Source organism: Oratosquilla oratoria, chromosome 37, assembly GCF_046742065.1.
Source record: "Oratosquilla oratoria isolate Oo_2021 chromosome 37, ASM4674206v1, whole genome shotgun sequence".
Taxonomy (NCBI): domain Eukaryota; kingdom Metazoa; phylum Arthropoda; class Malacostraca; order Stomatopoda; family Squillidae; genus Oratosquilla; species Oratosquilla oratoria.
The window spans coordinates 31,244,702-31,316,790 of NC_134813.1; the positions used below are offsets into that span (position 1 = coordinate 31,244,702).

General features: G+C 39.2%; 3 protein-coding genes across 4 annotated transcripts in view; all 3 read right to left on the reverse strand.

The window, feature by feature from the left end:
• Positions 1-314: 314 nt before the first annotated feature.
• LOC143019626 (syntaxin-1A-like) lies at positions 315-24,958 on the reverse strand. 2 transcript variants are annotated; one of them, XM_076175434.1, is made up of 7 exons: positions 24,840-24,958; positions 18,891-19,097; positions 18,637-18,762; positions 17,826-17,994; positions 10,956-11,137; positions 9,404-9,610; positions 315-6,463 (listed from the first exon to the last, which is right to left on the reverse strand). In XM_076175434.1, exons 2-7 carry the CDS (start codon positions 19,044-19,046, stop codon positions 6,458-6,460), a joined length of 846 nt encoding a protein of 281 aa, XP_076031549.1. In that variant the 5' UTR covers positions 19,047-19,097; positions 24,840-24,958; the 3' UTR covers positions 315-6,457. The 2 variants fall into 2 exon arrangements, with proteins under 2 accessions (XP_076031549.1, XP_076031548.1); XM_076175433.1 differs by lacking the exon at positions 24,840-24,958 and adding an exon at positions 24,067-24,227.
• A 17,878-nt stretch (positions 24,959-42,836) lies between these two features.
• LOC143019628 (glycolipid transfer protein) lies at positions 42,837-54,352 on the reverse strand. The gene is made up of 6 exons (XM_076175435.1): positions 54,204-54,352; positions 52,645-52,700; positions 50,950-51,068; positions 50,607-50,757; positions 50,003-50,268; positions 42,837-46,589 (listed from the first exon to the last, which is right to left on the reverse strand). The coding sequence occupies exons 1-5, from the start codon at positions 54,337-54,339 to the stop codon at positions 50,083-50,085; spliced, it is 648 nt and encodes a 215-aa protein (XP_076031550.1). The 5' UTR covers positions 54,340-54,352; the 3' UTR covers positions 42,837-46,589; positions 50,003-50,082.
• Positions 54,353-71,412: 17,060 nt separating this feature from the next.
• PlexA (plexin A) overlaps positions 71,413-72,089 on the reverse strand; it is a 303,139-nt gene continuing 302,462 nt past the window's right edge. Inside the window, 1 exon segment of the mRNA XM_076175436.1 lies at positions 71,413-72,089. This exon segment is cut by the window's right edge and continues 3,780 nt beyond it. The gene's annotated coding sequence lies outside the window, so the exon portion shown is untranslated.

The window sequence follows — 72,089 nt, forward strand, 5'->3', positions numbered from 1 at the left end:
TTGACAGGTTTTGAAGACGATGGTTGGCAAAGCAATTACTCTCTGTCATCCATCCCATGCTTTGCCCCAGAGGGTGAGTCATGCAAAGGACACTGCAAAGTACTGGTGAAGAGCCTGAACCCAAAGGTCCAGCCAAATTTGAGACTTTTTAGGCATTTCAGATTTCCAGCTCTGGCTCCCGTATCTTTGATCTGAGTGGTGTCTAGGTGAAATCCACAGGAGACCTTGTGGCTCCTAACCTGTGGGTTAGATGGTGGCCATTCAGAGTGACCAAAATTAGGTTTAGGTTTTGTTGGAATTATAACTTCAATAAATTTGAATAACTAGCCAAATTTATTTACTTAAATGTATTGTGTACATTTCATGTTTCAGCAATCAATATCATGTTTCACAGTATGATTATCTTAATCACAATTCATCACCAGATTTCAAATTCACTATATTCTGTGGTTCAAAGTTAACTCTGGGATGTTCTAAATTTTGACAAAATTTTTGTCTATTCATCTTGAATACACACATGCTTAAAGCCCCTTTCCCCCTCTGATTTTTTCATTACCCACACACTTGCACCATTTTGGTAGCATCTTAATAATAGTTAAAAAAATAAAAGCTCTTCCAAAATAATAACTTACTGCTTCTGACGAATATATTGCTCGTTTTATTCTTCCTGTATGTGATAATCCCATCACATATGGAAAAAGACTTGATGGATTATCTTGATCATCCATGGGACAAATTAAAAATCATATCAACGCCTTAATTACCGCTGCACACTAGATTTTCCTGTGGCAAACACCAGATTTTTCTATTCTGCCTGAGGGAATCTTCCTCATTATATCCTAACCCCATTTAGGTCAAGATTCACCTCTCACTGGAAGAAAGTTGTCTGGTAATTGCCACACAAAATCCTTCAGAGCTCTACGGTAGTGAAGTTGTTGAACATCTTCCCATGATGCAGCAAAGCACTTTAGTAGGTACTCTGACCTTCAAATTTCTTTCATATATTCAAAGTTGCAATTGATCAAAATTTAACCTTATTACTCAAAAACCTTTACATTAAGCTTAAGTGTAAGCAGCTATAGTGCACTGGGCATTGGTAATAATATCCACATAACATCCATTGAGCTGCAACTGCTGGAGTACGTGCAGTAACAGTTTGAGGAAGATGAGTTAGGTTCCTAAAATTACATGGAACTGCAACAGGAGAGCTGGTTCTTGACTTGGAAACTTATGAGAAAATACAAGAAATCATGAGATTTCCTTCACCTTGATGAAAAGGTCTGAGCTTATACATTACACAAAAAACACAAACAATTCCAATACTGGCAAAATAGATTTGTTTTCATGCAGAAGATACAAAACGGCTACAATGATACATATTTTACGTATTGCAATGGATGGTTTCAATTACCCACATCTTAAAACTCCCTGACTGATTCTTCATACAGTATTTTTTAAATGTGGAGTAATTACATCACAGTATTAAAGCAAGAGGCACTTAGAGATTAAAATTTATGATGTCTTTATGATACAGTGTCCAAAATGTATGCTTATGAACTAACACTATACTTATATCTGTATGAAGATCCATGCACCACAAAAAATACACACTTTATCAAGATAAGCATTCATATTTCCTAATACCTCTACTTAAGCAGAGAAGTTACGTAACTTACTTTCCTTCTATATCTCTGCATGATAATAAATACAGCAAATCCTACAAGATAAAAGCCTACCGTGACTTCACAAGAAAGTGTTGAGCATACTGACCTTTTGCCAAAGTTTACCACTTACAAACTATTAAGTACATTATAACAACGTCTGACTGTATTCTTTAGTAAATAAATCATTGTTCATAATGACCTGGTTAGAACCATTTTATTGCACCATAGTAATGAAAAAAATTTGACAACACAAAAACAGTCACTGAACACTTAGGAAGTATAAAAACATACTTATTTTCATGAGTTATTTCTACACACAAAATAAAGCTCTTTTCATTATATGCACATGCTTCTTGTAGAAATCACTGAGCCATCTTTTGGTCAAGGCAGTATGCCTGGATATGTGGTGGGAATACACATTTGTGCACCTTTTACATTCTTATACACTACAGTAATCTTCACCTAATCTGCAGTAACTGAACTTTGACTTTAACTTATCATACTAAAGTCTTCTCTTTCCTAATATATACCTCTCCACTCTTATGGAGAGAGGGAAAAAAATAAATAAATAAATAAAAAAAAATAAAAATAAAAAAAATCTGAGGAACTTGCCAATATGAACTTAGCTCCAGCATCACCTTTGCCCTTTGTGCTCAAACTTCTGGAGCAAATAGAAAAGTCACATGTATCTCTTGGATTTGACCAAGGGTCCATGTCATGTGAAGCATGATCAGACCCACACTGTCAATTTGTGCTGTGAAAACTACTTTCTATGAGAGAGCTTACTCTGGTGCTCCCAAAGTACAAGCCAGCAATAGCCACCATCAACTGTGTCACAGAAATGCACCTGTCTTTTAAGCAAATGAGGTTTTTATTATCCTGTGGCTATTTCTTTGCATCTAACTTGCTTTAATGAGAAAGAAATGGAAAAGGAGTACAAGAAGAAGCTGAGAGAAGAGTGGGAGGGAGTGAAAGATGGAGTACAACTACTGTAGGATTGGAGTCACAAAGGTGAGCAAAGATGGTGTGTGGAACAAGGAGGATGGGAAGAAGTAGAAGGAAAGGTGGTGAGTGGTGGGATGAGGAAACAAAGAAAGTTATAGAAGAAAAGAAATGAGCATTCACAGATTGGTTACAAAATAGGACAAGCTAATCATATGAGAGATACAAAGAAAAAAGAAGTAAAGCATAAGATAAAGGAGAGCAGATGTGAAATGAGGTAAGAGTATGACAAAATTTTGAAAGTAATAAAAAGATGTTCTGGAAGGAAATTAAGAGAGAAAGGGAAGGTGAATCAAGTAGAGAACAAAAGGTAAAAGGTGCAGATAGAGAGATGATAATGGAAGAGATGGCAGTAAGAGGAGGGTCAGAGGAGGGATTGAGGAAGCTGGTGGCAGAGTTTGGGAGAGTATGTGATAGAAGAAAGCTAAAGATAAATGTGGGTAAAAGTAAGGTGATGAGATGTACAAGGGGTGAAAGTGGCAGTAGACTGGAAGTGAACATTAAGGGAGAGCGACTGGAGGAAGTGGATAGTTTTAGATACTTGGGTGCAAGTGTAGCAGGAAAAGGTGGAGTGAAGGTGGAGGTAGAATGTAGATTGAGAGAAGCGAGTAAATGCCTTGGTGGTTTAAAGAGTGTAATGAGAAATAGACATTTGGGAATGGATGCGAAGAGGAGACTGTATGAAGGAGTGATTGTGCCAACAGCACTGTATGGGGCAGAAACGTGGAACATAAGAGAAGAAGAGAGAAGGAGTTTGAATGTGTTTGAGACGAGATGTCTGAGAAGTATGGCGGGGGTTACTAGGCTAGATAGAGTGAGAAATGAGGAGGTGAGGAGGAGAACAGGGGTGAAAAAGGATTTGGGAGAGAGGGTTGATGAAAGAATATTAGGATGGTTTGGACACATGGAAAGAATGAGTGAAGAAAGACTAGTAAAAGAGGTATGGAAGGCAGATGTGGAGGGAGTGAACATGAGGGGACGTCCTAGGATGAGGTGGATGGATGGGGTGAAGGGGGCTTTGGGGAAGAGGGGAATGTCTGTTGAGGAAGGAAGGGAGAGGACGGAAGACAGAGGTGAGTGGAGAATGGTTGTATATGGATGATGTTGTGATTGCATGAGGAGGAATGGGCGGGGTAGTATGTGTGAGTAAATTTTGACGCAGCCCGAAGGGATTTCTCCCCGTCCTCTCCTTATATGCAAAGGGGGACGGAGAGGGGGGGTCGCCGATTAAATGAAGCGGCCTTGCTGTGGATGTACTGTGTCTTGCGACACTGCTTCTGACCCAGGGCGGTGGGCGGGGTGCAGGGATGACCCGTCATCCAGGAGGTGCTCAGATGAGAGGAAGGGTGGGAGGGGTGTGGAGTGTATTTGGGGATGAAATGGGTGGGAGTGTTTTTATGCCTTTCCCTTTTTGGCTACCTCCCTTGGAAGGGGGAAAAAGCCTTGGTATATGTATGTATGTATGCTAAATGTGAAGGAGGAAAGGGAGCTGCAGTGGGAAGGGCTAAGAAAATGAATGAGGAAAATGGAGGAGAAATAAGAAAAGATGAGGTGAACGCAGTTATTATAATGATGAAAGCAGGTAAGGCACCTGGGTTAGATGGGTGTCATGTGGAGTGTCTAAAAAAGGGAGGTACAGTGGTGGACTGCCTGATGAGGTTGTTTAATGTTTGTCTAAAAGACGGTAGAGTGCCTGTACAGTTCTGCTTTACAAGGGAAAAGGGGATAAGTGTGAGTGTAGTAGTTTCAGAGGGATCAGTTTGTTAAGTGTAGTTGGGAAGGCTTTGATTGAAAGGAACAGAGGGAGTAATTGGTGAGGAACAGTGTGGGTTTAGGACAGGTAGGAGTTGTGTGATCATATTTTTGTGGTAAGACAGATATGTGAGAAAGCTTTAGAAAAAGGTAAGGATGTTTTTGGTGCCTCTATGGACTTGGAAAAGGCTAATGACAGGATAGACAAGAAGGCACTGTGGGAGGTATTGCAGATATATGTTAAGAGCAGTCATGAATTTTTATGATAGTAGAGCCTGTGTTAGAATTAGAAATGGAGAGAGTGAGTGCTTTCAGATAGAGATGGGGCTTCACTAGGGATGTGTCATGTCACAATGGGCTGGAGATTGGAGAGGGTTAAAGAAAACTGAGAAATTGGAGCTAAACCAGTTCTTGTTAGCTGACAATGTTGCACTTGTGGCAGGATCAGAGGAGGGATTAAGGAAGTTAGTGATGAAGTTTAGGAAGGTGTGCAAAAGAAGGAAGTTGAAGATAAACGTGGGTAAATGTAAGGTGATGAGATGTACAAGGGAAGAGGATGGCAGCAAATTGGAAGCGAGTATTAAGGGAGAGAGACTACAGAAGTGGATAGCTTTAGATACTTGAGGGCAAGTGTGGCACGAAAGGAAGGAGTGGACACAGAGGTAGAATGTAGATTGAGAGAAACAAGTAAATGCCTTGGTGGATTAAAAATTGTAATGAGAAATAGACATTTGGGAATGGATGCTATGAGGAGATTGTATGAAGGGGTGATTGTGCTGACAGCACTGTATGGGGCTGAAACATGAAGTATGGTAGGGGTTACTAGGCTGGACAGAGTGAGAAACAAGGTGAGGAGGAGAATGAGGTTGGAAAGGGAGTTGGGAGATAGAGTTGATGAAAGAGTATTGGGATGGTTTGGACACATGGACAGAATGAGTGAAGAAAGATTAGTAAAAGAGGTCTGGAAGGCAGAGGTGGAGGGAGTGAACATGAGAGGGTGACCAAGGATAAGTTGGATAGATGGGGTAAAGGGGGCATTGGGAAAGAGAGGAATGTCTGTAAAGAAAGGGAGAAGACAGAAGATAGGGGTGAATGGAGAATGGTTATGGAAGGGATGGGGGTGGGGTGCGGGAGTATGTGTGAATGATATTTTGACACAGCCCAAAGGGATTTCTCCCTGTCTTTTTTCTGCAAGGGGGGTCACCGATTAAATGAAGCAGCCTTGCTGTGGATATGCTGTGTCTTGCTGCATTACTTCTGACCCAGAGTACTGGGCGAGATGTAGAGATTACCTGTCATCCAGGTGGTGCCAAGAAAAGAGGGAGGAGTGGAGTGTGTGGGGATGAAATGGGAGTGGATTTATGCCTTTGACTTTGGCTACCCCCTTGTAAGGGGGAAAAAGACTTTGATATGTGTATATAACTTGCTTGTCTAAAGTCCATTTTGAAATATTATGATATGTGTAAGTCTAAAGGATAAATCCTCATTGTACAAGCCATACCAACCCAATACGAGTACTAAAATACTCTATCCTTTTCTAACTACAAAATATTAAGGCCATGATATAAGAAAAAGAAATTTATATATTTATAAATGGTATAAAATGTTTCCAACTTCAAAGTAGCACTTTCATAAGGTACTTCAGTTTCCTTTACATAACAAATTTATAATTACATCTTCTATCACAAAACTTTTCCTGCAATATACAAACCTGTATCAACTTGTGTAGTTGGTATATTTTTGGACTTCACTGGAATGATCATTATATTCTGAAATATATATACAAATAACAATAAAAACCCTCACTAACACAACAGCAGCATACACTGAAAGACGCACTTTCCAAACTCAAATGTAAAAACACTTGAGTAGCATCACACTGTACAATAGGAAACGCAGCTGTGAATGAGCACTGGTTGCATTTTTCTAGTTCCACAGGTATAAAAATTTTCTTGTACGGCTGAAGATTTTTTTGTGCAAATATTGTGTATAAAGATGTTCAAATGCATAAATTACCTGAGACTTGACCTCCGACATTTCTACATCTGGAAAAAAAAGAATAAATAAAAAGAATTAGTAGTCACATAAAACTTTTGTTCTTAATGAAAAACACCAAATTCATTAAATTCAAAGTATCCTACTACCAATAAAGCATACAAAAAGCTTACTGTCATGCTTGTGATATAGAAGACTTACTCTGTGACTTTAAATAGTTTGGATTTGCCTAACCCTCCCACTTTACACTACTTCAATCATATACCAAAAATATGCAATAAAAAATACATAGACTGATACAAGAAAATAGAACTATTGTATTGTATTTTGCCATTGACAATGCACCAGCACTTAAGCCAATGGGGCTAATATTACAAGAAAGACGATGATCATGGAAAGGAGGAACAAGACTCGGGTTAATCAGAAACACTCAACATTCAAAACACGAGACTGCTGTTATGCTACTCCAAGAGGTCCACTTAGGCAGCCTTTACAACTTAGATAGTATGCCTCTCCTAAGAAGGTGCAAAAGGATACAAGTACAGGTGAAGGATCACCCAAAATAAAGAGCAATGAAATTATCATTAGGGGGAAGGGGGAGAGAGCAAAAGTAGAAAGCAATTGCAGAAGGTTGTGTGAGGTCATTCAAAGAGGCCAAGAGAAATGCAACCACTTTCAGCTGGTAACAGTGTAACAGTCCTACACTGATATAACACAGACAGCTGTCCAAAGGTTCTACCCAAAGGTGGATGGTCCTATGGGCTATTGCCAGCTAGTGTGGTGCTGTGGGTTTTCCATTTTGTAAAATTCAAGGCAACAGCTGATTGAATGAGGGAGTCATAAGGATAGTACAGATGAAATGAAAATAAATTCATAAAATCTGGAAGATCGTTCTGAACCAATACATATATATGACCTAAAATAAATCCACAATCTACTGAACCATTCAACCTACGAGAGGATGCAAGGGGTCAATATATCAACATGACAAAATTTACCTGGATTAAAATACAGTTGGAAAGAGTTCTTACCCTATTTTCCTTTATCTGATTAGTTATAAGTAAAAACCAATTGCCATGGGAGAAGAAAAAAAAAAAACAAAGACACAGATCCATATAATTACAAAGTCATATGTAGATATATGTACATATGTAAAGGAAAAACCCCTTTTCCCTTTACATCAGGGATGGCTGACTCCAAGCATAAACTCAACTTTCAACCACCCCAACACCCACCCAGAACCCATTTGTGGTCCCTTCTTAGCTCCTCGTGGATGAAGGGTCATCCCTGTCCTAAACCCAGACTGCTCTTCACCAATTAATCCCTCCTAATCCTCACAATGAATACTCTCCTGCCTTACCAACTATACTTAACAGACTTATCCCTCTAAAGCTATTACAGTCATCTTTGTCACCTTTTCCTTTGTACTTCTAAGTACACATAGGCACACATAAAACAATCTCACAAGGCAATCCACTAAACTGTTCCTTCCTTTGACAGACACTCCACATGACACCCAGGTGCCTTACCAAAGGTCCTTTCCTCTTAATTATGGGGTAGTCAAGCCCAATCACACACCCTTTTCATACCACAACCTATTTAATGGCCCCTCCCATCTCAACACTTCATGGACAAAGGGTCATCCCTGTCCCCCACCACAATGCCAGATTGAAGGCAATGCAGCATGGCCCAAAGCTTTCACAGCACAGCCCAACAGTTGGAGCTAGTTTATCCCCACCCCTTCATTATTTGGGAACTTCCTCCTCAACCACCCACAATACTTTACAGAGCATATGAGGACAGTACAAAACTAGCCAGGAATAAACTTGGACCAAGACCCAAGTCTTTTTTTTTTTTATCCACCTTACCCAACTTGTCATAATGCATCAACATGATGAAAACTATAATGCTTCACTGTATTCACATATCTTTGTGTAAGCCAACCATGACTGAATGACATACATATTAAGTTCAAGTACATATCAGTATTATCTTAAAAAATACATATAAAATTATACACAAGAGATAGCAAAACAGAGAACTAATTTCAATCATAAAAAAAATTAATGACTATTGGGAACTGTAAAATTACTTAAGGCTGCAATAAATGCATGCATGCTTATTACTTAAATTCACATCATGCTTAAAGAATGCAAAAAAAAAATTATTGGAAAAAATATTGGATAAAAAAAAGAATGTTGAATAGGACATAGACACCCTGACCCACTATGAGTGAGGTTGGTGGGCAAGAGCAACAGCCATCTTTGCATAGGACAGTGGGCTTTGTCATATAATTTGTATAGAAGGTTGTTATCTCAAGTACTATATCTACATACCCTTATGGTATGATATCAAGTACATACATACATATACCAAGGCTTTTTCCCCCTTCCAAGGGAGGTAGCCAAAAAGGGAAAGGCATAAAAACACTCCCACCCATTTCATCCCTACATACACTCCACACCCCTCCCACCCTCCCTCTCATCTGAGCACCTCCTGGATGACGGGTCATCCCTGCACCCTGCCCACCGCCCTGGGTCAGAAGCAGTGTCGCAAGACACAGCACATCCACAGCAAGGCCGCTTCATCCAATCGGCGACCCCCCCTCTCCGTCCCCCCTTGCATATAAGGAGAGGACGGGGAGAAATCCCTTCGGGCTGCGTCAAAATTTACTCACACATACTACCCCACTCCCCACCCCCCTGCCCATTCCTCCTCATAATGATATCAAGTAAATATGATTTATTGTATCCATATCCTGTGCATAATGTGAGTGTTAAGAAAACCTCAGAAAGACAAATAACCCTACTCATATGTTTCACTAATCTTTGAACAGTCACAAAACCATTGATAGTAACCCAGGCAGGCTTCCTGCTCTCCTGTATCTTTCACCTGCGATGTCTCTGTGCTATTCAACCTCCTTGGGCATGCATAAAGAACATTTAAACTAAAATATATATCTAAGAATACTATCAGCAACAATCACATACAGAGAAGACAAGGGAGAGGATGATGATGAGTAGAACCACAACTACTATGGAGATTATGCATATCTTCTTCTTCATAGCCTTTGTTTTGCTTTCTCGTGCTTTAATCAATTCTTGGTTTGCATTAGCTGCTTTTGTCTGAGCTTCAAAGACAAACGTCTCAATGCGTGATACGGATTCCCCTTGTTGATCAACCATGACGGCCAAATCCTGTAATGCATCATAAACAATTAGTGTCAACACGAGGGTAAGAAAATTGTGAGAAAAAGGACCACAAGATACTATAGCTTCTTTCACCCCAGCACAATCATCTCTCCTTTGAACCACCTCTCTGGTGGTACATAACAAGTGAGAAGAGGAGACTTCATTGATGAAGACTCTTACACCTTCCATACGAAACTGCATCAACCCAGCCCCAAGGAGCCAATACCTAGTTTCTGGATCAGGCTCAAAAAGTCAATCCTATCTATTACTTCCTACCAACTTATCTCCCCATCTTTTACTTCTGTTTTCTCACATAACGAGGTCAGTACTCTGGCACCTGCCCTTCTGTAACTCCTTATAGCCAGAGACACAGAAACCAACCCAGTTCCACATGCACAAAACATATACTTACACACATCCAAAAATGTAACACACTACACATGGGTCCAGCACAAATGCACCACACTTGACAACATAAAACAATACACAAAGAGTGCTGGCACCACACATCAATACTCGCCCAAAAACACACTTTAAACAAACTAAAATATACCACATATATACACTACACCAATGGTCTTTCCCCGTACAAGAAAAGTAGCCAAAGTCAGTCATAAATCCAATCCCACCCATTTCATCGCCACATATTTCCGATTCACCATCCCTCTCTTCTTGGCTCCTCCTGGATGATAGGTCATCCCTGCATCTTACCCACTGCCCTGGGTCAGAGGCAATGTAGCAAGATACAGCACATCCACAGCAAGACCACTTCATTTAATCAGCGACAACCCCCTTGCAGTCCCCTCATGCAAAAAAAATGAGATGGTTAGAAATCCCTTTGGGCTGTGTCAAAATATCATTCACACATACTCCCTCACCCCACAACCCCCACCCACTCCATTCCATGCATCACAGCATCATCCATATACAACAATTCTCCACTCATCCCTATCTTGTCTTCTCCCTTCCTTCCTCAACACACATTCCCCTCTTTTTCAATGCCCCTTTAACCCCATCCATCCATCTCATCTTTGGTCACCCCCTCATGTTCACTCCTTCCACCTCTGCCTTCCACACCTCTTTTACTAATCTTTCTTCACTCATTCTTTCCATGTGACCAAACCATTCCAATACTCTTTCATCAACCCTATCTCCCAAATCCCTTTCCACCCCCACTCTCTTCCTCACCTCATTTTTCACTCTATCCAGCCTAGTAACCCCTTCCATACTTCTCAGGCATTTCACCTCACATTTACACTTTTCCTGTCTTCTTCTCTTATATTCCATGTTTCTGCCCCATACAGTGCTGACATAAAATAAATAAATGTAATGCAATAGTGGTGAACCTTACCTGGAAGAGCTGAGCCAACTCAGCAATAGATTTTTCAAGTTTCTGCACAGCTTCATGGCGTTCTTGAAGGTCTTGCAACTGCTGTCGAGCCAACTGTGTTTCTTTGATAATGTTTTGAGTGAAAACAGCTGATGGCTGATCTAAAAGAGTTTCCAGCTCCTCTTCATTCATATTAGCCTGACCTGTATAGGGAAGAAAAAAATAAATACATACATACATATACCAAGGACTTTTTCCCGCTTACAAGGGAGGTAGCCAAAAAGAAAAAGGCAGAAAAACCACTCCCATCCATTCCATCCCTAAATACACTCCACTCCCCTCCACCCTCTACCCCCCCTCTTATCTTGGCACCTCCTGGATGATGGATTATCCCTGCATCTGTCAACTGCCCTGGGTCAAACACAATGTAGCAAGACAAAGTACATCCACAACAAGGAGCATACATACATACATATACCAAGGCTTTTTCCCCCTTACAAGGGAGGTACCCAAAAAGGAAAAGGCATAAAATCATTCCCACCCATTCCATCCCTGAATGCACTCCACACCCCTCCACCCTCCCTCTCATCTTAGCATGTCCTGGATGACGGGTCATCCCTGCATCTTGTCCACTGCCCTGGGTCAGAAGCAGTGTCGCAAGACAGAGCACATCCACAGCAAGGCCGCTTCATTAAATTGGTGACCCCCCCCTCTCCGTCCCCCCATGCATAGAGGAGAAGACGGGGAGAAATCCCTTTGGGCTGCGTCAAAAATTCCTCACACATACTACCTCACCTCCCATCCCCCTGCCCATTCCACCTCATGCATCACAACATCATCCATATACAACCATTATCCATTCACCCCTATCTTCTGTCCTCTCCCGTCCTTCCTCAACAGACATTCCCCTCTTCCCCAAAGCCCCCTTTACTCCATCCATCCACCTCATCCTAGGATGTCCCTTCATGTTCACTCCCTCCACATCTGCCTTCCATACCTCTTTTACTAGTCTTTCTTCACTCATTCTTTCCATGTGTCCAAACCATCCTAATACTCTTTCATCAACCCTATCTCACAACCCCCTTTCCACCCCTGTTCTCCTCCTCATTTCTCACTCTATCTAGCCTAGTAACCCCCATCATACTTCTCAGACACCTCATCTCAAACACATTCAAACTCCTTCTCTCTTCCTCTCTTATGTTCCAAGTTTCTGCCCCATACAGTGCTGTTGGCACAATCACTCCTTCATGTAGTCTCCTCTTAGCATCCATTCCCAAATGTCTATTCCTCATTACACTTTTAATTCCACCAAGGCATTTACTCGCTTCTCTCAATCTACATTCTACCTCCACCTTCACTCCACCTTTTCCTGTCACATTTGCACCCAAGTATCTAAAACTATCCACTTCCTCCAGTCGCTCTCCCTTAATGCTCACTTCCAGGCTACTGCCACTTTCACCCCTTGTACATCTCATCACCTTACTTTTACCCACATTTATCTTTAGCATTCTTCTATCACACACTCTCCCAAACTCTGTCACCAACTTCCTCAATCCCTCCTCCGATCCTGCCACAAGCGCAGTGTCGTCTGCAAACAACACCTAGCTCACCTCCCACTTTTCTCCATTTTCTTTAACCATCTCCAATCCCTGACCCACTACCCTTGCATTTACCTCTCACACTACCCTATCCATGTATAAGTTGAACAGCCAGGGTGCCATAACGCATACTTGACGGAGTCCCACCTTTACCTCGAACCATTCACTCTCTCCATTTCTAATCCTGACACAAGCTCTACTACTCTCATAAAAACTCTTGACAGCTCCTAGAAGCTTTCCTCCTATCCCATATATCCGCAAAACCTCCCACAGTGCCTTTCTGTCTACCCTGTCGTAAGCCTTTTCCAGGTCCATAAAGGCCCAAAAAATATACTTCCCTTTTCCTATAGCTTTCTCACATATCTGTCTTACCACAAAAATCTGATCTACACATACATACATATACCAAGGCTTTTTCCCCCTTCCAAGGGAGGTAGCCAAAAAGGGAAAGGCATAAAATCATTTCCACCCATTCCATCCCTGAATACACTCCACACAACCTCTACATACATATACCAAGGCTTTTTCCCCCTTACAAGGGAGGTAGCCAAAAAGGGAAAGGCATAAAATCATTTCCACCCATTCCATCCCTGAATACACTCCACACCCCTCCACCCTCCCTCTTATCTGAGCACCTCCTGGATGACGGGTCATCCCTGCACCTTGTCCACTGCCCTGGGTCAGAAACAGTTGTCGCAAGACACAGCACATCCACAGCGAGGCCGCTTCATTAAATCGGCAAACCCCCCCCCCCTCTCCATCCCCCCATTGCATAAAAGGAGAGGACGAGGAGAAATCCCTTCGGGCTGCGTCAAATTTTGCTCACACATACTACCTCTACCCGTCCTAAATCCACACTGTTCCTCACCAATTACTCCCTCTGTTCCTCTCCTAATCCTCTCAATCATGATCCTCCCATAAGCCTTCCCAACTACTACATTCACACTTGCCCCCTTTTCCCTTGTAAAGTGGAACTATACAGGCACTCCTCCAGTCCTCTGGCACTCTACCCTCTCTCCAGCAAACATTAACCTCTTCACTCCGGGGCACATCACACGTCTGGCAGCATTAGCTGCCCGACGTGCGATGTTGCATCATAATAATCGCATTGTAGAAAATAAAGTCAGTGCTCAATCGTCCGTTCTCTTTCACCCATGAATTTTGATAACCATAGAAAATATGAAGGAGCCAGTTTAGAGAGAATGGAGGTTATGTAGGTACGACTACAATAAATATAATCAAGACGCCGACGTCGGCATCATCGCGTACCCACTTGCTCCTCATGATAACTACGTAGGCGTCACCATATGGAAGTGGTTAAATAACCTCACCAGCCAGTCAACCATCACTGTATCTCCTTTTTTCAGACATTCTGCATGGCATCCATCCAGACCAGGTGCCTTACCTGCTTTCATCATCTTAACAACTGCCTTCACTTCATCCTTCCTTATTTCTCCTCCATTTTCCTCACTCGTCACATTCATTTTCTTAGCATTTCCCAATGCAGCTATCTTTCCCTCCCTATCCTCCTTCACATTTAGCAACTCCCTAAAACATTCTGCCCATCTTCCCCTTACTGCCTTCTCTTCCATTATCATCTCTCCATCTGCACCTTTTACCTTTTCTTCTCTACTTGATTCGCCTCCTCTTCCTCTCTTCATTTCTTTCCAAAACATCTTTTAATTACTTTCAAAATTTTCTGTCATACTTTTACCCCATTTCACATCTGCTCTCCTCTTTGCCTCCTTTACCTTTTGCTTTACTTCTCTTTTCTTTTCTTTGTACCTCTCATATGACTCCCTCGTCCTATTTTGTAACCAATCTGTGAAAGCTCGCTTCTTCTCTTCTACAACCTTATTTGTTTCCTCATCCCACCATTCACTACCCTTTCTTCTATTTCCTCCTGTCTTTCTTGTTCCACACACCATCTTTGCACACTTTGTGACTCCCTCCTTGAACCATCCCCATTCCTCCTCCACACCCAGCTCTACTCTATCCTTCACTCCCTCACACTCCTCCTTCAGCTTCTTCTTGTACTCCTTCTCCTTTTCATTTAAAGAGTTCACTCTAAGCACCTCCCTACCTTTTGTCCCTTTCCTCTTTCTCCATCTATCCTCCACTCTCAACTTACCTTCCACCAAAAAATGATTCTGATATTCCCCCACCCTCTCCCCTTAGCACATGTACATCCTTAACTCTTCCTATCATAATCCTATTTACCACTACATAGTCCATTAATGCTCTATCTACCACCCTTCCCTCCACCACCATCTCCCATGTGTACTTATACTTGACTTTCTTCCGAAACACTGTATTTACTATCATCAACTCTCTTTCTAGACATATTTCCACCATCAACTCTCCACTACGATTCTTTCCTGGAACTCCACATTTCCCAACCACTCCATCAATTGGATCATTTTCTACCCTAGCATTAAGGTCTCCCAGTACTATTACATTGATATTTCTCCCTAAATCCTCTATGCACTCATTTAAATCTATCCAAAAGGCCTCCCTTTCTTCTACGCTCTTCTCACTGCCAGGTCCATATGCACTTACAAACACCCACATCTCCTTTCCCAGTTTCACCTTCATCCACATTATCCTTGAGGAAACCTCCTTCCACTCCACTACACATTTACCTATCTCTTCACTCACTAGTATAGCCACCCCTTCCATCCCTCGCCCTCTCTTCACTCCACTTACACTCGCCCTTCCCTTTCAACTTAGTTTCACTCAAAGCCAACACATCTCTTTCTTCTCACAAACATACTACCTATCTCTTCCCTTTTACTCTCATCTGTACCACATCCATTGTACAGGACAGTAACAAGGGGTTGGGGGACAGTATAATGGAGGGACATTCGTAGTATAAAAGTGTCATAATTTCTCTATGAACAGAGTTTTCCTCTATCACAGCCAAAAGGATGTGTGGCTCTGGTCCATAGGGGTGCCCCATATAGACCCTAAAGTATCAACTGCATGCCACTTTGCCACTACACCACAACAAGGTAACTTCACTTAATTGGCAACCCCCCTCTCGGTCCTCTCATGCAGAAAAAAAAGATAGGAAGAAATCCCTTCCAGCTGTGTCAAAATATCATTCACACAAACTTCCCTACCACTCTATCTATCGGTTTATCCCCTACTCTTCCAATGAGATCACCCAATACCATTACATTGACATTCCTCCCAAAACTCTCTAAGCACTAATTTAAATCTATCCAAAAAGCCTCCCTTTCCTCTATGCTCTTCTCACTACCAGGTCCATATGCACTTACAAAGACCCACATCTCCCTTTCCAGCTTCACTTTCATTCACATTAACCTTAAAGAAACTTCCACTACACCACATACTTTCCTATCTCCTCACTTATTAGTAGAGCCACCCCTTCCCTCCCTCATCCTCTCACTCCCAACACCCTCTCCACTACACTCCCAAACTCAAAATCACCCTTCCCTTTCAACTTAGTTTCACTTTATGCCAACATATTTATCTTCCTTCTCACAAACATAATCCATATCTCTTCCTTTCTACTCTCATCTGTACCACATCCACGCACATTAAAAGACCCAAACCTTAGGGTTCTGTTTGGAAAACTCTAAGAACCTCTTATGCGCTGAATTTTCATAGGAATAGGGTTACAGAGAGCACAATACTTAGTACCATCATTCCTTCCCATTTTAGCCATCTTTTATGATTCAAGTGGGGAAACTCAGTGGCTTTCTACATACATACTTACATACATATACCAAAGGCTTTTTTTCCCCTTACACAGGGGGCCAAAAAGAAAAAGGCATAGAAACCACTCCCACCCATTCCATCCCCTACATATTCCACTCCCCTCCACCCTCCTCCCTCCCTCTCATCTTGGCACCTCCTGGATGACGGGTCATCCCTGCATCCTGTCCACTGCCCTGGGTCAGAAGCAGTGTCGCAAAACACAGCACATCAACAGCAAGACAGCTTCATTAATTCAGCGACCCCCCCTCTCTGTCCCCTCATACAGAAAAGGAGAAGACGGGGAGAAATCCACTCAGACTACGTCAAATTATTTCTCATACATACTTCCTCACTCCCGATCTCCCACCCACTCCCCCTCATGCACCACAGCATCATCCATACACAACCCTTCTCCATTCACCTTTATCTTCTGTCCTCTCCTGTCCTTCCTCAACCAACATTCCTCTCTTTTGTAATGCCCCTTTTACCCCATCCATCCATCTCATCCTAAGACGGCCCCTCATATTCACTCCCTCCCCCTCTGCCTTCCACACACCTTTTACTAATCTTTCTTCACTCATTCTTTCCATGTGTCCAAACCATCCTAATATTCTTTCATCAACCCTATCTCCTAGCTCCCTTTCCACCCCTGTTCTCCTCCTCACCTCCTCATTTCTCACTCTATCTAGCCTAGTAACCCCTATCATATTTCTCAGACATTTAATCTCAAACACATTCAAACTCCTCTCTTCCTCTCTTATGTTCCATGTTTCTGCCCCGTAAAGTGCTGTTGGCACAATCACTCCTTCATATAACCTCCTCTTAGCATCCATTCCCAGATATCTATTTCTCATTACACTTTTTAATCCACCAAGGCATTTACTCGCTTCTCTCAATCCACATTCTACCTCCACCCCCACGACTCCCTTTCCTGCCACATTTGCACCCAAGTATCTAAAACTATCCACTTCCTCCAGTCTCTCTCCCTTAATGCTCACTTCCAGCCTGCTTTCTAATAGTAATAGTAATACCCAAAGCCTCCTTCACCCCATCCATAGAATGTATGGATGGGATGAAGGGGGCCTTGGGTGCAAAGGTTATGTCTGTCAATTAGGAAAGACAGTGGGCAAGAGATAGGCAAGTGGAGAGTGGTTGTGAATGGATAATAAATTGACATGGCCTGAAAAGATTTCTTCTTATCTGCTCTATAAAATTGAGTGTCCTTCAGGGAGGTGTGTCCCACTCAGAGGAACCAAGAGAAATGGAGTGTATACTTTAGCTAGCCACCTCCCTTATAAAAAGGAAAGGACTTTTTAGTATATATTATAATAGTAAAAGTAATAATGATATCTATTTATCTACATACCAAGGGCTTTTTCCCCGTAATATGGGATGGTGCCAAGTCAAAAGGAACATACCCACTCCCATCCACCGTCATGCAGAAAAATAGAGGATGGGGGAGAAATCACTTCAGGCTGCGTCAAAATACCACACACACATAACCACTCCCTACATCCCCCCTCTCCTCCCATATCATCATTATCATAATGATAAAAAAAATTATAAATACCTGTGATAATAAGCTCTTTACGAAGGTACTGGACATTCCGATCATGGGCATCAGCATGGAGCAATGAAAGAGTGCTTAAGACATCACTAAGGTGAAGAACAAGAGCAAGGTGGTGAGTATTTGCCACATGTCCAACTACAGCTGCCTGGGATTCACCTTCAGCCTTTACCTGAAAACATTCATATTTTCTAAATGAATAATAGTGGTTAAAATATGAAAAATAAAAATTAAAGCCAGATTAGTTTTGAATGAATCCAATTAACTTACACTGCATTACAAATTACTATCTATATAATTACAAATTACATATGTATTAAATTTGAAATGTGTTTGCAATCCAACATGCAAATGACAAATGGGATCAGATCAAAATATATACCTTCAGCATGCTTTATAATAAAATAAATGGGGGAATTCATAGTCACGTTTCTTATCTCACAACGAAATTAAATAAATAAATAAAATAATTTATAACACACACATCCCCACCCCCCTGCAGACGAAACAATCCTAAAAACAAATCATCATCATCATCAACCTCCTTATTAACCATTTCTCACAAAACCAGGAAACAGGAAATAACAAGATACTGTATGTACAAATGTCACATCCCCCATTATAATAGGCTTAGTCAAGTCAAAATATGGATCCACTTCAAAACACCCACTCGCATCACCCTATCAGCACCTTCAGGATGAAGGTCTGTTTGTCCCCACCACAATGCAGTTCACATACACAAAAAAATCCTACAGAGCTTCATCAACCTTATTATAAACAACTAAACCCGAAAAAGAAGACATCGGCACTATACCTCATTCATCACTTTTTTTACAGCTCGAATTTCATTCTTAATATCAGCAATTTTATCTTCTAGATTTCCTCTGTTTCCATGTTCATGGAGTAGTGCTCTTAGGTCATTAACATTTACTCTTAATTTCTGAAATAAGCAAACAGTGATTTAACAAGACACCCTACAACTATGTACTATATTGTACTCAATGTTGTGAGTGATATCTAACACTTCATTACATACAAAATTCAATTTATTCAAATATGAATTCTTACCTTAAGTTTGACATACAGTGGCCCTATCTTATCCAGCAAGTTCAATAATGGTGCTAAATCTGGTTGGCTTTCTTCTATGGTCACACTAAAATCTTCTTCCTTTAGACCAGCTTTAGTCCGTAACTCCCGAAACTCGTTCAAACGATCACGAATCATTTTGCCTTTCTTTCACAATAAATAACACAAAGATACACCAATACCCCTTTGCTGAAAGCATAAAAAGTATGGTATTAAAAACATATAGTTCAATACTTCATTTAGTTGCTTAAAAGCAGAATCCTATTCATACAAGGTGTTATAATCTAACAATAATCATTATAATACTGATGATGATTATGATGTTTCATACAAGTTGTTATTACCTAACAATAATTATTATAATGATGATATTTAATATAAGTTGTTATAATCTAATAATGATGATGATGATTGATGGTGATAACACAATGATCACAATGATGATTATGACAATAATAACAACAACAATAACTGTTACCCAAAGTTTCAGTGACTGGTAACATACATCTCCGCAATGGTTGGCAACATTTGGTATAAAACACTACTACAAAATAAACTGTATTAGTGTGAAATTGTTTCTTAGTCACTGGTATATGCCTATAGTGCTTAAAGTTGTCCACTATAGGCAACAGTAAAGTAAGAGTGACAGCAGTTTCCAACTGTCAGGTCTCCTTTAGTGACCAGGTAAAGGAAATTCAAAGATAATAAAAAGCAAATATTGGGTCTGGCATGGAAAACGAGTATTAGTCCTTAAGGGCTGCCCGTCCATTTGGAATTTCTGTCCCTCAGGTAATCCATGTGGAGGTGAGGATACTGACGAGTTTTGAAGACAGGCACCAGGGAGATTTCCTCTCCGATATCCATTTCACATGACCACTACTTGTAGGAACCTCTTGTTGTTCCTACTATGTGTATGGAAAAAATATACACCAGTACCCACATATTTCAATCTCAAGAACTTAAAAATTAAATTAATGATACAAAAAACTCAATCTTACTTCAATTATGTATAAAGAAATAGAAAAAGAGAGAGAGAGAGCACATGTATGACGGATGGAAGGGGGGATTAAATTATCACATGGGATGCAATTATCTACACTGCCTGGCTTTCTTTGAACTCAAGCTTATCTTTATTCAGATAAGGGCTCCAGGTCAAGCTCCGCAACACATATACCTGGAGATAAAAGATATATCCTGTGTTGAATTCAGTTTTTGTCAATGAAATCCTGTGATTGCATGGATTTTTTTATTCTCTGGTTTCCAAATAATCTTTGAAAAATTAAAAGATTGTTTTCATTCCTCTATGTTCTTTAAAGAGTTTAAATGTGTCGAGATGAAATGCCTGAGAAGTATGGTAGGGGTTACTAGGCTGGATTGAGTGAGAAACAAAGATGTGAGGAGGAGAGCTGGGGGTGGTAAGGGAGTTGGGAGATATGGTTGATGAAAAAGTATTGAGATGGTTTGGACACATGGAAAGAATGAGTGAAGAAAGATTAGTAAAAGTGTGGAAGGCAGAGGTGGAAGGAGTGAATGTGAGGGGGCAGCCAAGGATGAGATAGATGGATGGGGTAAAGGGGGTACTGGGTAAGAGGGGAATGTCCACAGAGGAAAGAAGGGAGAAGACAGAAGATAGGAGTGAGCAGAAAATGCTTGTGTATGGAAGGGAGTGGGTGGGGGATGGGGGGTGAGGGAGTATGTGTGAATGATATTTTGACACAGCCTAAAGGGATTTCTCCCCATCTTCTCTTTATTCTGTATGAAGGGATGGTGGTGGGGGGGGGTCATAAATTAAATGAAGCAGCCTTGCTGTGGATGTGCTGTATCTTGCTACATTGCTTCTGACCCAGTGCAGTGGATGAGATGCAGGGATGATCCGTCATCCAGGAGGAGCCAAGAAAAGAGGGAGGGAGGAGTGGTGAATGGGAGTGGAATACTTAGGGATGAAATAGGTGGGAGTGGATTTATGCCTTTGACTTTGGCTACCTCCATTGTAATGGGGAAGAAGCCATTGGTATATGTATGTACTATATAAAAATTATGGTAACATTATTATTATTTCTCTCTCAATTTGTACATTATCCACAAAATAAGCTGGCTGCACATGGGAGAAGATCATCTCCCATTCTACTTTCATTACACCCATCCTTTTCATTCATTCCTGTGCAAACCACATGAAAATTGCACCTTGATTCCTCCCCACAAACAATGATAGCTCATTCCTGGTGTATACTCTCATGAATGTGTTGTGACCACAGTCTAAGACCACTGATTCTCAACCAGGGCTAAAATTTACCACTTGGGGATAAAAAATTACATAAATCAATCAATCAATCAAATCTGCCACCCTGAGTCTACTGCTGAACAATGGCCTCCTTCATAGCATTCCATGATTCACATGACCACACCAACCTCTGCCACATCACGTCACTTCAGTTATGGACTCAGGATGGCAGATTTGATTGATTGATTGATGTAATTTTTTACCCCCAAGGGGTAAAATTTAGCCCTGGTTGAGAATCAGTGGTCTCAGACTATGGTCATAACACATTCACGAGAGGATACACCAAGAATGAACTATTAATGTTCATGGGGAGGAAACAAGGTACACTTTTCACATGGTTTGCACAGGAAGGAATGAAAAGGATGGGTGTAATGGAAGTAGAATGGGAGATGTTCTTCTCCCATGTCTAGCCACCTTGTTTTCCAGATAATGATGTACAAATTGAGAGAGAAATAATAATGTCACCATAATTTTTATATTATGGTACACATATATAACAAGGGGTAAATAACTTATGTACCTGATAGTTGAATAATAATTCAATTCAATTTCATTTTGTAAATTGTGTGTGTGTATGAGAGAGAATGCTAAGTATATATGTATGTGTGTGTATGTGTACATGCCAAGGGAGAGGGGGAGGGGGAGGAGGGGAGTGTCATTTAATCCTGTTCAGTCTTGTTAAATGGAAGTAAGGGGGTAAATGGAGAAATATATCAAGCTGAAGGAATTAATGATGGAGGAAAAGTTGAGAATCCCTGGTCTAGACATTCTTCTCCAATTAACTGGAAAAAAAAAGCATACTGCTCCAACATCTACAACCTGCCATTTGCACCATAAAACACATCCATGCATCAACAAATTACTCGCATCACAAAGTATATACTAAAAGACAGATCACCAAACTCCTAACTCCATAAGAAAAAATGTGTATTGAAAAAAATATATATATATATATATATATATGTACAAGGGGGAAAAAAAATCCATCCCTATAGAAGTAAGAACCCCTCTTGCACAACTATATTCAAGTCACCATCCAGTACTAAATGCCAAAACAGAACAGCTCTAGTGACAGAAGCAAAATGTCCCAAATGCAACCATCATACAAAAGACACTAAAGATCTTGTCCTACACTGCCCTGCCTTAGTCATACCCAGACAATACATATTTTGGTATTATTTTAGTTGTGCACACCTACACAATATAGCATTAGAAAATTAAATATTAATTTTGTAAATTATAATACATGAACATAATATGCGATTTTCTTGGCGGAAAAAAAAATTGCCACAAGAAAATTTACTAACGAATGAAGCTGCTAGGATATGGTACACACACCATGCCAGTCCAGTCACTATCAGACAACAGCTTTCATGTTGTGGACCGGATGTTCTCCAACTCCAGATGACGTTAATAAGCACTGTTACAAAGACAATTGGGTTTCCTTGGACTCTCAGAGAACAGGGTTCTGCCATCATCTGTTAACTGCCCAAGGTATTAATACAATAATAATCAGGCCGTCAGTATCCGTGATGACGACAACCCAGATGATCTTTAGAATTTGAGGTACTAAATTACTAAATATTGGTTAGGTTATGTAGGTTAGGTTACGTTAGATTAGGTTAGGTTAGAATAAGCTAATTTATCATTCTTTCATTTCTTCAACCTTGGCACTTATTAAACCAAACATGGTGTATCATTCAACTGCCACGACTTCATTCGTTAGAAAATAGGCTTTAGCAAATATTTTGTTGATTTCCGCCAAGAAAATCGCATACTACGTTGATCTATTATAATTTACAAAATTAATAATTAATTTTCTATTGCTATATCGCATAGGTGTACACAACTAAAATTTTACCCATATTTCTTTCTCAAGTAATATAGGATCCAATCCAATGGCTCTTGTTATTTACCTGGGAGGTGAAATCTTGGGCAATGGACTGATTATCTCTCAAATCTTTAACTAATAAATATTTAACAAACCTATTATGACTAATTATTGTACGATGTTTCAGATGTAGGATGATAATTTATAGGCATTTTCTCATGCAAATTTACATAGGTCTATGAATTTGTTCCGATGAGCACAGAAATCCCGAGTCCTATTCACAAATATCCTTACTTCCCCAACCCCTTCAGTGCTAAACATGGCAATAGAAACTTTTTGCAACAAATATGTAATAGAAGAGACCCTTCTTAATTCATACAAACAATTTGAAAAACAAAACTTGGAAATTACAATTTGAGATATCTTGAAAATTTACCTTTCCCTATTTCCTGATTTGTAAACTGGTACAGATGTCTTTGTAGGTACAGAAATAAAACCATTCTTAAACGAGTTGCAAGGATACCAAAAATTTCTAATACAGATGTTGTTGAAACTGATCACCACTTAAAAATAAATGAAACACTGGTAAAATCACAGAAACACGTGAGTATGGATATATAACATGAAACTTACATTATCCAATAGTTCCTGACCTAATCTAACCTACCCATTTAAAAAAAATAGTGTTGTGTGTTACTGGAACAGAACCGAAATACTTCCTGTCTTGTGTACTATGACACAACTAACATTACCACATATTTCAAGTGATCTGCACCACTAATGAAGCTGGTCACAATAGACAAACTTTAAAAACAGAACTAAACATATCGAAAACCTAGAATTCGCTTTAGGATTTCAAGTACTTACAGCTACAAGTTCAACTTCAACCATCAAAAGTTATGAACTATGTAAACTTATAATCTATTTCAATTCACTGACTAAAGAAACAACTGTTTCATTGTCTCATTTTCTTTAGGTACTGCTACACAATTTACCACGAAGAAGAAAATAACGTAAATAACGAATCAAGAAGCTACAATATTAACCTTTATGCTCCTGCTACCCCTATGGTCTCTTAGGATTTGTTTACATCCGCTGACTCAACCAAGGACATGACGGCATAGGATGTGTTCTATTACATGCCATTCGCCAATCCGTTTTCATGCAGTTGTCTCAAAGCGTTCAATCTTGGCTTCATATTTGGTGCCAATTGCCTGGATTTTGTAGATTGAAAAATGATTATCCCTTGTAAGAGGAACAATCATTAAAAATATGGATTAACTTATTCTGAGTCATGTGACAATCTTGAAATATTTGAAAATGCAAATCTGTTCATAATTTGTAACGCACTGCAAAGAAAATGTTGTCCATAAATTTTAATAGATAAATTAGAATACTGGCCACAGAACAATAAATGTAATATATTGGTCCACTTACGAACGTAAGTAGTGCACGGTAAAACAAATAGGAACAAATCAGTAAACGTGTTTGCGGCCTAACAAATAGCCCAGAACAAAATCCGAAGTATTTTGTCACCTACAACCAGCACTTCTATCCTTGAAGACCATATCGCATCAAAGAGTTTAAGCCATAGGAGTGGTAAATTAGTTTAAGGTAGACCACAGAGTGGAAGAATATTATGAATTACAATTGTGACCAGTATTTTTCCCATGGGTGGAGTTTAGTTTCAGGGCATAAAAGAATATCCAGTGACTAGGTCCGTCAATAGACTTCCAATACCGACTGCATAAAACATTTAATCAATACCGGGAGAACCTGAAATAGACCTTTTTCAGATTCCACTATCGTGCTGCCGTACATTTCCTGTGACTTTCTATCCAGGATGTTGCAAATGAAGCATGAACACGTCAAGAAGGCCTTGGGTGAAACTCCGGGCGGGCTTACAAAGTGGATAACTGAACATTCTTTTCCTCTCCACGACGACCGGTTACTCTCCTATCAACGGCTTTACTATGCAGCATGACAACGAATAAAAAATGTGTTATCACCAAGTATTTTTATTTCAGTAGGCAAGGAAATCCTACCTCCCTTGGAAGCATAAGATTTTTCATAGACTGTGGGATTTAATTTCTGACAGTGTCACGACTCGCCTATGGGTCGGGCTAATTGCGACACGAAAAAAAAAAATGAGGCCGTGCGCAGTTCGGGCGAACAACAGAATTCAGGCAGGATAATTACTCTTCGATAAAAATGAATATTATTACACTGATAAAAACAATACATAAAACATAAATTAATATAAGATAATAATAATAGCATATTACATATGGCAAGGAATAAGATTATATTACCAAGTTGTTGAGGGCTTAAGTTTGCAACACGTATGGCCATGTGGACGAAATGAAGTCTTGATTATGGTGCAGACGAGTCTTGATATTGATTTCTGACGGTCGCACCAACGGTCTCGGTGGGAGAGGGTGTGGGCAAATAGGTGGTTTGAGGTGAACGATAATTTCTGGTAGGGGCAACTTCTGGTAGTGGTGATTATTTTGAGGCGAACGAGAACTTCTATTAACAGAGTCGCGTCGCTCGTAGTCAAGCAGCAACCTGGAAGTGTCCAATAAAATTCGGAATAACGAAGGGTGAACACTTCGTTTTGGAGACGGGCAGTAGTTGTGGTCCAAAGTACTTGTTTAGCAGCGTTGTAATCGACGAAACGTAGAATTTTATGTAGATTCAGATGGGCCATAGGCTTCACCTTTTCTTGTTTTCTTTTTCTGCTATGTTATGGAGCTGTCACTCAGTAGTCTCCCTTCATCTCTATTAACTGTCTGTCTCGGCCGTTCTCTGCATCGCCTTTTATACTTCGTGAATGGGAGCCGACGTTTCAAACATGGCAAAACGTATCCAAAGTAGGTAGTTTGAAGATCCTCAGCTGTATACATCACCATTCTCATGCAACACCACTCGATGTCCAACCTCACAGTCTGGCTGGCGCCTACCATATCCGCTCAAATCGCTGAGTCTGCATGTTACCAGCCGAGCGCACCAGCCGAGCGCCCACAAACGGACTCACGAACACACACACATAATGGATGCCATTAGACACGACCCACATAACACACGGAAACATTACATATTAACGAGCCACCCCCCTGGATATGTATATATTATGACTTATATAAAAAATATAGTAGGTAATTAGTGGGTTGTCCTAGCCATGTGGGGCGACGGGCTTTCAAGGTAGAATTATTAAACAAAAGGATAAAACGCACCTCAAACTTTGCTTAGTCAGCCGTTTCCGGTCAACAAAAAGGCCGTGCATGTCTCGAGAGACAGGTTCGGTGTGAGGTGCTCCAGAGATTAACTCAAAAGAACATTGTGTAAGGTGGTCTAGAGACAAAAGTGTATAACCAAGAAAAACGTGTGCCAGTGATGTGTTGTAAAAAGTGACTATAGTGTATACGATGGTATCATGATAAACTCTAATTATAATAAAATAAGAAGAAAAGGAGTCGTTGAGAGTTTATCTTGCCCGCACTAAGTCCTGCCTATGTAACCCCCAAGGAAAGGAGGTTACATCAATGGCGGCAGCGGTGCTCCCACGCTCTGAATAGAAACTACGTCCTCAGCCATACAATCAAGGTTACGCAACCACTCAAACTGGCGAGCGTTAGTTTCATTTCACATCTCCGAAGAGACAAGCCATCATATACCACATAATACTAATTACACTCGCGCCTACCACAGAAGGCCGAATAAAACCTTCAGCCATCCAAGACTCAAGCCACGCCTACCAGCTCCACGCAGACCACCCGTGTCAAGCAAGCGGCACGTCTACACACTCCCCCTCCACCAACCACCCCCTCCGAGACGGCAATCTGAATTCTAAGATCGCAGCTTTGCAGTTCCAATCTTAGAATCGGTGGTAAAATCGAAGGCTTTCGATTTCAAACCACCTGGTGGCAGTGTCCTACCAGTCATATACTCTGTAGACAGATGTCTACAGTGATACCTCTGTCGGAGTAGAACCTGTCAACCCTACACAGCACCCCTTCAAGATTCCCATCCAACTTCAAACAAGACTCCCAATCAAGACATTATACTTCAAGCATCCACAAGATTCCATTCAATTGCCACAAGATCCAGTCTCCAACAGAAGATACTCCACCTCACCCCTACCGTCTTCACCCGAGAACCACACAGACTTACGACCTCAGCATTCCGGTCACCAACCCCTCCGTCCCTTCAAGCAACGCACCAATTCCTACATTGACACACCACGACTCCAGTCAAGACGCGGTGGACCCAGGCCGACGAGAGACAACCGAGAGACAACCTCCTCCGCCATTCCCCACCAACGTCAACCTTCGCCGTAAGTATAAAACCATAGACGCCCACTAATTTCCCGTTCTTTCATAGGAACCGGACGAGAACCCGACTCCACCCCCCTCCGTTATCACCCAGACCGGGAGCTTCACATCAGTTAAGCACAGACCCGCCTAACGACCTGCTCGTCACACCCAGTCAGCATTCCCGCTTCCCCACCCAACCTACCCTCCACCGACCGCCACCTTCGGCCGCCTATAATTGCATGCGCCTGCAAAAACGGTCCTGCCAGACATCGGCGTACCAGCCGATAGGGCTCGCCGTATTTAGGTACCCCATATCCATTGATATATCCACTGTAAATTTGCGGACAGCCTGTCCACGTGCCAAAGACACGTAAGATTCGCTCTAACCTTCGTAACACTATCATTAATATATAATTAGTACTTATCTTGAATATTTCTAAAATCACAACAGACAAATCTCATTTCTTTAAAAAAAAATTAAATAACAATACATCCAACTTAAACGAAACAAATATCATTATATTAATTTTTTTTGTAACACCACAAGATAACCACTCACTTATCTTTCAAATAATTAAGTTAAGAGATTAGTCACTACGTAACATAGTACTATAATAACTACTTAGTGATAATTTTTTTTTCCTCCTAACTAAATACGTATTCACTAATATTTAAGTATTATTTTATATCTTATTAATGGTTACCAATCCATAATTATAATACCATTTCCTTTTAACCTTGTATTTTCCCAATTTATTATTTACATTTAATACCTTTTCAACTTTTACAATAATTAATATAGTTATAATAATTATATGTACCTTTTTTTATAATCTTATCCAATTACTACTACAAACCCATATTATATATCCCATTGTATACCCATTTATATTTTATATCTTTTCAATTTTACAATAACTTATATATACTGTCATACTTTTACCATATTGTTATATGCACCTTCTTGTATATTCCCATTGTATACCCATTGACACCCTATACCCCCCCCCTCTAATCTAAATAGAACACACTACCTCTTAGGTAAGACCAATTTTTTTTAATTTAACTATTTCAACTTAGAACTCCCATCTCACCTAACTACTTACTATACCTGTTAAGTAATACATGCATCTCTAGTTAGACACTAACATGGCTACAGGAACGAGAGCCAAGGTCAGAAATATAATTGATGGATTTCTTTCTGCCTCTAAAGAAGAAAAACCCTCCCATGACTCAAACCATGCCACAACTAAGGCAGATTCTCAAATAATTCCTGAGGATAACATTGACAACCCCCCCTTTCACCATGACCACTCACAGCAAGACCCTTTTAACCCAACCCAACTACAACAACTCCCCATCCCCCTCCCCCACTCCACACCAAAAGTTCAAGTTACCCCTCAACTAGACCCTCAACAACGACCCCCCGACACCTCACCGCAACCCCAAATTCCCCCTTATGTAGACCCTCAACAACGACCCGCCCACACCTCACCTCACCCCCAAGTTGCCCCTCATGTAGACCTCCAGCAACAATCCCTAAATCCCACAACCCATGCATACGAGAACTTAGCCTTCCCTTCTCCCAACTTCCCGTCAAATCCAACAGCCTTCACCCAACATCCCTACCCAGCACCTAACCTTGCCCCAACCCCATTGCAACATCCTCACCCACAACTCCAACCTACAGTAATCAATAATTACCAAACCATTACCCCTCTAACCGAAATCCCCACCTTCTCTCAAGCTAGCGGACTCTCCATTACTGACTTCCTGACGGCATGTGACCTTTTCTTTTCTAAAAATCCAAACTACTCTGACTTAGATAAGATAAATCTATGCCGCCAGAAAATAGAAGCATCAGATGAGCACCGATCTACCGCTCGGATGCTAGACAATCTGATAGCCACAGGGATCACATATAGCGATTATAAGCAGCATCTGTTAAATGTCTTTCAGAGCAAACAAGCAAACAACATTAACTTTCTCCTCACATTTCTAAATAATACTAGAACTCAAAAACAGACTAACATCAAAGACAATGTAGCCAACGCAATCAAGGAAATTAGAGAAAATCTAGAAAATAACAGCCCTTGGATCTGTACAACCATTACAGGAAAAAAGGCAGTGACATTAGAAAACTTATACACATTCCTGGAGATAGGCCTTTATCTTTCCCAACTCCCACCAAAGTGTCAAAGAGAAGCCACAAAAAGGGATTTAAACACTAGAAACCCATTAGCTTACACATACATATTAGACATAACCAACGCTTGCAACATCTCCCTCTCTGACCAGCACCATTTTGCTAGACTAAATAGCCTTCAGTCACACCAGCCCCCTAGCTCCAATACAGCGCAACCATCTAACTGGTGTTCCTACCATCTTTCAACAAGTCACAACACCAGAGACTGCATACAGAAACAACAAATGCAAGCACAACACCACACTACCCCTTGCTCAGTTCATGGAACTACTTCCCACACGGATTCTCAATGTAGAACGCAGCAATACCAACACCCGCAGACACAACACCACACTACCCCTTGCTCAGTTCATGGAACTACTTCCCACACGGATTCTCAATGTAGAGCGCAGCAATACCAACACCCGCAGGCACAACACCGCGCTACCCCTTTCTCAGTTCATGGTACTACCTCCCACACAGATTCCCAATGTAGAGCTCAACAACAAATCAAACAACTCACGCCCCCCACCCCCAGACCCCCCAACATGTCAAAACCAACATGGCCAGGCAAATACTGCAACCTACACAAAACCACAACTCACTCCAACGAGGAATGTTCTCAACAAAAATCACAACCACAACCTCATCAGAGAACAAACAAACAAGTTACCGCACCTCGACAAACACCCTCCTCCCACACAACACATACAACTCAACACCGATTGGGGGAACGTGCACCAGCCTCACGCACCAGACCACCATAGGAACGTCCGACACACCACACAACTATATCACCCTAAAGGTGACATTAGATCAAATTACTGTTGACATGATGGTTGATACAGGAACAAACCTGAACCTCATCCCCAGAGCTCTCTACAAAGCACTAAATGACCCACCCCAAATCCAGTATTCAAATATGGAAGGCCTACTGATAGAAGGATCAACCATATCACTTCATGATATGATTGATATAAATATAGAAGTAAACAATTCCCAGGTAGGCTTCACATCCTTCCACTTAGCTGATGAATGGAGTCTCGACCAACAAGGTATAATAGGTTAAAGTCCCTACGAGACTGGAAGTCCATCATCAACTTAGATACCAACAAAATCTCCTTCCGAGATCAAAGTAATGAGTCAACACTTCCTGAAACACCTGACCCAGACACAACCTCTTTCATATCTATCTACCTTAAATAAACCCTCTCCAACTAAGAGCTACTCATTCCGTCCACCACCTTATGTCACCTCAAAAGCACTGATGTCTAACACAGTCATCATACCCCCTAGACATTCAATAACAGTTCCACTATACATACCCGGAGCAATAGAACATCAGGATGTCATAATTGACCCAGATACGTCAAGAATAAATAACATAACCCTAGAATCTTCATGGGATGTAGTGTCAGAAAATAAACACACCCTAGCTATGTTAACGAATCTCTCAGACCAACACCGCAAAATTAAAGAGAACACATACATTTGTTCAGTCCATCTCCACAATTCCCCAATCCAGGAACCACTCCCTCAACACATCAACACTGTAAGACAAACACAAACCCTCACCCCTATCCACCCCAACCAAATCACATCAGCCAATGGAGAGATGCGTGACAAATTACAATACATCCTACAAAGGAATAGATCGGCTATCACCTTAGAAAGCGAACCCTTAGGCAAATGTGATATAATCAAACATCACATCCAAATTCCCCCCAACACCCCCCCCCCTCATACACCCCCACTTACCGCATACCCCACAGTAGGAAAACACAAGTCGACAACAGTGTCCATGAGATGTTACACCAAGGTGTAATTTCTCACTCGGACAGTCCGTAGAACAGTCCCCTCTTCCTAGTCCCTAAGAAAGACGGAACTTTACGCCCTGTTGTTGACTTTAGGGAAATAAATCACCTAACTCAATCTGACCCACACCCACTCCCTGCCATGCAGGATGTCTTACAAGCCATAGGGAACGGGAATTCTGTTTTTTCCACTATTGACCTTAAGTCAGCCTTCTGGCAGGTGGAACTAACAGAGGAATCAAAACCCGTAACTGCATTCTCCACTGATAAGGGACATTTCCACTTTGAGCGTATGCCCTTTGGCCTTAAGAATGCCCCCTCAACCCAACAGAGACAAATGATTCGCATTTTCAGCGACATGATAGGAATCTCATTATTCGTCTACTTAGACCTCATCATCTATAGTCCCACACAAACTAACCACCTTCATACACTAGAGATTGTCCTAAAAAGACTCAAAAACACCGGACTGAAAATCCAACTAGGAAAGTGCAAATTCCTACAGACGGAACTCACCTTCCTAGGCCATAAGGTAGACGCCACAGGCATCCATACCACCCCAGATAAAATAAACACAATAACCAATTTCCCAACCCCCAGAAACGCAGATGAAACAAGAAGTTTCGTAGGACTAGCATCATACTATAGACACTTCATAAGAAATTTTGCACACATAGCATCCCCTCTCACCAAATTCACAAGGAAAGGCGAGACCTTTAAATGGTCTGAAGCAGAACAGCAAAGCTTCGACACACTTAAACATGCTCTTACCACAGCCCCTGTCCTAGCCTTTCCTGACATGAAGGAAGAATTCCTTCTTTACACCGACGCCTCCTCTAAAGGAATAGGCGCAGTCTTACAACAGAAAGATGAAAACGGGAAAGAGCACCCCATAGCCTACGCAAGTAGAGTACTGAATAAGCCTGAAAGTAACTATTCAACTACCCACAAAGAAGGACTTGCATTGATATGGGGCTTGAAACATTTTAAATATCTTATACTAGGCTATAAGATAAATGTTTTTACAGACCACCAACCCCTAGTCTACCTCTTTAACTCTAAAGACTTACATGGCAGAATTGCTAGGTGGAAAACCACCTTATTGGACTTTGATCCAAAAATAACATACCTAGCTGGAAAGGCTAACGTAGTAGCCGACTAAGCAGACAAATCCACATATCCACCTTAACAAAAACAACCTGTATTCCTATGCAAGACCTTAGAGAAGAAACAGACAAAGACCCGACATGGTCTAAAGTAAAACAACATCTACTTTCAAGAACACCCTTACAGTCCCGACCACCTGTCCCAATAGAGGAACTCAAACTGGTCGACGGAATCATAAGGAGAACCACTAACGACAGAGAAGTTACTGTCATCCCCAAAGCCCAAGTTCCCAAGGTCCTACACATATTGCACGACAGCGCAATGGGAGGCCACTCGGGCAGGGATAAGACACTGAATACTGCTAGGCATTCTTTCTTCTGGATAAATATGAAAAAAGACATAACCATGCACATACATAATTGTGTGACTTGCAACCAATTCAGAGGACCTGACCCAAAACAACTCAATATCAAAGACATTCCACTCCCTGCTGAACCATGGGAAACACTTGGCATTGACCTACTTAAAATGCCAACGAGCCATCAAGGTTCCAATTATGTACTCACAGCAGTCGACTATCTGTCAAAGTACACAATCCTAGTTCCACTACAGGACAAAACAGCAGAGACTGTGGCCAAAGCATTGGTTAACAACATATTCTGTAGATACAACATCCCCAGGCGAATGCTGTCTGACAATGGTTCAGAGTTCAAGAACCAGGTAATGCGCAAAATAGCACGTTTATATAACATAAATCAAACCTTCGCCACTGCCTACCATCCACAAGGGAATGGACTTGTGGAACGAACAAATAGAAAAGTGCTTGAAATCCTCAGACCTTTGGCCAACGATCTTTCGGATAGTTGGGAAGATTGGCTACCCCAGGTACAAGCTATTATCAATAGCACAGTCAACTCCACAACAAAGATGTCCCCCCATGAGATCATTTTTGGCCAAAGAATGCGCCTACCCTACCAAATATTCAACCAACCACCACCCCCCTTATACAACCTAGATAACCTTACCCAATGCCTAAAAAGAGGCATGCAAAGTATATACAAACAAGTCAGAGAAAACCTCAAAGTAGCTCAAGAAAGAACAAAAACAAAACAACACAAACGATCATCTCCACTTAGCATAACACTTGGAGACACAGTCATGGTCAGAGACTCTAATAGATCTAACAAACTCAAACCCAAGTTCTTAGGCCCCTTCACAGTCACAACCTCACTCCCCAACAATGTTTTCCTGTTAATGGACCCTTCCGATCACACAACCGTAACCATACACGGAGAGAAGTTGAGAAAAGTTAAACTTAACCTCGACCCAACCCCACCTCCCAACTACAACCCACCTACCGCACTAACACATAACTCACCCAAGCGCAAGTCCCATCACATGACACTACGTCGACGCAACTAAACATGCACTCTAGCTCTCGCCCCTGAAGATGCAGGACGTCATGCATTCCTCAGTGGAGGTTAAAATGGCCAAATTACAATAAGAACTCCCTTCCGCATATCTATCAAACCTTCTCTACTTCCTTCCGACCACTATAACCTTAGCGATAGTCAGATATACATATCCTAAATCACTAAAACAAAAACTCCATCCACAGGATACAACCACTACTACCCCCCATCCTCATCCACTTCTCCCCCACAATCTAGGTCCCATAACCCAATTAACACTCCCACCCCTCCCTAAGATCCCCGATACCATCCTCCCAAGTGAGATAGACATGGTACGTTTCCTAAACAAATCAACTACCTCTTGATATAGACTCTTTAGATCTACAATATAAAATCTTACCCTATGCCTCCACTGCCCTCGCACTCTTAACCATCATTTTTATACTAGAAATAAGTCTTTGAAAAAGTTTTTTTTTCTTTTCCCAAATTGCTGTTAACCTAGGATAAGTTTTACCTTGTGTCTCACCAATATCTTATCACAGATAATGCCATACAAACTCACAGATAAGAATTTCTCACAAAACATACTATAGTGCCATACAAACTCACAGATAAGAGTTTCTCACAAAACATACTATAGTGCCATACAAACTCACAGATAAGAGTTTCTCACAAAACATACTATAGTGCCATACAAACTCACAGATAAGAGTTTCCCACAAAACATACATAGTGCCATACTAACTCACAGATAAGAGTTCTCAGAAGTGATATGTGAGTGTCATATAAACTCTTATATGATAGTTGAAAATATATGTAATACTGGTGAAACACAACCTTGTTCCCTATTCAGAGACACAACATCGCATACCCATGCTTCTAGTTCAATGTACCCTCTTGGGACCTCATAATCACCTCAACATCACCCCCCCCCTTCTCCACATATAACCACCCAAAGATTTTGTGTCTCTGACTATATAACTATATAATAGTATATATGTATCAATACCTTGTTAACCATGTAACATTAGGTGCCGGGTGCCACCTAACCCCAGGGGGAGGGCAATATGTATACATCACCATTCTCATGCAACACCACTCGATGTCCAACCTCACAGTCTGGCTGGCGCCTACCATTTCCGCTCAAATCGCTGAGTCTGCATGTTACCAGCCGAGCGCCCACAAACGGACTCACGAACACACACACATAATGGATGCCATTAGACACGACCCACATAACACACGGAAACATTACATATTAACGAGCCACCCCCCTGGATATGTATATATTATGACTTATATAAAAAATATAGTAGGTAATTAGTGGGTTGTCCTAGCCATGTGAGGCGACGGGCTTTCAAGGTAGAATTATTAAACAAAAGGATAAAACGCACCTCAAACTTTGCTTAGTCAGCCGTTTCCGGTCAACAAAAAGGCCGTGCATGTCTCGAGAGACAGGTTCGGTGTGAGGTGCTCCAGAGATTAACTCAAAAGAACATTGTGTAAGGTGGTCTAGAGACAAAAGTGTATAACCAAGAAAAATGTGTGCCAGTGATGTGTTGTAAAAAGTGACTATAGTGTATACGATGGTATCATGATAAACTCTAATTATAATAAAATAAGAAGAAAAGGAGTCGTTGAGAGTTTATCTTGCCCGCACTAAGTCCTGCCTATGTAACCCCCAAGGAAAGGAGGTTACACAGCAAATGGGAAAGCAGAGCGAACTTTTTTCCGCCAAATTAGGAACGTTTCTCGCTGGTATTGTGCAATGCTTAAACATATATATATATATATATATATATATATATATATATATATATATATATATATATATATATATATATATATATATATATATATATATACCCACGCAAGGCATGCCTTAGAATTACAAACTGGAGACTTTCACACAAGGGCGTGGCACAGCACATCTACAGGATTCTATTCACGTTAAAGACGTGACAGACAGTGATTGATTATACTGTCAGTTTAAGTTGCTACTTCACACATAAGATGCTTGTATGTATGTAGAACTGCGTGTATCGTGGGGGGGGCACAGGTCGACTCTTTAATCACATAACGCCTCCCCAGTAGGAACATATACTGCAGTAAGGGAAATGAAGCCCAAGGCAGAGTTTGGCCACGTTTATATTGAACTGGTGGCGCATGATTGGTCAACAAGTCACGTGACCCCTAGGCACCACCTTGCATCTATGTTTTGCCTCCCCTCCCATTGTAAGTCAGCTGTAGCATCGTGATGAAAAAGCACGCGCCACTTTGACATTCTAATATATAAAAAAATAACAAGTAATTTAGAAAATATATATATTTTTTGTTTATCTAAATATCAGTGTGGCTATTAGTATCACTACTTACTCTGGACATGTGAAATCCTATTACTGTACACACAGTACAGCCAGAGCCAGTGATAAGCGAGAGTTTGGCCACTCGCTCAACAGGCAGCATCTTGCATCTATCATTTGTAGCCTCGCTGTCACCCTGTCACTGCACCTGTGCTCAGGTATATTCACTCGGAGAGTTCAGTTGTGAGGTCAGTCAGCAAGTTCAGTCAGTGAGTTTGGTCAACGCCCCCTGTCGGCAAGTTAAATCAGCAAGTTTGGCCGGTGAGTTCAGTTGGCGACTCTGATCGGCGAGTTTGGTCAACGACACCATTCGGAGAGTTCAATATCTCTCCTCACTTCCATTCCTTAATGGAAAGTGTGATGCTTGCCATAGGTAGGCACGTACATGCGTAGGTACTAGCATATTAATATCATAATAGCCTTTACTGTGCATTGTATTTGGCCCAGAGGAGTCGGTAGATGCAAGGATGACCCATCATCCATGAGGAGCTGAGATGGGAGGGGTGGAATGAGTGGTGGAGGGGAAAAAATGCTCTTGGTATATATACAGACATAACAGAATTGACACAAAGAGAAAATGTTTAATTTATTAAACAAGCAATTGATACAATTAGTGCTTATAAAAATGGTCACAATATGAATAACTTTTGAGGCCAAACTCTTGAGTACAGAGTCTCCAGACCCACACTCTTCCACTGTCAGAAAATAATGTGAATCGTGAATCATCAGAGAAAATGACAGTGCTCCAAAAGGCCACAGGTCTTTCCACTATCTTAACAGCCCAATCCTTTCTGCACTTGATATTGGCTGGATGAAAGAGTGGTTTCCTTCTTGCAGCTCTGCCATATTAACCCAGCTTGTGAAGATACCTGACAGCTGTTCTGGGACTGACATCAGCTTGTGTTGCTATGTCAGAGGCCTTGCAAAGTGGATCCTCTTTGACATTTCTTTTGACAAGATGCAAGGTTCTTTCTGAGGGCCCAGGACAACCTGAATGAGGTTTTGTGCCCTTCTTGCCCTATTTGGTGAATTGTATGATCACTCTATTAACAGTAGAAAGGGGTAGTGACAGATTTTCAGATATTTTGTGTTGACTAGTCCACCTTCATGTTGACCCACAATACAACCTCACTGAAATTCAGATAGGTCTACTGCTCCTTTGGTTTGTGGCATGCTTGATTAATCTTGTATGTAATCTGAAACATAAATCTAGGTAAATATAACATTAGGTAAATTTGAATAACATTAAGCATTATATAAGAGCAGAAATGCATTTTTCTTGGTGTCTATTAAATTCTGTCATGTCGGAGTAGATAGCCTTTACACTCAACTAAGTAGGGGGAGGAGGAAAAACACTTCACAGCACAAACCTAGACACAATTCCCAAGCACAAGTACTTGATAGTCCACATTTCAGCAGACATGAGGTGGTCCACACATGTGAACAGCATCAGGGTCACAGCCAACATTCCTGGGATTCCTGCACAGGAACCACAGAAGATGCAATGCAGACTTCAAATTTCTTGCTTTCAACCACTCTGGAGTATTGAGACACTGGAATCCACACACTAACAATGACACAAATTAGAGTCCACATGAAATAAAGCAGCAAGATGGATCAGGCATGATTACACACACTACATCAGTCACTAAGTTAAAATAAAACATTAAACTTGAACCAGACAACAAATGAATACACATACAAATAATATATAAAATCACAAAAAAAAATTGATATAAAGAAATTTACAACATAAAATACTACACATATCAAACAAGCACCAACATATCCAAGTGCTCATTCTTTCCCCACACCATCCGAGTGGAATTACCTCCCATTTTACATTGTCAATAGTCCCATTCTTGATACTTTTTGAAATAGGATCATCCATCATCACCTCCCTCTCCTCAGTCCTAATCCTAATCCTCATCCCACCCTGAACAATTATCCTAACCCCATTCCTAGTCCAAATCCTGTCCCTAACCCTTAATTTCCTCACTCAGTGCCTGCACATTATGCTGCTTGTGAGTGGGCCTCTGCAGGTTCCCAAAAGGAGAAAGAGAGAAGAGAACATAGATGCAAGATGATGCCTTGGGATCACGTGATGTTTACTGACCTATCATGTGCCACCAGTTAAGTCTAAGCCAGTAACGTGCACAGACATTGCAAGGGGCAGGTGCTTTGGGCAGGAATTTGGGCACTTCACAACTATCCAGTAGGGTGCAACACCATTTTCCACATTATAATTTCTGAATGGTAAGAAAATGGAAAAAGCCTGTGAGATATCATTTTTCATTCATTTACATATATTTTTGTGAAGGGCACTTTTGGGGCACAGGGCAAAGGGGCAGGTGATCGGGCACCCCCAGCACCCCCGCTTTGCATGGGCCTGGTCTAAGCATGGCCAAACTCTTCATATCAGCAGTTCTGAGAACTACACAACACAGCCAATTACCTTTTAATATATTTTAGGTGGCAATGAGTAGATGAATATTACATCTGACATTGATTATACGAGCTCTGCTGAAAATAATGACGCAGAGTGCAGTACTATAACAAGAGAGAATGTAACCATCACAGATGATACAGAGAAGTAAAGCAGTCCAATACTTATTGCTCTTCATGTTTGCTGGCAGCCAACACAAATAAATCCTGCCCAGAAACTTACTCAGCTAAGAGAGTATAAAGAAAACACTTTGGTATATTGCACTGAGGACTGCTTGAAAATGCTTGAGAATGCTGAGAATATTTTTAGAGAAAATGAAGAGTTAAGCAAGAAAGCAATTTGGTAAGTCACCTTGTGCACAGGACAGAAATCCAGACAAAAAGCATTTTATTTCCTGCATCATGATATTAAAAGAAAACTTCTCACACTTCTTCACTTTGCAGTTGAACACTTATGCAAAGAAGGAACAAAATAGTCATAAGATAAAGGTTCAGAAAACAAGAGGTATGAGTGAGCTAGGAAGCACAAGTATGACAACAAGGGTTGCAGGTAAAAATGATAGACAACTTACTTTTCTATGTGTGAGCAAATTTGATGCAGCCCGAAGGGATTTCTCCCCGTCTTCTCCTTGCTGTGGATGTGCTGTGTCTTACGACACTGCTTCTGACCCAGGGCAGTGGACAAGGTGCAGGGATGACCTGTCATCCAGGAGGTGCTAAGATGAGAGGCAGGGTGGAGGGGTGTGGAGTGTATTCAGGGATGGAATGGGTGGGAATGATTTTATGCCTTTCCTTTTTGGCTACCTCCCTTGTAAGGGGGAAAAAGCCTTGGTATATGTATGTATGTACTTTTCTATTCATGAGATACAATTTTTTTTTTCTTTTACCAGCTCCTTACATTGTGATGACCTTTGTGTTGGAATTAATGTAGCTGAGGAAGAAAGTGACATTAGTATCATAAATTAACCTCTGATGACTGAAATGGCTGATGGGGAAGCAGCACGAATGCAAGCAATAGATGTGAGATGGCATCTGGGGAGCAAGTGGACAAACTCTCCCTATCCACAGCTCTGGCTCAAAGTGTGCTTCACTTTCACTAGCACCATACACTCATCAACCACAGTAACCTCTATAATGACATGATGTAGTTGGTTAGATATGCTTACAGCAATTTCTTCAAGGTGGGCCCCATTAAAGTGGCCCGTGCTGGCACACCTTCCACCCACTGCTCATGGCCATAGTTCTTACATTGCTATTTAGTGGATTTGTGACTAGACTGTTATTATTTCAGTGATGATTGTCTGTAACTGATTGTATGGTGTCTCATGTTTTGTTGGAGAAGGTTATGCTGTTGTGTACTAGTTACAAGTCCACCTCTGTCTCGTGTTGTCTTCTCAACACTCCCTAAAGTTGCTATGGAAATGAAAAGCATTAAGTATGTTCAAAGAATTTAATGCATTGTAAAACATGATATTTGTATATAAATTTCCAGAGGGTTTAGTAAAGGTTTACAACATTTTTTGAGGCAAGGCTCTAATTCTGGATCAAAATAAACCAAGGCATACTCAAAGAAAAATCTGTATCAAGACCAAAATTCTTGTGGCAATCCCTCAATTGCATTTTAACCTCAAAATTGCTTTCTGTTCACTGGATAATGGAACCAGATCTTAAAACTGTGTTTCACACATAAAACAACTGTGCTGACTAATCTAGTTTTCTGAATAATCTGTAGGTTTGTTACATAATCACCAGCAGTTTATATAAAAAAGGATATAGTTTAGACAATTGACTGTCTTGTCTAAACTGCAGCAGATCAGAGCATAATCATAAAGATTTATACACACACATTCTGTAGATGTAAAATAGTATCACAACTCTTATGAACCACTTCCTATAGAGAATCAATAGGATTGTTAAACTAGACTGGAATGCTTTTTGCAATGATATACAAAAATCTATATTTTTTCTTATGTTTGATCTCCGTACTAGTACAAAGGCCAAAATTTTCTGATATGCAAATCTTTCACATCACCTAGCAAATAATGGGTTTCCATTGCACTTCAAAGTTATACAATCAAACCAGTATTCATATGCCCTATTTTTTTTTCATAAATTCAGTTTTCGATTACTTTTTCATCAAATTTTGTCCCAGTTTTCATGAAAATTTGGACAAAATTTCAGTGAAAAAATCGTTGAAAACCAAATAATTCAAAATCAAAGGTTTGACTGTACTATAATTTTTCTAAAGGAAAACACTACATTAAAAAAAATTATATTATCTCAACAATTACAGATATATCAAATTTCATTCTTATTCTAACAAGAAAAGTACACTAGATGAAATAATCAAAATCATTCTGATAGTCTTATGCTGAATATTATGAAATCTAAAATGTGACTAGACAGAATTACATAACCAAAGGTTGCATACATCCTAATCAATATAGTGCTTCTACTTCCTTTACAAGCTTATAAAGTCCTCACCACAAATAAGTATGATCAGGGTAATTTTATTCAAGATAAATATATATATATATATATATATATATATATATATATATAAATAAAAATAACTGGCTAGTGTAGTCAATATGGTGATGCAACAGCAATAATAATCTATTAAAGTTACATATTGAGGAAATCAAGAAAATGCTACTTACACATAAATCAACAAATGTGTGTGTGTGTGTATATATATATATATTATATATATATATATATATATACACACACACGTGTACACACACATATATATATATATATATATGTGTATATATATATATATATATATATATACACATATATATATATATATATATATATATATATATATATATATACATATATATGTATATATATATATATATATATATATATATACATGTATATATATATGCAGAAAAAACACTGGGAAATAAGAAGCTTAGTCCGAACGTTTTCGTCAATTTAAGACATTATCAAGGAATACACAGTTACAGAGACATAGGTGGATATACATATACATAAAGTAGAAGACAAGCTAGGAACATGGGAAGGACACACAAGATGCCTCATAATCAGGTAGAGACGTACGTTTACTTATAAGGACATTTGGTCACATGATGTTACGTCACCCGGGCCTAGTAACACTTGGAGAAATTTTTTGCAAATTACTAGGCCGGGGTGACGTAATGTCATGTGACCAAACGTCCTTATAAGTAAACGTACGTCTCTACCTGATTATGAGGCATCTTGTGTGTTCTTTCCATGTTCCTAGCTTGTCTTCTACTTTATGTATATAATGTATATATCCACTTATGTCTCTGTAACTGTGTATTCCTTGATAATGTCTTAAATAGATGAAAACATTCAGACTAAGCTTCTTATTTCCCAGTGTTTTTTTCTGCATATTATTTTCACGTGTGCCTTGTGAATTACTGCAACATATATATATATATATACATACACACATATATATCTATATATATACACAATACATATATATATATATATATATATATATACATACACACATATATATCTATATATATACACAATACATATATATATATATATACACAAAATATATATATATATACACTATATATATATATATATATATTATATATATATATATATATACATATGTATATACACATATACATATATATATACACATATACATATACACATATACATATATATATATACACATCTCTCAGGGGCATATAATCCCCAACGGTTTCCATAAATTCATTCCTTTTATATCTTTTTGTTTTATTTTAAAAACTTTTTTTTATTAAATCTATGTTTGAAACACATGATTTTGAATTCAAATACAACAAATAGCAATATTATCTATTCCACCCTCCACAACTAAATTATTTTTTCAAATAAAGAAGTGTATTATACCAAGATAAATCTGACTAATTCCCCTGATGATAAGATTAAAAAAAAATAATAATAATAATATAAAAATTACACAAAGAAGTTCTCATTTCTGCTTCTCAATACTCCACCTCTTCCACACTGATTAACACTTTTATTCTATTAGCCGCCATTTTATTTATTTCTGTGGCACCCCTCGTATTAGGACGGGGTTGAAAATTACCTCAATCCTCTCCGTGCCAAGGGGTACTTGCCCTTTCCTTTTGGCTACTGCCAACCAATTTCACTTATCTTAGTAAAAATCCTCTAGTAAGGATGAGATTAACTTTCTACAGGAAATAAGACATTACTTCATGACTTAAAAATGTTGTACCCGACACTCAAAGAGAGGATGACCAAATTCTAGACCAATTTCTTTTACACCTAATAAATTGACTTCAGAAGAGTGACTATGTTAAGACTTCCTTAACATGATATGGATTTGTCAGTAAACACGTTCTCCTGGGACATACCCCAATGATAAGATATTTGTGAAAATGTAATCATAAAGGTTACCAAAGCTTAGCACCTGTAGGTGTGTGGGAACATGGCACATGGTATGTAGCACAAGCAAGGAGGGAACACTCCATATGATCCTGCCCATCACTGCCCCTATCAAGGCGAAATGATCAAGACGAGGAGAAGCACCGTATCTACACTGGCCTGATTACCACACATGTATGAAAGGAAAGACAAACTAACACAATCACAGATTGAAAGGCCACTTATTTTATCGCACTGAAATTATTTGTTATATATGGTTCAGTCCTTTTTGTAACAAAACATTACAGAGCATTTTCAAATAAATAGAAATGTGTAATATGGTAGCTTTGGCTCGTGCAAATTATGTCTGTCTACAAGTTTCCTTTAAAAATATCTAATTAAAAAAACTAATTTAAGAAAAAATGAAAATGCCTTCCACCACAAATCACCAATTGCTGTTTACCAAATCCTTCACATTCTAAGGGGACCAATACTGTGCTCATCAAAGGTGGGACTGCATGATGGATGACAAGGAGAACAATCTCTCCATCATGCACCTTCAAAGCCCATCAACACCCTCACCTCCATCTGGAGAAGAGGACACTCATGTGTTCAGAAAGAGCCTAAGATCTCTATCAATTTCAAATACAGCCTCTCCCCCTTTCAAATAGATGAACTTACTACCAGCAACCACTCCCCATCTACTGCTAGCCATTGACACAGAAACTGCTCCAAGTTAATATGGCTCGATGATGCGGTGGTGCCACTTGCAACTGCTAATTCAGCAATCTGAGTTCGAGTCCTGCCCAAGGCTGGAAAAATTTCAGCATTGCTGCACTGCAACTCTGGTTGATAAGGAGTTGGGTGCATGTGCGTAAGGTCACAGCATTATCCATAGATTGGGCCATATATGAGCTCTGAGGTCTTATCTCAGTGGGTAATAGCTGTCCATCACAAGTCCAACATGTTATCTACGACCATGGTGAATCATAGTCAAGACAAGAGTCCAAAGGTTCTTCTTAAAGACGAGAGGCTAAGGATTTTCTCTCAATGAAATGTGAGCCATTGAAACATTCAAAATAACAAAAAAAAAAAAAAAAAAAAAGGTATCAGGACATACAATTTGTTGAACCAGAAAAAACATCTCATTTAAGCTGAATCTATTAATTTACTATTCAGTATTCATGAAATTGGCTTTCCTTTCACTCATGTTTCTTTGACATTATAATTGTCACTTGTTCTGATAACAAAAATTAAGAAAGAAAATACAATTCATACAGGGATTCAAATCTAAAGTATCCGCATTGTTTTTCTTATTCATCTAATCCTACTCATCAATCAACTGCTTCTTAATGCAAAACTGGAGTTACTGTTATGGTTGAATGAAAACGGAAATGCAAGTGGTTATGTCGCATGCCCAAACTATGGACGGAAAGGGAGACAGGTCCTACGTCTACTATTAATGTAACTGCAAGTCACAACTGACAATACAAGGCAATACACCACCTATTAAAGATAGCATTTATCTTACATTATAAAAAAAAAAAAAAATCAGCATATTCATAAACCAACCACATCACCTTTTCAAAATATAATTCTTGATCATGCTTCAATAATATTTTGATTAAATAATTTCACTTGATAGCAACATGCAAATCTAAACCTCTGATTAACAGTTTTTATTAAATATAATCACATTACACTAAAATGAAAAAAGGAAGATGGGATAAGTTCAATCTGAAGAAAGATTTAATAACAAATAGGCTTAGGACATGGTAGTGCAATGTTTCCAGGTGAGCATATTTTGTACAATCACTTTGACTTTGTGTACACAATTATGAGGTATTCTATGGCAAACAACCACAGATGAGCAAAGGTAGGGTCTCCTGCTACTAACAAATAAAACCCATCATACATGTAAAAGCATATAGTTCTTCAAAACAAAATTTTTATATTTACATTCCTATCATATCAATGGAGTTGGAGAGATAATGAAAGAAATCAATATATACACACACACATGAATATATGTATGTTTCAAAACTTCCTCCATAAAAAGGCATCCTGAACTTCTCTGTGAGAGGGAGTTCATGTTAAACTGAATCATGTATGCATATAATTAACTAATCAATTGTTGCAGTAAGTTTCACAAAGTTGAAAACCTGCAGCCCCATAGTAGCTGGCAATGGTCCTCCAGCCTTTCCACAGCATCAGTCTCTTGGCCTTCTCCTGAGGGAGGTGAGGGGTTTGACAGCTTTAGGAAAGGGACAACTTCTTGCAGAACCACCACATGTAGGTATCTGTTATGTTTGTATATGCTGTAAATATGTATGTGTGTATAATTGTCTAATTTCCCACCAAGTTTTACTGACTAGAATCCTTGCTGCCTCACTGTGGAGAACAACAATCCCTGGGACCTCCCACACATCTCTCTGGGAAGAAACACTGAACTGTTGTCTGCACTGTTTTAGTGTGGGACTATTTGTATGTCACTGGTTTATGGTAATAGTAAGGGTGTAACAGTTTGTTAACACACACACACACACATGCACACATCAGGGCTGTACCTCCAAACAAGTATTGATGTGTTTAAAAAACAAAGACAACTTTCTCTTGTGTCCATATCAATGAACCAACACAGGAAGGTACTCTAGCGTACATTTTACAAAATTCATGAATATCCTCACCTCCATCTGGAGCTGTCAAATGACTGGGCCCAGAATATTTTTTCTATTACAATGAACTGTATATCCTCCTCCTTTTCACACAAGGGCAACTGGTGACTGCTCTCCTTGAACTTTTACTATAAGCCTGGAGTATAGAAGCAGTCCTACACTAATACAACACATACAAATGTCCAATTCTTCTTTCTACAGTTGAAGGACCATTGCCAATTACTGTGAGGTTACTGTTAGCACTAATTATATATATATATATATGTGTGTGTTATGTATGTAAAAAGGGCCCTGATGGATGCTTTAATTTCCAGTTGGAGTAAGACCAAACTGCACCCATAATGGAATAAAGATCTAGTATTGGTTAACTATGTATACATTTGCATACTCAAAACCTGCAGCATACTTGGAAGGATAACCGCATGGTAACAGAGAGCAAGGATAGGAGGCAGGTATTTGCTCCACTGCACTCCAACAGTTGTTTTGTTCTGCTGATATATTCAAATGTCACTTCTGGGTCCCCATTGTACAAACCTGGACTTCTCAAGAGTCACCCAAAGTGCTGTATCTCCAAAGATAGTGAGGAAAAAGGAGATTCTGTCTCCATGAGGAGGGCCTTGCCATCTTTTGGATAACAATGGCACCACGTATGGTGCCAATACTTGTTTTATTAAATGATAAAGTGGCAAAACTGGACAAACAGCCCCATTACCTTATGTTCTCTATTGTCAGACAAGTTTAGTTGCTTGTCCTAGAGTGATAATTCTTTAAGGTTCCTTAGTATAAGTGCCTGTATCCCAGATGCCATGACATATACATTGGGTTGTATTCCCTTGTACACTATCACAGATGTTTACTGCCTCCTGAAATATCAATGGTGAAGAAACTAAGAAACAAGTAGAGTTCTGATTTCTTATCTGAATGAGAGCAAAAAATACTTGCTAAAAACAATCTCTCGCACTACAACATTAAAAACACGATGAGTTTGGGAGGTTGTGGGTCGGGTGTTAACACAAGGACAGATTAGTGAAGAGCTCCTAGAAAAATGAAAAGAACCATGTACAGCATCCTAGGTCTCAAAAAAGTGTATACCTGAGTAGACAGGAAAGTCATGCAATAAATGTGGAATTGTATCGTATGTGAAAGACACTGTTAAGAAACTGAAAATATGTACACTGACATAAGGTATTTACCTAATTGTAGCATACAGGAGAAATGACTTTCTGGCCCAGTCTGGAGAACAGGTACTGACCCCCCAGGACTGTAGCTCCTTGAGGAGGTGGGGTATGTTGTGTTCATTTGGTGTTAGCAGTGAAGCTTGGATAACTGACTTCCATCTTCCTGGGGCAGTGCCATCTGCATCCACCTGACTTAAAAAATTCTCACACACACACAGATGGCACCTTGGCCATACCTAGTCATAATTTTCTGTTTTAAACTACATAGCTGATAGCAATGGAAATTGGAACTGTTTTGTTATATCAGATATTGAATTTTCTGGCTTTGTGAAATAATTTTTTTTTTTAATTGCAGACAGGAAAATTGACCAGCACCAATGACACATTACTAGAAGAAATTATGCAGATAAGGCTAGATCTAGCAATTCTTACACAGAAAAAGTGGAATCACAGGTGACAATTTTACAGTTACAAGATCAGAGAACAAAAGTTAACATGAATAATTATCAAAATAATGAGATTATTAAAAACGAGTTAAGAAAATTAATAACACAACAAGAAGAATGAAAAAAGCAATAGAAGGCATATATGAAATTAACTAAAAAAGAGACATAGGTCAGTGACATGGAATTTAAGAGAGGAAAAGTTTAAACGTGTTTGAGATGAAATGTCCGAGAAGTATGGTAGGGGGTCACTAGGTTGGATAGTTTGAAATAAGGAGGTGAGAAGAGCAGGAGTGGAAAATATCACAGATAGGGCTGATGAAAGAGTAATGGGATAGTTTGAACACATGGAAAGAATGAGTGAAGTAAGATTAGTATGAAAAAAAAAAAAAAAATAGTGGAGAATGGTTGTGTATGATGCTGTTACTAATAAAAGGGAGTGGGTGGTGGATGGGGGGAGGGGAAATGTGTGAATGATATTTTGATGCAGCCCACTGGGATTTCTCCCCATCTTCTCATTTTCTGCATGAGAGAACAAAGGAGGGTGGTCACCAATTAAGTGAAGCTGCCTTTCCGTGGATGTGCTGTGTCTAGCTGCATTGCTTCTGACACAGGGCAGTGGGCGTGATGCAGAGATGACTCATCATCCACGAGGAGCCAAGAAAAGAGGGAAGGAGGGAGGGGTGGTGAATGTGAGTGGAGTATGTGGGGATGAAATGGGTAGGAGTGGTTTATGCCTTTGATTTTGGCTACCTCCCTTGTAAGGGGGAAAAAGCCCTTATATATGTATGTTTAGGAATCGTTAGTGTGGAGCATTGTAGTACCAGGTGTTCTGTGTTCTCTGTGAGGTGGTTTGGAACATGTAAGAAAAGAAACAACAAAGGAGAAAGACATAGGTCACAATTAATCTGTCACCCAAGAAACATATCAACAGAATTCTTGGTGATAAACATAATATTCTCGTCAATTCTTGGCAAACATAATTGTGATGTTTCATTTCATGGATGGACAGGTGCAAACATTCTGAGAACCTGATCTGTTACAGATTGAAATGTTCAGCAGAGATGCAATAGAAAGGGAGTGCAGAAGCAAGAGATCAAACATATACTATATATACTATTTATATTCACATAGACAGTTTGATTAATTAATTCTGCTCATGAGATTTGACCCCTAGGCCATGTGGCACCTCAAGTCTAATACAGTACAAACTGTACTACATCCCTATTATCAAACTTCTTTTGTCCTTGTCTTTCCTTGCTCAATAGATATTCCTCTTGCATCCAACAACCCCTTAATCCAGTCCATTCATATAATTCTTGGTCTTCCCTTTCCCTCAATCTACTTCTGCTTTCTGCACTCTTTTTGCTACCATATAGTATAAGATTGGAACCAATTTATAAGACACTGTGGAACTGCAAATATCCAGGAAGTCACACTGTAGGAAATAGACTGTGGCATGATTTACCTGAGATGTATGTAGAGCAAGGAAGGAGGAATATTCCATCAGATGAATACGTGGAGCAAATGTGTAAAAGGAAAGGAAGAAAGTGGAACAATGATGATAAAATATTTGGACAAGTGAAGAGAATAAGAAAAAAAAGATAAGTTAGTGAAAAGTGTTTGAATCAAAAGTGACAAAAGAACTAAAAAGTAAACTTAAAAGGGGATGAAGTGTCAATGAATACTTGAAGAAGACAGGAACAAATGTGGAAGAGGCAAATATGTTGGAACATGATGGGAATATATGAAGAAGGCCCTTTGGTGAATGAAACCTGAAGAGAGGAAATCAATCAACCTGTTGCCCCAGGTCCCTGTTGCAGTAGATCCAAAGCTCCCAGGGAAAAAGGGAAGAAATTGAGGAATGGGAAGTGTGGTGTTCAAAAGTCATGAAAAAAAAGAGAAACGAGGGGATGGATTGCAGGTGATAGTGCATACCAGCCATTGTGTTTATTTCAGGATCTTACTGAATGGCAAGGAAAATTATCCCACCCTTCCACTCAAAATTATAATAGATAGCTATAAAATACCCAAGAGGGGTATATAATGTATGTTTCATATATTTGATCTTATTTCAAATGGAACAAGGTGACAGTTGATAATAAATAAATACATATATGTATCATTATAAAATTGGTCCTATCCTTTCCTTCCTCCTTCCTCCTGGAGGGCAACATGAAACAAACTGGGCTGACAACCCTCTTCATGGAGAGAAGCACTGAAGATGAACATCTATATATACATACTATACACACGTTTTCTACATACACATACGTACATACATACACATATATATATATATATATATATATATATAAACATATACATATATATATATACATATATATATACATATATATATATATATGTGTGTGTGTGTGTATGTAATTTTGATATAGTAGTATTTTTTCAAGCAGATAGTATATTATACATACACTTTTAAAATACAAACTTTCACATTCATCCATCTAAATTCATATTCTATCAATAATGCCAATAAATTACCAGAAATCTCACATTAGTAAAAACCAAATATATAAAGATGAAATAAAATTACTCCATAGATCGAGACCACATTATACCCCAATCCAAGCAATATCGTCATCTTACTTGTGACTCAAATACACGCAAATCACTTGTTCTGCATAGACTTACAAATCTGTTTACTCCCATCAGCCATAGCAAGTTTATCAGTACTAAAATGCCATCGCTAATGTCCGTAGTGGGTACGGCAACTAAACTTTCTTCATTTCTTCCAAACTCCACTCCTCGCACATTTTCTTGATCACATTGAGAGATGGTAGAAGCTTTTGAAGATATCTACTTGCATCCTCCAGAAGCAATCTTTGTGATCCTTCCTCTTTACCCATAAACAACGATTTCACAAGGCTACTTCGGTATGGACATGCTTTTGCCACTATCTGTTGAACAAAAGAATAGAGTTAAAAATCCCATTTCAGTCTTTACGGCAGAAGCTATGCCTATATCTCAAAATGCTTCTTCCCCTTTACAAGGGAGGTAGCCAGCCAAGGCACACCCCCACCCCCACTCATCAATCATTTCCCTTTTATCTAGCTCCCTGTGGATGAAGGGTCATCCCTGTCCCTTGCCCACTGCCTGGGTTAGATGCAATGTAGCAATGCTATGTTGCTTTTACTAATGTTTGATTTATAGTCAATTACATACCATGATGATGATTTAAGAAAAGGTAACAAATCCTTAAACTAGAATGATACAATTATATTATTTGTTTGCTTACTTTAAAAAGATTCTGTGCAGCCCAGTTATGATAAGGCTTCAGAGTTTGTGTGTATGCAATATTGGCCAGATGATCTAGCTTCTCAGTTGGATTGCCGGCTTCAAATTCATCAATTATTCCTCGTACAAACACGTAAGTAAATTCCAAAGCCCTGTGTGCAAAACATGGTAAATAGAGATAAGTTTGAAAATCCCTATACTACAGAGAGGGGGTTGCCATGGAACTAAATGAAACAGCCAGAATAGATTGACAATGCCAACCCATACAAACTACATTTCATATGGTAATTCAAACTACAGTTCTAAAGAGAGACAGTATTAGATTACATTGCTAATACACAAACCTTCTGAGCCACAAGAGAGCATCAACAGCAAAGATGGTTGGATCATTCTTCTCTTCTTCAATCATATCATTCAGGTATTTGTACTTTTCTGGATTCTTGTTATATGTTGTATACAATTTCTGAAAGATATTAATCAATCAATCTTGATGATAATCTGTCTGAAAGATTAATGGAAAATATTTCATGATAAGCATTTATATTTTAAAAAGTAGTATTTGCACTACTGCCTACATACCAGGAAATTTGTTAACCATGTCTTGCCAAGCTTAGGTACATTTCTTTCAATGACTGGTGACAATATAATGGGAATCTGTCAAATTCTTTGTCTATTGCCACCATTATTGATCTATTTCTTAGGTTTGAGGGACCAAGACAAATACCTACATGTGGTTATTCGGCAAGATGAGCTAAGCTACCCATTTTCAAAGTTAAAAAAAAAAAAAAAAAAAAAAAAAAAACACTGGAAGGTGAGTCCTGAGGAGTTAATACTTAGTTTCTGAACTAGGCCCAAGATTTCTCTCTTGGAACTTGAACTTTATTTCTTACACATTTTTTTTTTTAAACATGTAGATCTGACAATCTGCTACTGCTCTCCTCTCCATATCACTATCAGTCGTTGACATAGACAGTCTCACACTGATACAACACAAACAACAGCCCAAAGTGTCTTCCTAGAGAGATCTGTGGGCGGTTTCAAGGACTATTCTCAACCATTGTGAGGCTAAGGATATTTCACTACGAGAAACTCAAGGCAACAATTGAATGATTGTTAGGTTTGACAGCAACATACTAGCAGAAAGATTTTCTAAAATCATGTTGGTTTGGTGTGGATGGTACATGTGGTTTCATATGATCCAAGACCAAATTCTTAACCTCTTCAATACAAGACAAATATTCATACACACATCAGGTTGCCTGATGTACGATGATGCATCACAAAACATGCATTACAAAATATAAAGTTACTGCTGTTGTACTCATTCCCTTCCACCCTAAATAAATGTCACAGAAAACATGATCAAGCCTGTTCAAAGAATACGGGGGGGGGTCACTCAGCTACAACTACAAAATAAATATAACCAAGAAACCAACACCAGCATCCTTGTATTCCTCACTCACAGCTCATGACACATACATGGGCGTCATCATATTCAAGAGGTTAATCATTTTGGAGCTGGTGGAGAGGGAGGGAAAGCCTATAAGATGCTGACTTTTCTGGTGGTTTGTCCGGTTTGTGATGGAGGTGTGTGTGTTTCTCAAAACTGCTGGAATCTTGTTCTATGTCCAGATGTTCTATGAGAAAGACTTACCTCATCTCAACAAAGTCCAAGGGGCAAGGTTTTGTTTTTTGGTTTAGTACGTTTCTTTCAAGGAACATTATGGAAAAAGGAGTTCTTTTCCTCCATCACCTTGTACTCTTTACTCCACTCATCTCCTTACCTCCTCCTCCTCCTTCCTCCTTTTCCCCAATGCATTTCCTTACTGCACACACCTGATATACATCTTTATTTTCTTTCTCTTTGTCCTTCCACATCTGTCTCATACAGCCTTTTGACTAATCTATCCCTCTTCTACATTTTTTGCTTTTCTAATTTCAAATCTTAACTACTCTCCTCCTACCATGTGCAACTCACCAAGTCAATCTTCACTGATATTCTAAGTATGCATGCATTCAATGAAATGTTATATACAAACCTCCACATTGCCATTCATATCGCTCTTCACTAATGCAAATGCTCGTCCAAGCTGATCTGAATAGAATAAACAATTAAATCAATTAATAATAATAATAATAAATAATATATATATATATATATATAAATAAAGGAAATACATAACCTTTCTTACATTTAAAGAATAAAGGTAAATAGTAGGTAGTAGAGATATGAGCTCGACTTAAAGTCACCCATAACTTCAAGCATATGTGCTCTAATTGGTGTCTTTAGTACATAGTAAAAAAAAAAAAAAAAAAAAAATGTACAAGTTATTGCCAGCATTATTTCACATATTGATGGGTGAAGAGTGGGTTTATGCTTTGACTAAGTCATCCCACCTTATAACTGGAATGGGTCTTTTTATATATGTACATGTGTATGTATACAATCATAGTAGCCTTAGGGATTCATAGTACTTCTAACCAGTTTCACTAGCTCATGGTTTTGTAGTAATTTAAATTATTTAAAATGGTACACTGCAGAGTACAAAGTGACATGAATTTCTTTACAAATAATTTTTTTTTGGCATTATTTGTATTTAGCTATTTTTATTACAAATAATTTCCTCATTGGGTAGAAATGCCTCTCAAGAGGTGTTATCCTTTCATTTCTTTGACCTGGGCATCTATAAAAACATAGCGTATCATTCAACTGCCGCAACTTCATTTGTTAGTAAATAGGGTTTAGCAACTTTTTTTGTTATTGACTTCCACCAAGAAAATTGCATATTACATTGATGTATTATGATTTACAAAATTAATAATCAAATTTCTATTGCTATATGGCATATGTGTGCACACCTAAAAATTTACTCCTGACAGGACTGATGAAGCATAATACAGGACTGCCTAAATAAGTGATCAGTGGCTAGAATACATAGAAATTATCAGGGTAAATTTCCTGAATCATGCAAATACAGATATTTAACATGAAATTTACATTGCCCCAAAGCTCCTAATCTAACCTAACCATTCCATAGAAAAAATAAAAACAAAACAAAATTAAAAATGTGTTTGCATGATACTGGAATAACAACATTATCAGCTACTAATAACATTTTTTTCCTTTACAGAAAGCTTGAAATACAATTGTTCTAGGTACTCTACATGTTACATGGCATTAATAGTATAGAATCTGTATGGAGGGTTTTACTAAGTCAATATTTATCCAATTTTATTTGCTTCGCATTCTGACAGAAATTAACCTTACGAATTTGTGCCAATTTCGTGCAATGGTGATTTATTGAAAATCTCGATCGTTGCATACCAAACATCTGGGTAAATGTTAAAGGTGCGTTTCATTCCCAATTGTCAGGCGAAATTTTGGTTTTCAATATACTAACCAAAAGATATATATTAACAATCCTTATATTTACATGGATTGAAAGCAATTACATGTTAACTCATTATATCCCTGTATCAATATCGTTAGTTATGAGTGGTTCAACTACGGTACGCTTGATAAGCTTCTACCAGAGATTAGCAAACGTGTACCAAGAAAATAATTGCCTTCAACTTCAATATACTACATTCTCCTTACCATATATTTTAATAAATGCTTTGGAAGCTTCCAGAAACTGAACTGTGTCGATTTTCCCATCCTCTGTAACTTCAGGGAATAGGGGAGATATTTCAGAAAAGAAGTTAGGTATTGCTGTCGTCTCCTCCGCACTCATGTTTACTATGACCAGTTTGTGATTGTGTGACGTAACTTCCATAAGTCAGCTGTTGTATAGCGGTGAGTTTAAAAGCCTCAAAGATACTATATGCAACTAGTGGCACAGATAAATGAATTTTATTTTTTAATTTATATTCTAGTCATTTAGCAACCGCTGACACATGAAAAAATATCAATGTGCATGTAAACTATATAGACACGTTCTTTCAGGCTGAGGAATTGAGAAATTCTAATCTTCCTGTAGTTTAAAGGGCGGCCCAGATCGTTATCAGCCACGTCGACTGTTTCATCCAGGGTGTTTCATAAATCTGCTGTACCCTTTTCAACTACAGAACGTCCATGAAACCCAATTTTATCCAAGTAGTTCACCAGCCCTTTTGTTAGGTTACAAAGACACCCTTTGTCACCGAAACGGTGTTATAGTAAATAACTGACAAAATGCAATAAATGAAAAAAGTACCACGGGGTTCAGATAGGTTTAAATTGAGATAACCATGTCACCAAGGAGGTAGCACAGAGATGAATGAAAAAGCCTGGTAAAAGGAATAAATCAATAATATTTGACAGAGTGTACTTCGATCCTTGGTGATGGGTGGAAAATAAACATAAGGCATACTTCTAATATTTCTATATTTGAGCACCAACACTTTTTGACAATATGAATACAGGAATTGAGCAACACCACATCGATAGGAAGGAATAATGTAAAAAGAAAGAATATTCAGGACGGGGAAATGTACTTCCTTTTAATTCCAAGTTCCTAAATTTAGTGGTCCCTCTTATTCTCATAGTCTGATGTAAATTACCCTTGATTAATTATATCTTACATGATCCAGTTCTTAATTTGTTTTTACCTGGGTGTAATATACGTAATTAGAGCCATGATCACGCCTTTGGTTATATTTTCATCTAACATGTTCCATAAATTTATACATTTTTATGGAAAGATATACTATATCTCGCTGTTTGAATTTATACATACACTATGGTCTCTTGTTGATAATTAATTAATATCTTACCAGTAAATCCTCTTTGTCCATTTGTTCTATACCCTTCTATTATCTAAACATAATTATGTCGCCATCAGGATATGGTACTACTCGCAAAAATTAATTAACTTTAGTTAGGAAAAAAATAACCAACATACAGAGAAAGGGAACTAAAGGAACAACTAACTCGAATGCGACATATTGGAAAAGAAGTAATAAAAAAGCCTATATAGATTAATAATTTGTAATGAAAAAATTATAAAAAAATATATATATATATATATTAACTCAACACGTGTTTCGGACGCTCCGTGGTCATGTGGCGATTAATATTTTAAAACGTGACAACGAATGAAACTAGCATATTAAGATATCGTATGATATTGCCGTCTCAAGAAGTTCTTACAAGTATTTAGAACTGACAGGATCTTTCTCTGTTCCCCAGAAAACTGTCAACTGAGAAAATAAATAAACGTGAAGAAATCAAAACCCAAAACCACTCAGGTGTAATTGTTAGGTGAATAACTGGAATTTAATGTGCGCAAACCCAGACAACCATATAGCAAACAAAAGGACAAGGGTAGGGTAGAATTTGCTATTGGCAGAGTACGCGGAAAGCACTAGCTTGTTCTTGAAATTGACTGTCCAATGAATACTGGCCGGGTGAAAGGCTCTCAGCACGGTGTTCCACTCGTGGCAGAAGTAGATAGGATTGTAATTTTGGATTATAGTTGACCATAGCTTCTAAGAACATAAGGAGAAGATACAGGCCACAATTCATGGGGCTGTGGGAAGGTGGCATTATCTTTCCCACTGCTCATTACGAACACTAAAGAACTTAGAAGTTGATTTTTTTCAAATGTCGACTTTACCCGATCTTCCAATAATACGCAACCGTTACAATTTATTTCATTTTTACCTGCCTATGCAGACATTTTCCAGGGGTGATTGACCCTCCCTTGACCCTTTATCTTCGGACAGCCATGGGCAAAAGGGAGGAAATAGGAGGAGTGATGATAGCAATAAAGATACTGAGGCGGTTCTGGGAAATAGTAAGGCCGAGGGTATTAATAAGAGCATTATGATAGAGAGAAGTAAGGCAGAATATGCGAATAAATGAATATATAAATTGATATGTGAATAAACAGACAAACAAATAAATAGATACATAGATGTATAAAAAAAATATGGCTAACTCCCAATGTGGGCTAGGACGGTACCCATAACAGAGGACTTTGTATTGTGGAATTTAATTAACCATACCATTGGTCCATCTCGCTAGTGGTAGCGTTCAAACTTCCGTGACCCCGACCTCCGCCGCAAGTAGCGACGCTCTAACCCGCTCGGGCACCAAGCATTCAAAATAATAACAATAATAATAATACATACATACATACATACATACATACATACATATACCAAAGGCTTTTTCTCCCTTACACGGGGGGTAGCCAAAAAGAAAAAGGCATAGAAACCACTCCCACCCATTCCATTCCCCACACATTCCACTCCCCTCCACCCTCCTCCCTCCCTTTTATCTTGGCATCTCCTGGATGACGGGTCATCCCTGCATCCTGTCCACCGTCCTGGGTCAGAAGCAGTGTCGCAAAACACAGCACATCCACAGCAAGACCGCTTCATAAATCAGGCGACCCCCCCCCCTCTCCGTCCCCTCATGCAGGAAAGGAGAAGACGGGGAGAAATCCCTTCGGGCTGCGTCATATTTTTCCTCATACATATTTCCTCACCCCCCATCCCCCACCCACTCCCCCTCATGCATCACAGCATCATCCATACACAACCCCTCTCCATTCACCCCGATCTTCTGTCCTCTACCATGCCTTCTCAACAGACATTCCTCGCTTTTGTGATGCCCCTTTCACCCCCTCCATCCATCTCATCCTAGGACGCCCTCTCATATTCACTCCTTCCACCTCTGTCTTCCACACCTTTTTTACTCTTTCTTCACTCATTCTTTCCATGTGTCCAAACCATCCTAATACTCTTTCATCAACACTATCTCCCAGTTCCCTTTCCACCCCTATTCTCCTCCTCACCTCCTCATTTCTCACTCTATCTAGCCTAGTAACTCCTATCATACTTCTCAAACATTTCATCTCAAACACATTCAAACTCCTTCTCTCTTCCTCTCTTATGTTTCATGTTTCTGCCCCGTACAGGACAGTAACAAGGGGTTGGGGGGCAGCATAACGGAGGGACAGTCGTAGTATAAAAGTGTCATAATTTCTCTATGAACAGTGTTTTCCTCTATCACAGACAAAATGATGTGTGGCTCTGGTCCGTAGGGGCGCCCCATATAGACCCTAAAGTATCACCTGCATGCTACTCTGCCAAAATAACATGCAGCCAATACCCAAGAACGGGGTATAATAATAATAATAATTAATAATAATAATAATAATAATAATAATAATAATAATAATAATAATAATAATAATAATAATAATCATAATAATCATAATAATCATAATAATCATAATAATCATAATTAATAATAATAATTAATAATAATAATAAAATAATAATAATAAAATAATAATAATAATAAAATAATAATAATAATAAAATAATAATAAAATAATAATAAAATAATAATAAAATAATAATAAAATAATAAAATAATAATAATAATAATAATGATAATGATAATGATAATGATAATAACAATAATAATAATAAAGATGATGATGATGATAATAATAAAATAATAATAATAATAATAATAATAATAATAATAATAATAATAATAATAATAATAATAATAATAATAATAATAATAATAATAATGATAATAATAATAATAATAAATGATGATGATGAGGATGATGATGACGATGACGATGACGATGACGATGATGATGATGATGATGATGATGATGATGATGATGATGATGATGATGATGATGATGATGATGATGATGATGATGATGATGATGATGATGATGATAATAATATAGTAATAATAATATTACATACATACATACATACATACATACATACATATACCAAGGCTTTTTTCCCCTTACAAGGGAGGTAGCCAAAAAGGAAAAGGCATAAAATCATTTCCACCCATTCCATCCCTGAATACACTCCACACCCCTCCACCCTCCCTCTTATCTTAGCACCTCCTGGATGACGGGTCATCCCTGCACCAATGTCCACTGCCCTGGGTCAGAAGCAGTGTCGCAAGACACAGCACATCCACAGCAAGGCCGCTTCATTAAATCGGCGATCCCCCTTCTCCGTCCCCCCATTGCATAAAAGGAGAGGACGGGGAGAAATCCCTTCGGGCTGCGTCAAATTTTGCTCACACATACTACCTCACCCCCCATTCCACCGCATGCAATGACAACATCATCCATATGCAACCATTCTCCATTCACCCCTGTCTTCTGTCCTCTCCCGTCCTTCCTCGACAGACATTTCCCTCTTCCCCAAAGCCCCCTTCACCTCATCCATCCACCTCATCCTAGGACGTCCCCTCATGCTCACTCACTCCACATCTGCCTTCCATACCTCTTTTACTAGTCTTTCTTCACTCATTCTTTCCATGTGTCCAAACCATCCTAATATTCTTTCATCAACCCTATCTCCCAGCTCCCTTTCCACCCCTGTTCTCCTCCTCACCTCCTCATTTCTCACTCTATCTAACCTAGTAACCCCCATCATACTTCTCATACACCTCATCTCAAACACATTCAAACTCCTTCTCTCTTCTTCTCTTATGTTCCATGTTTCTGCCCCATACAGTGCTGTTGGCACAATCACTCCTTCATACAGTCTCCTCTTAGCATCCATTCCCAAATGTCTATTCCTCATTACACTCTTTAATCCACCAAGGCATTTACTCGCTTCTCTCAATCTACATTCTACCTCCACCTTCACTCCACCTTTTCCTGTCACATTTGCATCCAAGTATCTAAAACTATCCACTTCCTCCAGTCGCTCTCCCTTAATGCTCACTTCCAGTCTACTGCCACTTTCACCCCTTGTACATCTCATCACCTTACTTTTACCCACATTTATCTTTAGCTTTCTTCTATCACATACTCTCCCAAACTCTGTCACCAACTTTCTCAATCCCTCCTCTGATCCTGCCACAAGCGCAGTGTCGTCCGCAAACAACAGCTGGCTCACCTCCCACTTTTCTCCATTTTCTTTAACCATCTCCAATCCCTTGCCCACTACCCTTGCATTTACCTCTCGCACCACCCCATCCATGTATAAGTAGAACAGCAAGGGCGACATAACGCATCCTTGACAAAGTCCCACCTTTACCTCGAACCACTCCCTATCCTCCTTCTCATTTAGCAACTCTCCAAATTATTCTGCCCATCTTCCCCTTACTGCCTTCTCTTCCATTATCATCTCTCCATCTTCACCTTTTACCTTTTCTTCTCTACTTGATTCGCCTCCTCTTCCTCTCTTAATTTCTTTCCAAAACATCTTTTTATTACTTTCAAAATTTTCTGTCATACTCTTACCCCACTTCACATCTGCTCTCTTCTTTGCCTCCTTTAGCTTTTGCTTTACTTCTCTTTTCTTTTCTTTGTACCTCTCATATGACTCCCTCGTCCTATTTTGTAACCAATCTGTGAAAGCTCGCTTCTTCTCTTCTACAACCTTCTTTGTTTCCTCATCCCACCATTCACTACCCTTCCTTCTATTTCCTCCTGTCCTTCTTGTTCCACACACCATCCTTGCACACTTTATGACTCCCTCCTTGAACCATCCCCATTCCTCCTCCACACCTAGCCCTACTCTATCCTTGACTCCCTCCCACTCCTCCTTCAGCTTCTTTTCGTACTCCTTCTCCTTTTCCTTTTCATTCAAAGAGTTCACTCTAAGCACCTCCCTACCTTTTGTCCCTTTCCTCTTTCTCCATCTATCCTCCACTCTCAACTTACCTTCCACCAAAAAATTATCTGATATTCCCCCACCTTCTCCCCTTAGCACATGTACATCCTTAACTCTTCCTATCATAATCCTATTTACCACTACATAATCCATTAACGCTCTATCTACCACCCTTCCCTCCACCACCCTCTCCCATGTGTACTTATGCTTGACTTTCTTCCGAAACACTGTATTTGCTATCATCAACTCTCTTTCTAGACACATTTCCACCATCAACTCTCCACTACGATTCTTTCCTGGAACTCCACATTTCCCAACCACTCCATCGATTGGACTAGTTCCTACCCTTACAAGGGAGGTAACCAAAGTCAAAGGCATAAATCCACTCATACCCATTTCATCCTCACATACTCCACTTACATTCACCATTCTTCCCTCAATCTTTTCTTGGCTCCTCCTGGATGATGGGTCATCCCTGTATCTTGCCCACTGCCCTGGGTCAGAGGCAATGCAGCAAGACACAGAACATCCACAGCAAGGCTGATTCCTTTAATCGGTGGCTCCCCCCACTCCGTCCCATCATTCAGAAAAAAAAAGATAAAGATGAGGAGAAATTCATTCGAGCTGCATCAAAATATCATTTACACACAGTCCCTCATCCCCCACCCCCACTCCCTCCCATGCATCACAGCATCATCCATACTCCATCATTCTCCACTCACCCCTATTTTATGTCTCTTCCCTTCCTCAACAGACATTGCCCTCTCTCCCAATGCCCTTTTACTCCATTCACCCACCTCATACTTGGTCGCCCCCTCATGTTCATTCCTTCCACCTCTGCTTTACACACCTCTTTTACTAATATTTCTTTACCCATTCTTTCCACGTGTCCAAACCATCCCAATACTCTTTCATCAACCCTATCTCCCAACTCCCTTTCCACCCCCATTCTCCTCCTCACCTCCTCATTTCTCACTCTATCCAGCCTAGTAATCCCTATCATACTTCCCAGGCAACTTATCTCGAACACATTCAAACTCCTCCTCTCTTACGTTCCATGTTTCTGGCCCATACAGTGCTGTCGGGACAATCACTCCTTCATACAATATCTCCTCTTAGCATCCATTCCCAAATGTCTATTTCTCATTACACTTTTTAACCCCCTAAGGCATTAACTTGCTTCTCTCAATCTACATTATATCTCCATTTCCACTCCCTTTCCCGCCACATTCTCACCCAAGCATCTAAAGCTATTCACTTCCTCCAGTCTCTCTCCCTTAATACTCACTTCCAATTTACTGCCACATTCTCCCCTTGTACATCTCATCACCTTACTTTTACTCACATTTATCTTCATCTTCCTTCTGTCACACACTTTCCCAAACTCTGTCACTATCTTCCTTAATCCCTCCTCAGATCCTGCTTCAAACGCAGTGTCATCAGCAAACAACAACTGGTTTATCTCCCACTTTTCTCCATTTTCTTTAACCATCTCCAATCCCTAGCCCATTACCCTTGTGTTTACCTCTCGCACCACCCCATCCATGTATAAATTGAATAGCCAAGGCGACATAATACATCCCTGGTGAAGTCCCACCTTTACCTCAGATCATTCACTCTCTCCATTTCTAAGTCTAACACAGGCTCCATTACTCTCGTAAAAACTCTGACTGCTCTTAACAGCTTTCATCTTATTCTATATATCTGTCATACCTCCTACAGTGCCTTCCTTTCTACCCTATCGTAAGCCCTATCATAAGCCTTACCACAAAAATATGATCCACGCAACCCTTACCTGTCCTAAACCTACATTGTTCCTCACCAATTACTTTCTTCCTCTCCTAATCCTCTCAAATAATGATAATAATGATAATAGTAATAACAATGATAATAACATTCTGTCCTTATATTTTCACCACATACTAATAGATGCTATCAAGTATTTCATACACTTCATAGTTCTAAAGGATTACAAAGGCGGAGCATGCCGACAGTAGACCTTTTGGTCCATAACTTGGTCGGATGCGGACAAAATATAATAATGATAAATAAATGAAAAAATAAAATTATAATAATATAAATAATAATAAAATAAATGCATATGTATAGTTAAACAATAAATCAACAGGTAAATAGTAAATAATAATAAATTGACAGATAACTAATAATGAATGAAAATCAAACAAATAATGATCAACAAATAATAACAAACAAATAAACAAATATAAAATAAATGGCAGTCATTACAGCATCTTGCATAGGTGTTTATATAAACGAATCTTAAAGCTTCGAACTGAACTACATTGCACTGCCTCTGCAGGAAGTTTATTCCGTTCATTAACTACACGGTTGGCGAAGTTGTTTCTAGCCACTTCCAAATTAAATCTATTTCCTGACAGTTTGAGACCATTGTTTCTTGTCGGATTCTCATTTAGTGTAAAAATCTTGTCACTTTTGGTATCAATTCACTTTAGAGTCAAGACCTGTATCTAGTCACCTCTGAGTCTACGCTTTTTTAGAGAAAACAGATTTATATGTTTTAGTCGATTTTCGTATGATTTATTTTTGATATTTGGAATCAGTTTTGTGGCTCGCCGTTGTACTTTTTCCAATCTGTTAATGTCTGTAATGAGATTCGATTACCATACGGAAACAGCATATTCCAAGTGTGGATGAACTAACGATTTATATAGCTTGTTAGAGCTGGACTTTTGAAGTCAAAAGATCGCGCAATCAGTCCTAGAATATTATTTACTTTCTCAGAGGCTGAAATACACTGCTTAGATGATTTGAGATCGTTACTAATAATTATGCAGAGATCCTTTTTACTATCCACTTTTGTTAACGAATTTCCAAATAACTTGTAATCGTACCTACTGTTATTTTTACCTATGTGCATAACCTTGCATTTACTTGTGTTAAATTTCATTGGCTACTTTTCAGACCATTACTGTAATTTATCTAAATCTTCTTGAATATCTAACCGATTTCTAAGTGATCATTTGCCATTCCGCACAGTTTTGTATCATAAGCAAGTCTGGAGACAATAGATTTTAGTCCGTGGTCTATATCGTTTATATGTACTATGAATAGAAGTGGACCAAGAACGGAACCCTGAGGAACGCCACTCGTAACATTTTTTCCATCTAGAAGTTTTGCCATATAAAACAACCTTGTTTTCGATCATTCAACCAATTTCTAGTCCAACTTAATAGGCTACCACTTATTCCGTGTGAAGCTAATTCAGTAAGTAGCCTTTCGTGGGGGACGGTTTCAAAAGCTTTTACAAAGTCTAGATATTTCAAATATATATTGTTTCTTTTGTCATAAATCGAGATGGCCGAGTTAGAATTCGAGTTAGTCACGAAAGAACGTTTCCGTCTTAATCCATGCTGGCTATATCATTTATCAAAGTTACTTTCTAAATGATGTTCGATAGCATCTCTGATGATAGTTTTCATCATTTTTCCTACGACTGAAGTCAAGCTTATAAGCCTGTAGTTATTTGGTTTCTTTTTGTCACCTTTTTTGAATATGGGAGTAACGTTAGCTGGGTAGCTTCCATTCTCTTGGGACAACTCCGGATATGATGGATTTCCTGAAAATAATTGCTAATGGAACAATCTCGTTTATATGTACTATGAATAGAAGTGGACCAAGAACAGAACCCTGAGGAACGCCACACGTAGCATTTTTTCCAGATAGAAGTTTTGCCATTTAAAACAACTTTCTGTTATCGATCATTTAACCAATTTCTAGTCCAACATAATAGGCTACCACTTATTCCGTGTGAAGCTAATTCAGTAGGTAGCCTTTCGTGGGGAACGGTATCAAAACCTTTTACAAAGTCTAGATATATTAAATCTACATTGTTTCTTTTGTCATAAATCGAGATGACCGAGTAATTCGAGTTAGTCACGAAAGAACGTTTCCGTCTGAATCCATGCTGGCTATATCATTTATCAAAGTTACTTTCTAAATGATGTTCGATAGCATCTCTGATGACAGTTTCCATAATTTTTCCTACGATTGAAGTCAAGCTTATAGGCCTGTAGTTATTTGGTTTCTTTTTGTCACCTTTTTTGAATATGGGAGTAACATTAGGTAGCTTCCATTATCTTGGGACTTCTCCGGATATGATGCATTTCTTGAAAATAATTCCAAATGGAACAACAATCTCATTTTTCATTTCCTTTAAGATTCTTGGATGCCAACCATCAGGCCCTGATGTTTTATTAATTTTGCGTTTCTCTATACACATTTTATTTTTTTTCTTTTATGTTTACCGTAGTGAGGAAGTTCACCCTAGATTTTTTCACAGGTTTTAGTTTGGAGTTCACATTTACTTCCCCGCTTCCAATGCAAGCAATCCAAATATATCTATTTTGTCTGGATACATTTTGTCAACCAAAAAAGGTCAACATCAGTTACTGACCTTTGTATTCTATTTCCACTATCTTTATTTCTCTGTAGAAACCATGTCTCTACTATTTCATTCTAGAACATTATTTGCTATGTGGAACTAGACATAAGTGCAATAAAGATTAGACATCTTGAGTAACCTAAAATTTGAGGTGATCACAGGGTGTCCCAGTAATGTAATCATCCTTTGAAATGTTTCATAATATTGTTGAATCTATTTGTCCATGTGTGTCTAGTGGTGGTGATCAATTTGAAATTTAAGAAAAACTAACTCTCACCCCTAGTCTTGTCCTCCCAAGCTGTGTAGGTTGTGACTAAGGACTTCCAGAGATCTTCCCCCCCTCCCCACCACCACCATGCACCACTAACTGGAAGGCTTATTGTAAATTGGAAAAATTAAGTTAATGTTAGTTAGTAGGAGAGAAAATTTATAGCAACTGAATATGCAGTCAGTTTCATTTGGTGCCTCACTTTCTGCACCAACTGCCAGAAAGGAGTCTTACGCAGGAGCACCATTTGGGAGGTGGTGAGGCAGCACTTGGTTTCCTTTTAGGCTGTTTTTTAATAGTTTTGAGATCTTGTCTCCCTCTTCTTAGGAAGGTGATAGGATGGAGATGGCTGCAGGACCTTAAAATGGGATTCATAGCAGATAAGGAAAACCTGACCCTCTCTAGGTTGGTGCTCTACAACTGGAGAGGAAAGAATGAAAATCGGTTTCTGCAAACGGTCGATCAACTGTTGCTTTTTGTTTTACTTAGAGGACAATTCGCAGCCCTACAGTAGCTGGCAATGGTCCTTCTAGCCTCCTACAGATCTCTCTGGGAAGACGCTTTGGACGGTTGTTGATGTTGCATTAGTATGAGATAGTTTGTATTTCACAAACTGAAAGTGGTAGGGAGAGGACAGCAGTTCCAGATTGTCAGCTCTCCATGTGCAAAAAAGTATAAGAATGGAGATTAGGGGGTTGACGGTTTTGAAAATGGTTAGCTTTGCTGTCTATCTTCTGGAACCATCACATGTAGGTACTGTCACTGATCCCTGAAGAGTCAATTATAGTCTACAGAGAAATCTAGGGTATAATATTTAGCAGTGAATGGACTTCAAGGGTAGTCTTCCAAGACAGAAATTCAGGCTTGCGTTTTGTACTAACAAGAAATTGATGATAATCATTTTTGCCAATGTTTTTGCCATTTGAAAGTTGAGGAGACAAGTAGGTTGTTGACTTGGAGAATTTGAGGTTTTCTGGATAATTTTTCATACTTTGGAGATATTGTTGTTGTTTTGGATTGTTCACCAAGTGCTTCTATTCTTACTTTTGAGATGGGAAATCAAAGAGGTGATCGATGTGTAGGTTTGCTAACAGGATTGGCATGTTTGACATATCACTTGACTAGCATGAGCTCACGTTTCTTTGAAGATGAGGGAGTTCTCAAAGGTGATCCATCTTTGGAGTCATTCGTATTGTATTTCATCACCAACAATACAGCATAAAAGCCTCCTGATTGGAGATTAACCTCCACAAAAAAGAATGCTATTATTAACAAGCATTTCTATTGCCCTCCTTGTGTCTCTAACTCATCACCTCTCTGACTCACCTTGGTGCAATATAGACCCTAAGGCTAGAGGAACTGATTATTGGCATTGAAATACTACTAATACAAATGTTTCCTCTGGAGGGAGTGAAAAGCTCTTTAATGGTCTATAAGCTGTGGTACAATCTATATTCCACTACACTGAGTGTTGAGATATGGACAATAAAGTCATTGAGATTTAAAAGAGCCACTTATGATTTTATACATCATCTAACATCAGAATGTTAATGTCATTGGGCAAAGAGGATGAGAGGGAACAGAAGATGCACCAAATGGTGGAATGAAGAGGTGAATGTGGCATTGGAAGAGAAGTGAGCTTATGAAGATTGGTTGCCAAAGAGAACTTGTGAAGCATATGACAGGTAAAGAAAAGAAGCAAAATGCAAGGTGAGGGAAACAAAGAGGAAAGTAGATGTAAGGTGGGGTAGCAAATTGACCAAATTTTTATGTTAATAAAAAGATATCCTGGAAGCAAGAGAAGAGTGAATGGGGGCAAGTCAGATAATGACAGGTGATGACAGTTGGTAATGAATCCAAAAAGGCATATTAATGGTGGTAATGATGATAGGTAATGGGTCCAAAAAGACATATTAATGGTGGTAAAAGCATTAAGAGGAGGATGGGCAGAGTATTTCACAGATCTGTTGAGTGTGGAAGAGGTTAGGGTGAGACTGATTGTGGTAATGGGAGATGCTAGGAAAATAAGCAACGAGAAGAAAGGTCATAGGAAAAGATGAGAAACAGCACCGAGTGATGAAAGCTGGTAAGGCACCTGGGTTAGAAGGGTGTCATGTGGAGCATCTAAGAAAGGGAGTAACAGTTAAAGTGAATTGGCTTTTGAGGTTGTTTAATGTGTGCCTAAGGTAGGGGACTGTGGCAGAAGCCTGGAGGAGTGTATGTATAGTTCCACTTTACAAAGGAAAAAGGGACAAATATGAATGTAGTAGCTTTAGAGGGATCAGTCTGTGTAGTCAGTAAGGTATATGGAAGAGCATTGTGAGGATTAGGAGGGGAACAGAATAGAGTGGCTTAAGGAAAGGAAGAGGATGGGTAGATCAAATGTCTGTAGTAAAGCAAATATAAAAGCAGTTTTTGGCAAAAGTTAGATATATTTTTTGAGTATAGGAAGCAAGTAAATGTCTGGAGGGATGAAGAGTATGAGAAGTAGGTGTCTGTAGATGGACTTGGAGAAAGACTCTAAAAAGGGGCATTTTCAAGTGGACTTGTCCATTCTACTTTATTCCATTATTACTTTTTTTTCCACCAATTCACAATAAATCTATAACATGACTAGAAATAGATGTTTACTTATTTGATCTATTATTTATTTACTTCATTTACAAGGACTTGGGTAGAAGAGACAACAAATGGGTGTGGGATGAACATATGCCTTCACTTGCCCACCACCCCCTTACAAGGAGTAAAGGGCCTATTGGTATATGGTATTCATTTATTTATTTGTATCTGATCTTGTCTTATCCTCAGCAATTGTAATTTCGAACTGTTTTTTCTTTATCTGTATTTGACTTACTGCCAAATTAACCTAAAGGTCTCTTGCCTGCTGTTTGCCTTGTCATTGTAAAACTTTATACAAAAAAGCATAGGATCTGTATTTGAATGTGAACATACACATACACACACATTCATTCATTTGTCCCATACACATACACAGATCCAAACATTCAAAATTAATGTCACACACACACACACACATCATTTGTCATAGTGACAACACACATAAATTGGAGCTCCTGATATATTTTAAAAAACGAAATATCGTAGCAGTGATACAATTACAGAATACCTAGGGTGTGATATATGGGGAGGGGAGTGCTTGAGGATACCCAGAATGGTTAATTTACAAGTGTAACTGAAGTAAAATGGAAGAAAACAATGACAGGCCAGAGAAGCCCCAAGATGGCTGTCCGTCACATTACAATATAAACATGTACTCAAGAGCCATCTACCAGTGCAAGGGCAAAGCAAAATGCAAACACAGGTTTCAGATCAATGAGAGGAATGAAAAGGTTTTTATGTGATAATGGCAATGAGGGTCATTTCTCTGGATTTAGTGGGTACGAAAGAAGACTCTTTATTAGAGTTATAGACATAGAGAGGGACATGAGAAATATGAATGAATCATGGAAGCGGGAAACTATCAATTTATGGAAGACTAATAAAAAACTAAACAAGGAAGCAACTTAAAAAAATAAACACAGAAATAAGAGTTAAGTGCACTAAAAAAAGAACTGGCCGAGTTACAATGTGAAAACAAGAGGTTGAAAAATAATGAAAACACAAATAACAAGACCATAAGGAAAGAGGTGGATGAATGGATAAAAGCAGTGACATGCAAGCAGGAAAAAGCATAAGAGAAGACGATTTGCAACAGCTCAGGAATGATTGGAAAAAAGACAAAGAAGATAAGGTAATTTTTAAATAGTTCATCAACAAATGCAGAAGGCCAAAGATGCTGTCATTAAGGTAATTAAGGAAAAAGAAAATCTAGTAAGAGATACAGTAGACAAAAAAAGTGTATGGTAATATATGGTCTAAAGGAAAAACATAACCCAAATTGGTTCCTGAGAGATAAAGAGGACAAAGAATTGGCAAGAAATGTTTTAAAAGTAGTAAAAGATAAAGAAGAAATAGAAAAGGAAATAAAAGTGCTCAGAATGAGTAAATATGCAGAAGGAAAAGAAAAAAATCAACCACTAAAGATCAAATGAAGGTCACAAATGGCAGAAGAAATCTTAGCAAGAACAGGAAAATTAGCAAGAAATGAACACTATAAAATATATGGATAATAAAAGACATGAATGATGAGGAAAGAGAAAAAATTAAAACAAAGAAACAAAGATAAAGAAAAAAAGCGAGAAAAGAATGGAGACTGAGACAACACAGTTCTACTGGAGTTAGATACGAGACTGAAAAAATGGTATATTAATAAAAAAAAAAGTTCAGAGAACGAGATGGAGCAAATAGAAAATTAGAATTAGCTTATAGCATAGATGGATTAATCTTAAAATTAAACAAACTAAACGATTACCTGTCAGAAGCAAAACCAGATATAATGGGAATTGATGAGACAAAATTAAGGGGTCCACTAGTACTGGTTAAGAAAAACTTAAATGTGATGAAAGTTACATATAGAGAGAACAGAGTAGAGATGATCTCAATAAGAGTTGAAGATAACATGAAAAGCAGAAAGTTTGCAGTGATTTATGTGCCCCCAAAATCAAGGTCTTGGAGAGAGATTATTCCAAAATGTCAGAGGATACGAGAACTTCATTAAACAAGATGCTGAAGGATGGAAATAAAGCGGTACTCACAGGAGATTTTAACTGCAAAGAAATATGTTGGGAAGTTTATGTCAGCAAAAGGTGGAGAGGATCAATGGGGAAATGTATTACTCAACATGACTATAAAACATATAATGATACAACCGGTAAAAGAAAACACTAGATTTAGAAATAATGAAGAACCACCAAGACTAGATTAATTATTTATGCCAGAACCTGAAATAGTAGACAAAATTGAATACAAGACACCAATTGCGAAGAGTGAGCACATACTAGAGTTAGAACTAAAGGAGAAAATATAAAGAGAAATGAGAAACAAAAAAGGAAGACTGATGTATAGTAAAACAGACTTTGAGAAACTGGACATTTTTTCTTAAAGCAAACTGGGAAAAATTCTACAAGAAACACAAGTGGAAGAAAAATGGATGATTCTTATGAAAATCTACAAAGGAGTGGATATGTCCCAAAGCAAAAACAGGAAAAGGTGCTGGTTTAATAGAATGTGCAGCAAAGTGAAAGACAGAAGAGATAAAACTTGGAAAAGATGGAATAAAGACAAAGCTAGAAAGTGGCAAATATATATTAATCAAAGGAACAAATATGTAAAAATATGTAGGGAAGAAAAAAGAAACTATGAAGACATAATAGAAAAAGGTAAGGATCAGCCAAAACTATCCTACAGATATGTACATAGCAAACTAAAAAATACACAGGAAATTGTGAAAGTAGGCCAGAATACATAGAAGATATAGAAATGGTGGAAATGATGAGCAAACACTTCAAGTCTGTTTTCACTAGAGAAAAAAATGCAACATCGGGATGAAAGGAGAGAAGTTGCACACTCAGAGAAGAAAAAATACCAGAGGACTGGAAAAATGCTGATATCATACCAATTTATAAAGATGGAAATAAGGAAGGCTCAACAAATTACAGACCAGTTTCCCTTACAAGCACGGTAGCTAAAATTTGTGAAAAAGTTATAAAATGTAGATGGATAAAACCTCTGGAGAACAATATCCAAAATTTGAGGCAATTCCAATTTAGAGAGGGAAAATCATGTACCACAAATTTGATCTGTTTTTACGCAAGACTACTAGACATAATACAAGAAAGGCACAGATATACTGACTGTGCATTTCTATATCTACAAAAAGCTTTTGATATAGTCCCTCACAAAAAAACTATTAAGAAATCTGGAAACCATAGGAGGGATACAAGGTAAACTATTGAAATGGATGGAGGACTTTTTGCATAGAAGAAAAATGAGGGTAATGCTCAGAGATAAGAATTCTACTTGGGAAGAGGTAGTGGAGTTTCCCAAGGATCAGTATTGGCTCCAATAATATTTGCTATGTGAATGACATGGACAAAGGCGTGGAATGTTACGTGGGCTTCTTTGCAGATGATGCAAAATTGTTCAAGAAAGTGAGTACTGAAATGGACTGTGACTCACTACAGAGATCTGAACAGGGTCAGGGAATGGAGTCAGAAGTGGTTTAATATTTCAGATATTGTTTGAAGGGAGATAAAGAGAGATGTAAAATGGATGATACTGGAAGAATGGCTGCAACTGCTTGAAGGTAGACATAGAGCATGAGTGGTTAATATAAGATACAGGGCATCCCAAGATTGCTGTTCCTCCTCATATAGCATGAAAAGGAGATGGGGTGAAGAATGATGTCACCATGTATGTGGGGGAAGTATATGTGCACCTAGTTGTGTTTCACGTAGGCAGACACAGTTGGGTTTGATTCACTAGAATATATGTAGGTCTTCCCAGTATGGGAGGAGTTTTGCAAACAGGTGATATTGAGACAGTCCACTCCAACTTTCATCTTGCAGAAATCGAACTAGCAGGTATATCCCAGGATTAAATAAAACACATAGGAACATTTACAGTGAAAAAATTTATTGATCCATCCATATGAAACACAGACTTACATACACACACGAGGCCAGGCAGCACACCAAAGGGGCGGGCGGGGGTCCGCCTCGCGACTAGACCTGGGCTCCTTCTGCTGCTCCTACTACTGCCGCTGATGTCCGTCCAGGGGGGCGCTGTGCCGACCGGCCGCCTCCTGCTGCCACCCAGCCAGCCATCTACCTGCCCCTCCTGTGCCACCACCGGACCACTTCAGGCCTCATGGTTCCTGTTCATCCATGATCTACTCGGGGCCATGGATGAAGGGCATGGTTGCATCCAGTAAACCACCATCCCTACTTGACTGAGAGGTGTAGTGTGATGTGGCATGGCATGGTGTGGCATGATGATTCGGTATGACCGGACGCTGCCGAGCTCGATGGGCGGGTGAACCCTGGAGACTGCCGGCCCACCCCCGCCTCCACTCTATGTACATAGGACTGCTGGCGGCTGCTCACGGCCACCCCGCATGCCCCCGCATGCCCGCAAGCATGATGTGGGGAGGGGCCAACGGACGGGCGGAGGCAAGCAGGGCAGCGAGGGGAGGGGCATGAATGCGTACATCAGAGTCCGCAGCGACATTATGAGTAATACCAGTAATGATTGTATCAAATGGGCGCCTACCAATATAATACAAAGGAACT

Bases quoted from the DNA above. Each gene is read 5' to 3' on its own strand.
- LOC143019626 (XM_076175434.1), bottom strand. From the start codon at position 19,046: ATGATTCGTGATCGTTTGAACGAGTTTCGGGAGTTACGGACTAAAGCT. The intron at 11,138-17,825 runs GTATTTATAATT...TTCCCTATACAG, and splicing joins TAAAGAGCTTATTATCACAG to GTCAGGCTAATATGAATGAA. The intron at 9,611-10,955 runs GTAAGGTTCACC...GATGCATTACAG, and splicing joins AGTTGGCTCAGCTCTTCCAG to GATTTGGCCGTCATGGTTGA.
- LOC143019628 (XM_076175435.1), bottom strand. From the start codon at position 54,339: ATGAGTGCGGAGGAGACGACAGCAATACCTAACTTCTTTTCTGAAATA. The intron at 52,701-54,203 runs GTAAGGAGAATG...TATTCTATTCAG, and splicing joins AGCATTTATTAAAATATATG to ATCAGCTTGGACGAGCATTT. The intron at 50,758-50,949 runs GTTTGTGTATTA...TTTTGCACACAG, and splicing joins GCTCTCTTGTGGCTCAGAAG to GGCTTTGGAATTTACTTACG.